This window comes from Moschus berezovskii, chromosome 14 (genome assembly GCF_049115385.1).
Source record: "Moschus berezovskii isolate FMDL1 chromosome 14, NW_MosBer_1.0, whole genome shotgun sequence".
NCBI lineage: Eukaryota > Metazoa > Chordata > Mammalia > Artiodactyla > Moschidae > Moschus > Moschus berezovskii.
Window position 1 is genome coordinate 83,957,552 of NC_142473.1, and position 72,089 is coordinate 84,029,640.

The following is a 72,089-nucleotide window of genomic DNA, read 5'->3' on the forward strand; positions in this document are numbered from 1 at the left end:
ATCCTACTCAAACACTTCCAGAAAATTGCAGGGGAAGGTAAACTTCCAAAGTCATTCTACGAGGCCACCATCACCCTAATACCACAACCTGACAAAGATGCCACAAAAAAAGAGAACTATAGGCCAATATCACTGATGAACATAGATGCAAAAATCCTTAACAAAATTCTAGCAATCAGAATTCATCAACACAATAAAAACATCATATATCATGACCAAGTGGACTTTATCCCAGGGATGTAAGGATTCTTCAATATCCCCAAATCAATAAATATAATACACCACATTAACAAAGTGAAAAATAAAAACCATAAGATTATCTCAATAGATGCAGAGAAAGCCTTTGACAAAATTCAACATCCGTCTATGATAAAAACCCTCCAGAAAGTGGGAATAGAAGGAATATTCCTCAACATAATAAAAGCTATATATGACAAACCCACAGCAAACATTATCCTCAATGGTTAAAATTTGAAAGCATTTCCCCTAAAGTCAGGAACAAGACAAGGGTCCCCACACTCACCACTACTATTCAACATAGTTTTGGAAGTTTTGGCCACAGCAATCAGAGCAGAAAAAGACATAAAAGGAATCCAGATTGGAAAAGAAGTATAACTCTCACCGTTTGCAGATGACATGATCCTTTACACAGAAAACCCTAAAGACTCTACCAGAAAATTACTAGAGCTAATCAATGAATATAGTAAAGTTGCAGGATATAAAACCAACACCCAGAAATCCCTTGCATTCCTATACACTAATAATGAGAAAATAGAAAGAGAAATTAAGGAAACAAATCCATTCACCATTGCAACAAAAAGGATAAAATACTTAGGAATATATCTACCTAAAGAAACAAAAGAAAGACAATGCCAAAGAATGCTCAAACTACCGCACAATTGCACTCATCTCACACGCTAGTAAAGTCATGCTCAACATTCTCCAAGCTAGGCTTCAACAATATGTGAATCGTGAACTCCCAGATGTTCAAGCTGGTTTTAGAAAAGGCAGAGGAACAAGAGATCAAATTGGCAACATCCGCTGGATCATGGAGAAAGCAAGAGAGTTCCAGAAAAACATCTATTTCTGCTTCATTGACTATGCCAAAGCCTTTGACTGTGTGGATCACAATAAACTGTGGAAAATTCTGAAAGAGATGGGAATACCAAACCATCTGACCTGCCTCTTGAGAAACCTGTATGCAGGTCAGGAAGCAACAGTCAGAACTGGACATGGAACGACAGACTGGTTCCAAATAGGAAAAGGAGTACGTCAAGGTTGTATATCGTCACCCTGCTTATTTAACTTCTATGCAGAGTACATCATGAGGAACGCTGGGCTGGAAGAAGCACAAGCTGGAATCAAGATTGCTGGGAGAAATATCAATAACCTCAGATATGCAGATGACACCACCCTTATGGCAGAAAGTGAAGAGGAACTCAAAAGCCTCTTGATGAAAGTGAAAGAGGAGAGTGAAAAGGTTGGCTCAACATTCAGAAAACGAAGATCATGGCATCTGGTCCAATCACTTCATGGCAAATAGATGGGGAAACAGTGGAAACAGTGTCAGACTTTATTTTGGGGGGCTCCAAAATCACTGCAGATGCTGATTGCAGCCATGAAATTAAAAGACGCTTACTCCTTGGAAGGAAAGTTATGACCAGCTTAGATAGCATATTAAAAAGCAGAGACATTACTTTGCCAACCAAGATCTGTCTAGTCAAGGCTATGGTTTTTCCCGTGGTTATGTATGGATGTGAGAGTTGGACTGTGAAGAAAGCTGATTGCCAAAGAATTGATTCTTTTGAACTGTGGTGTTGGAGAAGACTCTTGGAGTCCGTTGGACTGCAAGGAGATCCAACCAGTCCATTCTAAAGGAGATCACTCCTGGCTGTTCATTGGAAGGACTTATGCTAAAGCAGAAACTGAAATACTTTGGCCACCTCATGCGATGAGTTGACTCACTGGAAAACAGTCTGATGCTGGGAAGGATTGGGGATAGGAGGAGACGGGGATGACAGAGAATGAGATGGCTGGATGGCATCACCGACTCGATGGACATGAGTTTGAGTGAACTCCGGGATTTGGTGATGGACAGGGAGGCCTGGAGTGCTGTGGTTCATGGGGTCGCAAAGAGTCGAACACTACTGAGCGACTAAACTGAACTGAACTGAAAGAAACAAAAGACCTGTATATAGAAAACTATAAAACATTGGTGAAAGAAATCAGAGAGGACACTAATAGATGGAGAAATATACCGTGTTCATGGATTGGAAGAATAAATATTGTGAAAATGAATATATTACCCAAAGTATTTTATAGGTTCAATGCAATCCCTATCAAGCTACCAACAGTATTTTTCACAGAGCTAGAATAAGTAATTTCACAATTTGTATGGAAATACAAAAAACCTTGAATAGCCAAAACAGTCTTGAGAAAGAAGAAGGGAACTGGTGGAATCAACCTGCCAGACTTCAGGCTCTACTACAAAGCCACAGTCATCAAGACAGTATGTGACTGGCATAAAGACAGATATATAGATCAATGGAACAAAATAGAAAGCCCAGAGATAAACCCATGCACCTATGAACACCTTATCTTTGACAAAAGAGGCAAGAATATTCAATAGAGAAAAGACAATCTCTTTAACAAGTGGTGCTGGGAAAACTGGTCAACCACTTGTAAAAGAATGAAACTAGAACACTCCCTAACACCATACACAAAAATAAACTCAAAATGGATTAAAGATCTAAATGTAAGACCAGTATGTATAAAACTCCTAGAGGACAACATAGGTAAAACATTTTCCAACATAAATCACAGCAGGATCCTCCATGACCCACCTCTTAGAATATTGGAAATAAAAGCAAAAATAAACAAATGGGACTAATTAAAATTAAAAGCTTCTGCACAGAAAAGGAAACTATAAACAAGGTGAAAAGGCAGTCTTCAGAATGGGAGAAAATAATAGCAAATGAAGCAACTGACAAAGGATTAATCTCAAAAATATGCAAGCAACTCCTGCAGCTCAATTCCAGAAAAATAAATGACCCAATCAAAAAATGGGCCAAAGAACTAAACAGACATTTCTCCAAAGACATACTGATGGCTAACAAACACATGAAAAGATGCTCAACATCACTCATAATCAGGGAAATACAAATCAAAACCACAATGAGGTACCATTTCACACCGGTCAGAATGGCTGCTATCCAAACGTCTACAAGCAATAAATGCTGGAGAGGGTGTGGAGAGAAGGGAACCCTCTTACACTGTTGGTGGGAATGCAAACTAGTACAGCCACTATGGAGAACAGTGTGGAGATTCCTTCAAAAACTGAAAATAGAACTGCCATACGACCCAGCAATCCCACTGCTGGGCATACACACCGAGGAAACCAGAATTGAAAGAGACATGTGTACCCAATGTTCTTCGCAGCACTGTTTATAATAGCCAGGACATGGAAGCAACTCAGATGTCTGTCGGCAGACGAATGGATGAGAAAGTTGTGGTACATACTCACAATGGAGTATTACTCAGCAATGAAAAAGAATGCATTTGCATCAGTTCTAATGAGGTGGATGACTCTGGAGCCTATTATACAGAGTGAAGTAAGCCAGAAAGAAAAACACCAATACAGTACACTAACGCATATATATGGAATTTAGAAATATGATAACCATAATCCTGTATACAAGAAAGCAAAAGAGACACAGATGTATAGAACAGTCTTTGGGACTCTGTGGGAGAGGGCGAGGGTGGGATGATTTGGGAGAATGGCATTGAAACATGTATATTATATGTGAAACTAATCACCAGTCCAGGTTCAATGCATGATACAGGATGCTCAGGGCTGGTGCACTGGGATGACCCAGAGGGAGGATAAGGGGAGGAGGGAGGTGAGAGGGGGGTTCAAGAAGAGGGACACATGTACACCCTGGGCAGATTCAAGCCAATGTATGGCAAAACCAATATAATAATGTAAAGTAATTAGCCTCCAAGAAAAAAGATAATAATAAATTAAAAAATAATAAAAACAAAACAAAAAAAAAGAATAGAAAATGAATAACATCAGAAGCACTGTTACAGAAATCCAATGAACAAAGCAGAGCAGATTCAGAGGCTCAGAGAACAAACGTATGGTTGTCAGTGGAGAACAATGTGGGAGGGATAGGAAGGCTGAGATCTGCGTGTTCAAACCACTTCTCTTAAAGCAGATAACCAACAAGGTCCCCCTGCTCAGTACGGGAAGCTCTATGCAGTGTCATGTGGCAGCCTGAATGGGAAAGGAGTTTGGGGAGAATGGATACGTGTATCCGTGACTGGGTCCCTTTGCTGTCCACCTGAAATTATCACAACATTGTTCATGGCAGTGCCTTCATTTTCAGTCATTTCAGCCATGTCCAGGTCCTTAAGAACCGTGGACTATAGTCCACCAGGTTCCTCTGTCCATGGCATTATCCAGGCAAGAATACTAGAGTGGGTTGCCACATCGTCAAGGAATCTTCCTAACCCAGGAATTGAACCCTTGTCTTCTGAGTATCCTGCATTGCAGGTGGATTCTTTACCACTGAGCCACTGGTGACACTCATTAATTGGCTGTACACCAATAAAAAATATAAAGGTTTTAAATAAAGAAGCAGTATTACAGAAAGTGAAACTAAATTTTAAACAGTGAGATAATAAAATTATCTTACTCTCAGAGTTGGCAGGAGCTGTACTTAGAAAACTCTAAAATTTTCACAAGAATTTTTATGGCAATACTATGTTAAAAAGGGCCTTTGAGAGCTTGCCCTCTTCATCCATATTTTAATGGGGAAGTTTCCAGTCTTTCAAAGTTGAGGATGATGTTAACTGTGATCTGTAAATATATGAACCTTATTATGTCAAGGTACACTCCTTCTATTTCCAATTTGTTGAGATTTTGTGTGAAATGGTGTTAAATATGTATACCATCATGAACAACCCAGGAGAGATAAAGAAAATAATTCCACCTATAAGCACATCATAAAGAATAAAATAGTGAAGAAAAAACATAACCAAACAGACAAAAATCTTATAAACTAAAAACTGCAAAATGTTACTCAGAGAACACACACCCATATATGGAAAGAAATTTATGAATTGAGTTATTTAATAACATTAAGATGTTAATGTAACTGTAAATGACCTACTGATTCAGTGCAATCCTTATCAAAACCCCAAAAATGTTTTTGGCAGAAATAGAAAAATTCATGCCAAGACTCATATGGAATCTCAAGGACTCCAATTTTTTCCAAAACAATCTTGACAAGGAGAGAGAAAGTGGTCAGGCTAATATTTCCTGATTCTACATTACACAAAACAATGGTAGTCACAGCACCAGTTTTGGAATAAAGACAGACAACAAACTAATAGAATTAAGAGAGTCTGGAAATAAACCTTTTATGGTGCTTAGATAATTTTCGACAAGGGTGCCAACGGCATTTAATGGGGAAAGGATATTACACTGAGTGAAAAAAGTCAATCAAAAAAAAATGAATGATTCCGCTTTACATGAGGCACTTAAAATAGTCAAGTTCACAGAAAGTAGAATGGTGATTGCCTGGGGCTCACTGAGTGGAGATGGGAGATTTTATTTAATAGCTGTGGAATTTCAGTTTGGGAAGCTGGAAATGTTCTGCCGATGATAGACCATGGTATTGTTTGCATAACAGGATGCATTAATGCCACTTTAATATGGTTAAAATAAAAAATTTTGTTATGTATATTTGACCACAATTTTTAAAATAAGTTTAAGAACTAAGGTAATAGGAGCTTTCACGGTGGCTCGGTGGTAAAGAATCTTTCTGCACTGCAGGAGATGCAGGAGACACGGGTTCAATTTCTGGGTTGGGAAGATCCCCTGGAGGAGGGCATGGCAACCCACTCCAGTATTCTTGCCTGGAGAATCACGGACAGAAGAGTCTGGTGGGCAACTGTCCACAGGATTGCAAAGAGTCGGACTAGACTGAAGAAACTTGACATGAACAGACACCACTTTTGAAGAGCCTGGAGCAAAAAGCAGAGAGAACAGAGAAACGTAGGGTACTGTGCCTGCCCCCTGCACACAGTACCACCTAAGGAGTTGTTTGTCCTTGCTACCCCCTGCTGCAGCGGGGACCTCAAGAAAGCCTGGCCTGAATTTCTTGTCTGATCTCTAATCAATTTCTATTGATTAAGGAGGTCAAGAACCCTGGGCAGTAAAAAGGATACCAGTCCAGAACCCTCTGGGACCTGAAAGCACTCAGACAACACAAGTTCTGGGGCCCTGGGCCCCCTCAGCCAGAGACCCTGGGACTTGGCTCCACCACCAGTGGGCTAGCCCTAGCCCAAGGTCTTGGTCTCACCCACCAGTGGGCAAGCATCAGCCCCAGGACCCACTGGGCCAAGGCCCCACCTACCAGACCGTGGCCCTGATGCCAGCCCAGTCAACCGCAGCCCACTCACCAGCAGGCCAGCACCACCCGGGACACCCTGGCCTGGCCATTCTACCAACCAGCAAAATGACACCAGCTCCAGGACACCTTGCTTTGTGACTAGCCAGAAAGATATCAGTTATGTGTATAATAGCAAAAAGTGTCATTTATTTATTAGACAATTATTTCATAAAAACCAGCATGGAAAGGATCAACAATTAAATGAATAGATAAAAGAGATTAACAGACAATTCTAGGGGGAAAAATACAAATTATATCAAACAAGTGAAAAGGTGTCCAAACCCAATTATATCAAAAGGATTTGTGGTAAATTATAAGACCAAATTTAAAATAAATTTAATCTGATTATCACATGCCATCAGTTATATATCAGGACTGATTTTGAGAATGTGGACAAAAATATTCCCACAGACTGTGGACAGGAATGTAGTTGTTTGTACAACTTCAAAGATGGCAATAGCTATGACCATCAATATTTTAAATGCATGTATTTACCTGAGTATATATTCAAACACAACACATGTATCAACAATTTCACTTCCAGGAGCTCATACGTGCACACATCCAAAAATATATTTTTATTGCAAAATTACTTTTCATAGAAAAAGTTTAGGAACAACATGGAAAAGAATGGAAACATTAATTTCAGTATGCCTCTATAAAGGAGTATGATGTAGTACGAGAAAAATTAAGGATTAGATCTAAATGGACTGCTAGGAAAATACTTCGCAGATGTTACTAAAAAAGCAAAGTTTACCTACACAGAAAAAAAACTACATGTATTTAAATACACTTGCTTTTACATAGGTTATTACCAGATGGATCTTAAGAAATAGAGTGCCCCTGCAGAAATGGACTAGAAAATATATTGAGAGATAAATGGGAAATGTATTCTACACTTTCTCCCATTTTGTATGATGTGCATTTTTACTATTTATTATTATCTATTTCACTTCAACTGTTTAAAAAATTTAGGCTTACATGAAAAGTTTTGTGTATAATGCAACTGAAGTTTTATAAAGAACAGAGTATATAGCATTAAATACTTTAAATAGCATAATAAAAAGAATAACTTAAAAGACAAGATCTAAAAATAAATACTGTCTGGAAAAAATTTAAAAAGAAAAATGTATAAATTGGTTAAAAATTGGTGTAACTATATAAAATTTCCTCACTAATCTGTTATATGATATTGGCTCCTTCAATATAAGCCTTACATCTTTCTAGGTACAGTGATAACAAAACATTACAAACCTTACATTCTACCATGGAGAGGAACTATTCATGTTATTAACATCACAGCTGCATAGTTATAGTATAACTTTTTATATTATAATTATAAATTCTTTGAAGGAAAAGAAATCCACATCAGATTTGAGAAAGCTACCGAATTGCAAGGAAGTGGTCTCTGATGTCAAAAGACCCTCTTCATGGTGGATGATGCTCTTTTTTACCATAAAATGCCATGTTCCTTCTCCAAAGCTTATTCATGGCATTTGTCATCTCTGAGTTTCTCAGAGTATAGATTAATGGATTCAGCATGGGGGTTATGACTGTATAAAACACACTCAATGATTTGTCAATGGGGAAGGTCTTAGCAGGTCTCACATACATGAAAACGCAGGGAACAAAGAAGCAGACAACCACAGTGATGTGGGAGCCACAGGTCTGGAGGGCTTTCCGCCTCCCTTCCTGACTCAGGTTCTTCAGAGAGTGCAAGATGACTCCATAGGAGACGAGCAAGAGCAGAAACACAACAGTGCAGATCAGTCCTCCATTTGCCGCGACTAAGAGGCCGATGATATAAGTGTCAGTACAGACCAGCTTCAATAGAGGGTACATGTCACAGAAAAAATGATCAATGACATTGGGGCCACAGAATGGGAGCCCAAAAATAGTGCTAAGCTGAATAATTGAGTGCAGAAAACCTCCAGCCCAGGACAGCACCAGCAGCACAACACACACCCATTGCCTCATGATGACCAAATAATGCAAGGGCTTACAGATGGCCACATAGCGGTCATAGGCCATCGCCAGCAGAAGGAAGACCTCGGATCCACCAAAGAAGTGCTCTGTAAAGAGCTGGGTCATACAGGACTGGAAGGATATGGTATTTTTCCCTAAGAACAAGCTTGAAATCAGTTTGGGAGAAATAGACGAGGAATAAATGACATCCATAAATGATAAACTAGCAAGAAAGAAGTACATCGGCGAGTTCAGGGTCTTACTAAACGTTACAGTCACCACAATAAGCGCGTTGCCCAACATGGTCAAAATGTAGAAGAACAAGAACATAACAAAAAGGACTTTCTGCTCCTTTGGATTCTGTGTGAGGCCCAGGAGGACAAAATGAGTCACATTGCTTCTTGGTTCCATCTATTCCCTACAGGTGCTGGCTTCAGATTTGAGGAACAGTTTACCTACAAATCAAATCAAAAAATTAAAAACACCTTTACATGGATCATAAGCTTAACATACTTTATTCACTCAATGTGCTAAACCTGACATTAGGATCATAAAGTCAAATAATGTTTCCCTATTCTCAGTGATTAGATGTATAATGAGGGGTCAGACCATACCAACTAATTTTATAAGTGTTCACTATAAATATATTCATGGAGAAGGGTTCACATTTCCAGAATGTCTATAGTCAACTCTGGATCTGGGAAGGTTTCTCAAAATGCTTCAGCTGAGTTTTATAGGAAAAGTGAGATAATAAGAGTGGATAAATAGGGAATTCCATGAAAAGATGAACCAGGTATAAAATCACAAAAGTGAAATATTTAAGAATCACTTAAGGTAACTTACACATTCAATATGTGTAATTGATGACGCATGATATAGGATGCTTGGGGCTGGTGCACGGGGATGACCTGGAGGGAGGATATGGGGAAGAGGGAGGTGGGAGGGGGATTCAAGAAAGGGAACACATGTACACCCGGGGCAGATTCGTGTCAGTGTATGGCAAAACCAACCAATATATTAATGTAAAGTAATTTGCCTCCAATAAAAAAAAAAAATGGGGAACACATGTACACCCGGGGAGGATTCATGTCAATGTATGGCAAAACCAATATGATATTGTAAAGTAATTAGCTTCCTATTAAAATAAATACATTAAAAAAAATAAACCAAAGTAGGGAGAAGAAATTTAGGAATAAATGTGTGTATGCAACTATCTAATTGACATATCCAAACAGATATAAATTTAGTATTTATTAAAATAAATTTTAATCGTATTTATTAAATTTATTAAATACATTTTCAATATTCCACAATTAACCTATTCCTTCCTAAATGTTCTCCATCTCATTATGTGGTAGAGAATAGTTAAATAAAAGGAAATATTAAGATTGTAAGAATATCTATCATTTTTATGCCAAACTATATGTTAGATGTTATCTCTGTGCCTGGACTTCTCAGATAGCTCAGTGGTAAAGAATCTCCCTCCAAGCAGGAGACAGGGGTTCAACTCCTGGGTTGGGAAGATCCCTTGGAGAAGGAAAGGGCAACCCACCCCAATATTCTTGTCTGGGAAATTCAACGGACAGGGGAGCCTGGTGGGCTACAGTCCATGGGGTGGCAAAGATTTGGATATGACTTAGGGATAAATAAATCTCCATGTTTACACTGATGCTTTGTATCTCCATATGTGTATGAATAAGTGCATGTACTCTGTGCACTTATAAAATCACATTTAACGAATAAAATTTAGTCTTCACAGTAAGAAATAGTTAACTTCATTTTTTAAAGAAACAGGCTTATAATATTTAATTTTCTCAAAATCATACATTTTTCAGTGAGAGAAATTGAATTTTAAACTAGTTCATTTCAAAAATCTTATGATTCTAGGAAAAGGTTTTCAACTTTTCAATTCTTATAAATCCAAGTTTGCAATTTCCTACATAGTAAATAAATTTATACAACTGAAAAATCTGGCATCTACTGTTAACTGTTACAAATTCACCTTTTGGATTCCTGTTCACAGCCAGCAAGTAGCCTTTTCTACTATCCCATAAAGACATAGAAACGTCTTCAATCCAGTGTGAACACCAAGGACAAAAATCTGCATTATTCCTAAAAATATATTTGATTTCACATGACTATGTCAGCCCATTTTCTTCACAGAATCTTCTAAATATTTCAGAAAAATGTTATTACTCACACTGTAGACATGTTTTAAAAGAATTCCCCCAAAATTCCATATTACAAACAGGAAAACTACTTTTTCCAGCTTAAGGTAATTAAAACAGCAGACAAATCTATGTCATCTAAGTTAACAACTATTCGTTGTTAAGGAAAACTATTTGTTCAAAATACTATTCAACTATTTGTTGAAAAGGAAATTGCTCTAGTAACTAAACTGTTTTCCAGTAACTTCAATAAAGAAAATACACTACGCAGCTTTTTTCCCTACCTCTTTCTATCGTGTTAATATAGCAAAAGAAACTGTGCTGAGATTTTGAGAGCTCATTACTGAAATAGTTATTGCAACTCCTAAAAAAGGTATAACAGTTCTAAAGAGGGTAGCGTCATCTCCCTGACAGAGGCAAAGATCATGGGCTCTTATACCTTCTAATCAGATATATCAAGTCATGAATTTGGAGTGTGTCCAAGACTGCTGCTGCTGCTGCTGCTGCTGCTGCTAAGTCGCTTCAGCAGTGTCCGACTCTGTGCGACCCCATAGACAGCAGCCCACCAGGCTCCCCAGTCCATGGGATATTCCAGGCAAGCATACTGGAGTGGGTTTCCGTTGTCTTCTCCTATCTAAGACTGACTCTTGCTTAATTATATTCCCTGTGATTTTCCACCAAATCTTAACAGAACATCTCTATGTAAAGATACTGTTAGACCAATGACATAATTGGGGTCAGGAAGATGTAACAGGGAGAAAAACAGCTTTAGAACCATTATGGAACTTTTGCCAGTAGAGAATAAAATATTAGCCCTGTCATTCGCTGCAAGACAAATGAATTTATCACTTATTTTCCTATTTATCCATAAGAAGATTTTCTTTCTTTTTATCTAATTCTTCATGTTTTCTGCCTGTAGGTGTGGGGCTGGGTATGATAAAATTTTATCTCCAGTTTAGATGCAATAACATTATTTATCCAATCTATTTTTTTAAGTTTTATTGAGGCTTACTTTGTGGCAGGCTTTATACTGTGAGCCAGAGAATAAAGCATCAGTAAAGAGGGGGAAAAAATCAGGATAAAAGTGCTGCTGCATTCACCTTGTATATAATACAGCCAGTCATTTAAAAATTGAACAATGTCCCAGGTGGTGCTAGTGGTAAAGAACCCACCGGCCAGTGCAGGAGACTTAAGAGACCTGGATTCAATCCCTGAGTAGGGAAGACCCCCTGGAGAAGGAAATGGCAACCCACTCCATTTATTCTTGCCTGGAGAATCTGACGGCTAGAGGAGCCTCATGGGCTACATCCATAGGGTCACAAACAGTCAGACACGACTGAAGTGACTTTGCACACACCCAATAAGGTAATGATAATCTGTGATCCAGGCTAATAAAACAAAACACAGGGAACTGTGACAGAAAGTATGAGGGAGAGTGTCCAGTGGACAACAATAAAATGTCTTTAGAAAGGGTAATAATTCTAGCTGAAACCCAACCGACGAAAAGCAATTGCAATGAGAACAGTGTTCCATGTCCTAAGCGCCGATGTTGGAAGTAACCTAGAGAGTTGAAGACACTGAAATGTCATTGTGCCTGAGTGAAAGAGGAAAAGGAGAGGGCAGAGCAGACTGACATTGAAGAGGCAGACAGCACAAGAAGCCTGAAGAGCAGCACAGATCTTGGTTAGGAACTTGGATTTAGCTTAGCTTAATGTTTCTTTAAAATTAGAGGGAGTTTCCCTCGTGGCTCAGACAGTAAAAATCTGCCTGCAATGCAAGAGACCTGGGTCTGATCCCTGGGTCAGAAAGATGCCCTGGAGAAGAGAATAGCTACCCAGTCCAGTGTTATTGCCTGAAGAATTCCATGGACTGATAAGTCTGGAGAGCTCCAGTCCATGGGGTCGCAAAGAGTCAGACAAGACTGAGTGACTAAGCACACAGGCAAAGTAAGATTAGCAATTTTTTCGTTAAGGAAAGCATCCATCTCATAAACACCTGGAAAATTAAGGAGGTAGAGCCTCTTGAGAAGCTACCAAATGCTATGCTACAGTACGATAGTGCCAGGATATACACATAAAGAACTGCTCTACCCATTTGTGCTTCTGAAGCGAAAACTAAAGTGTTCATCGCCCAGTGGTGTCTGACTCTGTAACCCCATGGAACCCACCAGGCTTCTCTGTCTATGGGGTTTCCCAGGCAAGATTACTGGAGTCAGTAGCCATTCCCTTCTCCAGGAGATCTTCCCCACCCATGGATCAAACCCGCGTCCCTTATGTCTCCTGCATTGGCAGGCAGGTTCTTTACCACTAGCGCCACCTGGGAAGCCCAAACAAGTTACTACAATGGACATGAGTCTGAGCAAGCTCCAGGAAATGGTGAAGGACAGGGAAGCTTGGTGTGCTACAGTCCATGAGGCTCAAAGAGTCAGCCACGACTGACAACAAAGCAGGAATTCAGTAAAAATAAATAAATAAATAACTATAGTAGTCAAAATTATTTTCTCTAGATTCCTTGTGGTCCTCTGTTTCTGCTTTTCTTTCTGCCTATAAGGTAGAGACATAAACGTTTGAATTTTTCTAGAAAAGAACAACTGTCTATGAGATAAATAAAGCCCATTTTCTATCCCCAACTGTAGTGAACACTGGGAGTGTGTGATTACCCAAAACTCTCTTCAGGGCAACATGCATAAGTCGTTAGTTTCCAAAGTATAAACCCATTTTCCCTGCCTAAAATTCAAAGAGCTACATTCCCCTGTCCTCCTGCAAACTGGATGAAAATATTTGACTTAGAATCTGACAAACAGCAGCATTTGTGCAAGGCTTTGGGTGGATACTAGTCACCTGAGCAATTCTGAGAATCATATTGATTCTGAAGTCAAGGAAGTGGTGGCACTTTTGTCGTTTAGCCAGTGATAGCACGATTGGCATCAATAGGATGGCATCTCCCTACGCATCCCTGTCCAGTCCAGATGTGCTTCTGCAAGTTGTTAATTTTCACACAGATTAGAATCTATGGTCCAAGTCCTTCTAGAGATCTTTAAGCCATTTATTTGCATATCAGTTCAGTTCAGTTCAGTCACTCAGTCGTGTCCGACTCTCTGCGACCCCATGAATCACAGCACGCCAGGCCTCCATGTCCATCACCAACTCCCAGAGTTTAATATACTAAATACTAAATTGTTTTGTTTTAGATGTTAAGTCATGTCCAGCTCTTTTGCAACCCCAGGGACTGCAGCCCACCAGCCTCCTCTGTCCATGGGATTTTCCAGGCAAGAACACTGGAGTGGGTTTCCATTTCCTTCTCCTTCTCAGGGGGTCTTCCAGACTCAGGGGTAGAGCCCACGTCCCCTGTTTTGGCAGACAGATTCCCTGTGCCACCTGTATTAGTTCCTGTCAAATCCAACCCTTTGCAACCTCATAGACCGTAGCCCACCAGGCTCTTCTGTCCATGGAATTCTCCAGGCCAGAGGACTGGAGTGGGTAGCCTTTCCCCTCTCCAGGGAATCTTCCCAGCCCAAGGATTGAGCCCAGGTCTTCTGCATTGCAGGCAGATTCTTTACCATCTGAGCCACCAGGGAAGCACTGAGCCACATGGGAAGTCCATATATATACATATATGTGTATATATATATATTTATGCATCCATATATATATAGTCATGCACATATATATGCTGGTGTTGGAGAAGACTCTTGAGAGTCTCTTTGACTGTGAGGAGATTAAACCAATCAACCCTAAAGGAAATCAACCTTGAATTTTCATTGGAAGGACTGACACTAAAGCTGAAACTCTAATACTTTGACCACCTAATGCAAAGATCCAACTCTTTGGCAAAAAAGCCAACCCTTTGGAAAATACTCTAATACTGGGAAAGGTTGAGAGCAGGCAGAGAAGGGAGTAACAGAGGATGAGATGGTTGAATGGTATCACAGACTCAATGGACATGAATTTGAGCAAACTCCAGGAGATAATGAAAAACAGAGAAGCCTGGGGTGCTACAGTCCATGGGGTCGCAAAAAGTCAGACACAACCTAGTGACTGACCAACACAGCATAGTTAAGATTATAATAACAGTGAATTTTTATGTTAATAATACAGCAATAATAGATGGCAAACTTTTTTCTTTTTCAGGAAGATATAGAAAAAAACAGGGAATCAGAAAAGATAAGCCAGAATATTAGAAAGTTGTGGAAAGAGAAACTGGAAAATAAATACTCTAAGATTCCTATTTTCCCCAAATGCTTTATTTTGTTTTGAAATTTCATGGGCAGTGAACAACTGCATTTTAACAAGAAACCAAACTGATTCTGACAGTACTCCAACATGTGACCAACAAATGGGCAATAAATATATCTAAAATGAATATTTTTGTAATGATGAGTTCCTATTAGGGCCTCTCTTCAGATTTCCAAATGTCAACATCAGTATACCTCTGACAAACAGTGGTCCCTTGGTCCTAAAAATAGAAATTATCTTTAATTCTTTACCATTCCTGTAAATATATAGTTCACTTATTTTACTGTAGAGCACAGGGAACTCTGCTCAATGTTATGTGGCAGCCTGGATGGGAGGGGAGTTTGGGAGAGAATGGATACGTGTGTGTGCGTGGCTGAGTCCCTTTGCTATCCAACACTGTTAATCAGTCATCAGTTCAGTTCAGTTCAGTCGCTCAGTCGTGTCCGACTCTCCGCGACCCCATGAATCACAGCACGCCAGGCCTCCCTGTCCATCACCAACTCCCAGAGTTCACTCAAACTCATGTCCATCGAGGCGGTGATGCCACCCAGCCATCTCATTCTCGGTCGTCCCCTTCTCCTCCCACCCCCAACCTTTCCCAGCATCAGAGTCTTTTCCAGTGAGTCAACTCATTGCATGAGGTGGCCAAACTATTGCAGTTTCAGCTTTAGCATCAGTCCTTCCAATGAACACCCAGGATTGATCTCCTTTAGAATGGACTGGTTGGATCTCCTTGCAGTCCAAGGGACTCTCAAGAGTCTTCTCCAACACCACAGTTCAAAAGTATCAATTCTTCGGCGATCAGCTTTCCTCACAGTCCAACTCTCACATCCATACATGACCACGGGAAAAACCATAGCCTTGACTAGACGGACCTTTGTTGGCAAAGTAATGTCTCTGCTTTTTAATATGTTATCTAGGTTGGTCATAACTTTCCTTCCAAGGAGTAAGCATCTTTTAATTTCATGGCTGCAATCAGCATCTGCAGTGATTTTGGAGCCCAAAAGAATAAAGTCTGACACTGTTTCCACTGTTTTTCCATCTATTTCCCATGAAGTGATGGGACCAGATGCCATGATCTTTGTTTTCTGAATGTTGATAAAATAGAAAGTTTAAAAATGTATTTATTTATTTGACTGCACCAAGTATTAGCTGTGGCATGTGGGGTCTTTATTTAGTTGCAGTGTGGGAACTCTTAGTTGCTGTATGTGGGATTTAGTTTCCTGACCAGGAATTGAACCCAGCACCCTGCATTGGGGGCACAACTCTTAGCCACTAGACCACAAGGGAAATCCAACTCTTTATTCTGTATCCTCAGAAATGCAAAAGTAAACAATGCTGTGAGATAGTTCTGAATCAAAAGATGACTTCAGAGGGGAAATTATGAAAACAACAGAAAATAATCCTAACACTTACTTGATTTAAAAATTAAAATTATTTTGTTTTCAGTACTTCCCCTCTGAAGTCATCTTTTGACTCAGAACTTCTTCAGAGCAGTTTTTGCCTCTGCATTTCTGAGGATGTAGGATAAAGAACATAAAGTAAGAGTTAGCATCGTATAAAACATAGACATGGCTTCATTGATGGAACCGGTCACAGTCTGAGGCAGATACGCAAATATGCAGGACACGAAGAATAAAACAACCAGAGGGATGTCAGAGACTCAGATGGAGAGGGCTTTGCACCTACCATTCAAGCTGTGAGAGTTCAAAGTGTATAGCATCACAACATAGGAGTGTATCAAAAGGCATTGTGTTTAACAGGCAGAAAAACTCTTAGTTGGCAGCAATAAAATGTATAAGTATTCATGTAAATGACTTTCGATGGAGTTCATGACACACATGAATTCTATGTCACCGGAGCCAAAAAAGAGCAGCCAGACTGTAAAGAGGATCCTCAGTGTTGCATGAACAAACCTTCTCACCCAGGTAACTCCCAGATGTGGCCACACCTACATAAACTTGTAGGTTAGGTAGTAGAGATGCACACACGGGAGTCGCAGGCCAGACCCATCAGTAGAATGTTCATCAACTGATGGTCAGCAAAGTTTTAAGTCATGGATTTCCTAAGAGAGATGTTTTTTCTTACAGCAATAATGTCAGCTGACATTTAAGAGATCAGGCAGTAAGAACAGCAGCTATCTGCTGCTGCTGCTGCTGCTAAGTCACTTCAGTCGTGTCCGACTCTGTGTGACCCCATAGACGGAAGCCCACCAGGCTCCCCCGTCCCTGGGATTCTCCAGGCAAGAATACTGGAGTGGGTTGCCATTTCCTTCTCCAATGTGTGAAAGGGAAAAGTGAAAGTGAAGTCGCTCAGTCGTGTCCGACCCTTAGCGACCCCGCGGACTGCAGCCTACCAGGCTCCTCCATCCATGGGATTTTCTAGGCAAGAGTACTGGAGTGGCTTGCCATTGCCTTCTCCGCAGCAGCTATCTATAAGGGGTTAAAAAACACAGAATATGTAAAGCACTAACAGGGTAAAAACGACAATGAAAATACCCACCCTCTTCATGGACAGGAGTTCTCAAATCTCTAAAGATACAAACCCTTCCTAAATTATTCTAAGTCAAAAACTGAAACAGAATTTTTGTGACTGGCCCTTTATTATTTAATTTGACAACATATATATGCAGGAACAGACATAATTTTGAAAAAGTAGAGTGATAAAGGAGTCCTGGGATTATTGGTTTCCAAATGCTCTACAGATGAATGGTTGTATCATGCATTAAACAGCACATGACTGAAGAAATCAGTGGAACAAAGTATAGTCCAGAATTGCATCCACACAGATGTGGAACTTCAGAACACAGTAAAGTTAGGATTTCAAATCAGTGGTGAAAGATAATTATACGACTACTAAAAATGTTCATTTAGAAAACAATAAAATGCAGTTCTTATTTAACTCCTTATATATCAAAATAAATATCTGATGGATAAAACATTTCATATAAAATATAAAACCACAAAAGTGCTAAAATATTAATGTCTAAAAAATATGAACTAATATTATGTTTAGGGAGAGACGAGAAAACTTTTAATGATGAAACAAAAAACACATAAAATATTCATAAATCTGACCAAGTAAATAACCAAAAAATCTACAGCCAACAAAGAATTCTGTATAGCAAAACAAATTCAAAATCAAATAACAGGCCAGAAAATTAAGTACATAGATAATGATTTTTTTAAAGATTATTTCCTTAGTATATAATTGCTCATAGATTTATGACAAAGAAAATAATCAAAAATATTAATAGACAATTCAAAGATAAATATATACAACTTAAACATGTGAAATGATGCTTAAATCAATTATATTTTATTTAATCAATTATATTTAAAGAACCTCAAATAAAGTACACAAATGAATTATAAATTCTTTAATGAATGAACCATATTGTCATATCCCCAAAACTGAACACTGGTTGTTAAGAAGGTAAACAGGATATTCTCAGACTGTGGGCAGAAGTGTAGGTATAACCTCATGAATCATTTTGAGAATAATTGTGAATATCAACATTTTAAACACATATTCCCTGAGACCCAAAATCTCTACTTCTGGAAACTAACATTTCTAAGAACACATAATCAAGAAGTTACATATTTATTACAGAATTACACATCATAGGAAAAGATTGGAAATGACATGAAAAGTACTGGATACAGTAATTCATGAATCTTATAAGGGAAAATCACATATTATAAGAAAAACTGAAAATGAGATCTATACAGACTGTTATGGAAAGATCCTCACTGTGTTTAATAGTAAAATGTAAATATTTATTGCAGATATTTGCAGACATTATTGCAGACAAAAACACAGATACATATGCCTTTTTTGTAAAAATACTTGAATAATCTTAGAAACAGACTTGTGACTACTCTGGGGAAGAACTTATGAATGCAGAGAAATAGAGGAAAACAATAGAATGGAAAAAACTAGAGATCTCTTCAAGAAAATTAGAGATACCAAAGGAATATTTCATGCAAAGATGGGCTCAATAAAGGACAGAAATGGTATGGACCTGACAGAAGCAGAAGATATTAAGAAGACGTGGCAAGAATACACAGAAGAACTGCACAAAAAAGATCTTCACGACACAGATAAACACAATAGTGTGAACACTCACACTCACCTAGAGCCAGACATCCTAGAATGTGAAATCAAGAGGGCCTTAAGATGATATAGGAGAATATATAGCATTGAAACATGTATATTATCATATGTGAAACAAATCACCAGTCCAGGTTCAATGCATGACACAGGATGCTCAGGGCTGGTGCACTGGGATGAACCAGAGGGATGGGACGGGGAGGGAGGGGGGAGGGGGGTTCAAGATGGGGAACACATGGACACCCGGGGCAGATTCATGTCAGTGTATGGAAAAACCAATACAATAATGTAAAGTAATTAGCCTCCAATTAAAATAAATAAATTAAAAAAAAATAAAAAGACAAACATGCAAAAAAAAAAAGTCTTCTCCAGCACCACAGTTCAAAAGCATCAATTCTTCGGCGATCAGCTTTCTTCACAGTCCAACTCTCACATCCATACATGACCACGGGAAAAACCATTGCCTTGACTAGACGGACGTTGGTTGGCAAAGTAATGTCTCTGCTTTTTAGTATACTATCAAGGTTGGTCATAACTTTCCTTCCAAGGAGTAAGCGTCTTTTAATTTCATGGCTGCAGTCAGCATCCGCAGTGATTTTGGAGCCCAGAAAAATAAAGTCTGACACTGTTTCCACTGTTTTTCCATCTATTTCCCATGAAGTGATAGGACCAGATGCCATGATCTTTGTTTTCTGAATGTTGAGCTTCAAGCCAACCTTTTCACTCTCCTCTTTCACTTTCATCAAGAGGCTTTTGAGTTCCTCTTCACTTTCTGCCATAAGGGTAGTGTCATCTGCATATCTGAGGTTATTGATATTTCTCCCAGCAATCTTGATTCCAGCTTGTGTTTCTTTCAGCCCAGCGTTCCTCATGATATACTCTGCATATAAGTTAAATAAGCAAGGTGACAATATACAACCTTGACGTACTCCTTTTCCTATTTGGAACCAGTCTGTTGTTCCATGTCCAGTTCTGACTGTTGCTTCCTGACCTGCATACAGGTTTCTCAAGAGGCAGGTCAGGTGGTCTGGTATTCCCATCTCTTTCAGAATGTTCCACAGTTTATTGTGGTCCACACAGTCAAAGGCTTTGGCATAGTCAATGAAGCAGAAATAGATGTTTTTCTCTTGCTTTCTCCATGATCCAGAGGATGTTGGCAATTTGATCTCTGGTGCCTCTGCCTTTTCTAAAACCTGTTTGAACATCTGGGAGTTCACGGTTCACATATTGCTGAAGCCTGGCTTGGAGAATTTTGAGCATAACTTTACTAGCGTGTGAGATGAGTGCAATTGTGCGGTAGTTTGAGCATTCTTTGGTATTGCCTTTCTTTGGGATTGGAATGAAAACTGACCTTTTCCAGTGTTGTGGCCACTGCTGAGTTTTCCAAATTTGCTGACACATTGTGTGCAGCACTTTCACAGCAATAAGCAATATAGACAAGAGAAATGCTTCATGATATTACTTGTACGTGTGTGTGCATGCTAAGTCACTTCAGTTGTGTCCAACTCTTTGCAACCTTATGGAATGTAGCCTGCCAGGCTCTTCTGTCCATGGGATTCTCCAAGCAAGGATCCTGGAGTGGGCTGCCAGGACCTCCTTCAGGCATCTTCCCTGCCCAGGGATCAAACCCCTGTCTCTCACGTCTGCCTGCATTAGCAGGCGGGTTCTTTATCACCAACACCCCCTGGAAGCTCCATTACTTATATATGGAATCTACAATAGTCACACCTATAGAAGCAAAGAGTAGAACGCCAGGGAGGGAGAAATGAGCAGAGACTGATAAAGGGGAACCAAATTTCGGTGATGTAAGGATGAATAATTTCTGGAAGTATTTTATACAGCAATGTGATTGTAGTTAACAATATTGCATTGTACATTCAGAATTTGCTAAGAGGATGGATCGTGTTATCACCACAAAATATGGTAAAAACATGATTGATAAATATGTTAATAGTTTGATTGTGGTGATTATTTCACAATGTATACTTATATCTAAATGCTGTTATACACCTTAAAAACAAGATTTTATTTGTCTGTGATACATCAATAAATCTGGAGGAGGAGGTGGAAGGGAGAAAGAAAAACAGCTTTTAGATTCAAGAACTTTCCAAAGGCTGCCATTAATTGTATGTCCTCAGTGATCTAGCTCTCAAGCAATCAATAATGGTTTCCAATGAGGATTTAATAATTGATAAGAAAATACAAACTCTCCTATGACAGGAGTCTACATCAATGTCACACACAGGAATTATGCCACTTCACTATTGAAAAAACATTCAGTTTTCTTAACAATCCAGGTCCTGATAGAAAAGTTGGAATCTCACAGATTTAGGTTCCAGGTGAAGGGAATACTGAGCTTCTCCAATGGCTCAGCTCATAAAGAACCTGCCTGCTGATGCAGGAGACACAAGAGATGTGGGTTTGATCCCTGGGTCAGGAAGACCCCCTGGAGAAGGAAATGGCAACCCACTCATGTAGTCTCATCTGGAAAATTCCATAGACAGAGAAGCCTGGCAGGCTTCATGGGGTCACAAACAGTCGAACACAACTGAACTCCCATGCACCCACACGAAGGGAAAACTATTCCCCACTTAACAGTGAGTGTTTCTCCACACTGTCGTTCCAGAACACTTGCTTCTGGACAAAGCTTTTCCATCAAAGGAGATAATTAATTCCTAGGAGAGAAAGCAGCAGCTATAAGATAAGGCCTTTGACCTTATCGAAGCTTCTTTGAATATCTGTGAATATACAAGAGCAAGGTGCAAGTGATTTATGTTGCTGTTCACCTCTCTAGAACAAGGTTCATCGTGGGCAGAATGAGCCATTTGAATATGCTTCCTCCACACTGTCTGTTTCTTGTTCTGCAGAACCACCGACATTTATTCAAATCAGTTCTCCATGGTGTTCCCAATGAACCCGTTCTCAATCCAAAATCAGAAAACAAGTTTTCTGTGAAGACCATTTGAGGCTTTAGAAGCCAGATGGCAAGATTTAGACTTCTAAGAACCCTTTTATCTCTTAAAACAGGTTTTATGAGATACAATTGATATACTAAGAACTTATACACGTTCAATGTTTACAATTTCTTAACAACTGTTCATTTCAGAGTTAACAAGCTCTTCTCAAGTGTCACACCTTTTATACTGAAAGTTACTTACTATAAGAAGTTAGTTTGAATACGGAATTACTCCTGAACACATTCAAACATCACTAAAATCATGTGAAGAGCTAAGGTAAGTTTTTCAATGGTGCTGATGCTCATTTTAATTTGTTACGTCATATGTATAACTCATTATTTTTCAACACTTTTCAAATATAGTAAAAGATTATTTTATCTGCATTTCAATTTTTCAAAAGATATTCATGAATTCGACACTTGAAAACTTTGAGACTTGAAGAGGTTAAGCAAATTGAGGAACCCAGCTCTGTGACAGCAGGCCCCATGCTTAGCCATGAAACATCTTATTTAATGATCAGGACTAATAATGAGGATAAAAACAAAATTTAATTATACTTCACATACATGAAAGAGAAAATTACAAATATCAGTAGCATAAATCACCAGTAGTTTCATCAAGTATAAATATGGTGAGCCTTCCTGGGGAGACCTGCTATAGATAATATCAGCCTCTGTTGTTTCTTTGAGAGTAAAATCAGTAGTAGTTCTTCTGGAGCTTGAAGCATGGTTAAACAGTTCTCTGTATTACTGCTCCAAATGTTAACTCTCCCTATCCCACAGCTGTGTACACAGTCACAAAAGTAACTAAAAGTTCTTTTTGTGTCCACAGCAGGTGGGTGTGTTCATACATAATGACTCAATTGTTGATCTATGAAGTGGATATTATTATTCTAACTCTATAGCTGAGAAAACAAGAATGTAAGGTGCCAAAGAAATGCACTTCAGATGAAAGAAGTTGCAGTTGGAAGAACCAGGATTCAAACTTGGTCTTTTCTGATTCTCAAACCAAACCATTTAACCAGCAGCATAGGCTTTCTCAACATTTTGCAGAAATATCTGGGGTCCTATTCTTTGGAGTGGTATCAGAGAAGGGAGAGTTAGGTCTGAGGAAGAAGTCAGGATGAAAGGGCTATTCAATGAATTCAGGTTCCTTACTACTGGGAGTTCTGAGATATCAATGTGTGTGAGTGTGTGTACACGCTATGTGTGAGTGGATGAAATTTATCAGTATAAACTTGCCTCTCAAGTAGTATTAAAGCAATCAAAAGTATAACAATTATGGTCATTTCAAAAGAGGTTACCAGTTCTCCATTGTTTATTATAACATGACAGTAAAGAGCATGGATTAAGATCTGGAGCAAAAAATAAAGATGCACAATCTGAACTGACCTTGCTGCTGCTGCTGCTAAGTCACTTCAGTCGTGTCCGACTCTGTGCGACCCCATAGACGGCAGCCCACCAGGCTCCCCTGTCCCTGGGATCCCCCAGGCAAGAACCCTGGAGTGGGTTGCCATTTCCTTCTCCAGTGCATGACAGTGAAAAGTGAAAGTGAAGTCGTTCAGTCGTGTCCGACTCTTCGCGACCCCATGGACTGCAGCCTACCAGGCTCCTCCGTCCATGGGATTTTCCAGGCAAGAGTACTGGAGTAGGGTGCCATTGCCTTCTCCAGAACTGACCTTAGCTCTGCCTAAAATTTAGCTGCTTGGCCTTGAAGAGAATCCTTAATTTCTCTATGCTTCTGTTTCCTAATGTGTAAAATAAGCATAAAAATGATGGTAGTAACCATCTTGTAGGTTTGTATCAAGGATAAAACCAAATGTCTCCATAACACTTAAAGCACACTAGGTGTGCACTTTTAGTTAACATTAGCACTTTTATTAAACTGTTAACATTAGCCTATGAGATTGTTTCCTCGTGTGCAAAATGAATGATACAATACCAACCATGCAAATTGTTATTGCTGGGAAAAGCAAGCATGTGATAGTATACTATGAACATAGCAAAAAACTATTGGAATGAACATGCTATACCTATTGCAAAGTAATTAGGTTGAGTCAACAAGCATTATGAATACTTTTAATTAGATCTTGTACCATTCTTTGGGCTTTCCTGGCAGCTCAGTGGTAAAGAATCTGCCTGCCAATGCAGAAGACATGGGTTCTATCTCCATGGAGATCAGGAAGATCCCCATGGAGAAGGAAATAGAAACCCGCTCCAGTATTCTTTCCTGAAAAATCCCATGAACAGAGGAGTGTGGAGCAGCTATAGTCCATGGGGGTCACAAAAGAGTCAGACATGACTTAGCGACTAAACAATAACAACAACCTGTTAGGAAGAACCCTGGAGGAGGGCATGGCAACCTACCCCAATGCTCTTGCCTGGAGAACCCCATGGAGGGAGGAGCCTGGTGGGCTAGAGTCCATGGGGCCACAGAGAGATAGACACCACTGAAGCAACTTAGCACACGCACCTCATAGTGCTACTCCTTTTTCAACTACTCTAAGTACTTTGCTATTGTGGCTTCTGTCTCCATCTTCCATCCGTTCGGTGAAACCCTGCCAACTTCATCCAAGACACACAAAATCTTTAGTAGAATAACATCCAAGATTCCCTCTTCATCAAATTTCTTTCATCCTTCCATTCATATTTTCAATGACCTTCCATGGTCCCCCATTTCTTAGAGAGTAAAAGGAAAATTCCTAAGTTTTACATCCATCTTCTCCCTCTTTTCACACTTAATTGCCATTATCTGGGAAATACACTACTTCAAGTTAGACTCTGAACCATTTCATATGATTAAGGTCTCCCGCCCATGGGTTTACAAAAGTTCCTCACATCTACATTGTTAAAAGAATTTTCTCCTAGGACGTAACTGGAATAATCTTAAGAACTCAGAATCTTTTCTTCATTAAGAAATAAATAAATAAGAAAGAATTCATACTCAGTAAAGTCTAGGTATTTATTACTTATTAGAATGAAGAAGTTTAATAAGCTTAAGAATGCATAAATTAAAATTATGTTTTCTTTTGATAGCTTTGGACAGTGAATGATGGATTCAGAAGAGGATTTAGCTGCAGAATCAGGGCCCAGGCTTGATCACTCAGAGCCTTTGTGTGGCAAAAATTTTATTACAGTGAAAAGGGCAGAGAAAGTTTCTCACACAGACATCAGAAGGGGGCCAGAGACTGCCTCTTATCAAGTCTTATCAAGGCCTTGTGTACTTTTACCAGACCCTCTCCCACAACACACATCTTCAGATGGCAAGATTAGTCAGAAGGTTCACTTAAGAAGGAGAAACATGTGCTTGAGCAAGATACTTTGTTGTTACATAATTAGTACAGAGCTTAAGAAAAAACCTACCCTTGAGCAAGATGAGATGTTTTCTCCTGTAATCATTAGTTCTGGGCTTAGTTCAGTTCAGTCGCTCAGTCGTGTCTGACTCTTTGCGACCCCATGAATCCCAGCACGCCAGGCCTCCCTGTCCATCACCAACTCCCGGAGTTCACTCAAACTCATGTCCATCGAGTCGGTGATGCCATCCAGCCGTCTCATTCTCTGTCGTCCCCTTCTCCTCCTGCCCCCAATTCCTCCCAGCATCAGAGTCTTTTCCAGTGAGTCAACTCATTGCATGAGGTGGCCAAAGTATTGGAGTTTCAGCTGTAGCATCAGTCCTTCCAAAGAACACCCAGGATTAAGTTAATTTTAAAAATTATTGTCACAAAAATGCAGTTTAAGAAAAAAAAATGGGCTTAAACAAAGTTAATTTTAAAGATTACTGTCACAAAAGCTCAGTTTAAGAAACATTTATTATGACTAAGACAAACAAAACAATGTAGAAAAAAAATGTGTATATCTTTCTCCTCCTCCAGGGCCCTGGACCCTTTCTTTTTCAGGGCCTTTAAACCTACCTAAGAATTAACTCTCTCACTTTCAGGTAGTGAATAAACCATTTCATGAAACACATGGAGAACAGGAGCAGTGTGACAGAGTTTGTTCTGCTGGGGCTCACACAGAATCCAAAGGTGCAGAAAATTGTATTCGCTGTGTTCTTTGTCATCTACATCACCACTGTGATAGGAAACGTGCTCATCATGGTCACCATCACTGCCAGCCCATCTTTGGGATCCCCCATGTACTTTTTCCTGGCCATTCTCTCCTGTATTGATGCCTGCTACTCCTCTGTGTGTGCCCCTAAGATGACTGTCGATTCACTCCGTGAAAAGAAAACCATCTCATTCAATGGATGCATGACCCAAATCTTCGGGGAACATTTCTTTGGAGGTGCTGAAGTCATCCTTCTCACTGTGATGGCCTATGACCGCTATGTGGCCATCTGCAAGCCCTTGCACTACACAAGCATCATGAATCAGCGAGTGTGTGGACTGCTAGTGGGAGTGGTGTGGGTGGGAGGCTTTCTTCACGCAACCATACAGATCCTCTTCATCTTCCGCTTACCCTTCTGTGGCCCTAACGTCATAGATCACTTTATGTGTGACCTGAACCCTTTGCTCAGTCTTGCCTGCACTGACACCCACTCTCTAGGGCTCTTCATTGCTGCCAACAGTGGCTTCATCTGTCTGTTAAACTTCCTTCTCCTGCTGGTCTCCTATGTGGTCATCTTGCGTTCCCTAAGGGCCTACAGCTTGGAAGCAAGACGAAAGGCCCTCTCCACCTGCATCTCCCACATCACAGTGGTCGTTTTATACTTTGTGCCCTGCATATTTGTGTACATGAGACCGGCAGCTACCTTACCTGTTGATAAGGCAGTTGCGGTATTTTATACTGTGATAACTCCCATGTTAAATCCCTTAATCTATACCTTGAGAAATGCCCAGATGGAAAATGCCATTAAGAAATTGTGTAGTAGGAAAGTTATTTCAGGTGTCTTATAAATGTGCTTTAGAGTCAAACATTAATTCATCTGATACAAAGGTCAAAGTGTATTTTGGTAGATCTCAACAAGGACTATGTAAAGAATAAAGAAGTAAATTTATACGTTCTGCACTGAGGGGAACAGAAATAAGTTCCCAGAAAAAGAGAAAAACATATATCAAAACCATTCTTTCCATCTTTAGAAAATTCTACCAAATTGAGGTTTATTTTCACTAGTTTCAACCCTGTATGTGGATTCATAGATTTTTCACCTAATGAAATGAAAGAAATACTAAGTAGATTGCTATTTACCAGTAATCTCTCTAACAACACAAAGAGATTGCTATAATGCTGCTATTATCCCAATTTTACAAGTGGTGAAATTGAAGGAAAAGGGATGGTATCAAAGCACATACACCAAAGAGTCAGTACTCAGAATCAGACCCATTGCCCTAACCAAAATCCTAACTGCCTTCATAGATAGCCAAGAAATGATAGAAAGGGAAGATAATTACTAACTACCTGTTATTGAGACAGAGACTCCTGGACAAATTGTGTTTAGTACAATTCATTTTGTTACTGTAACTAAAAATCCAATAACTTTTCCTTGCCAACTGTTCACTTTATATATCATAGTTGATGGTGATTTGTTGGCTGTAACATGTAACTATTTTATTGTTATAAAACCCAATACAATACTGGGTTTTGATGAACACATTAGAACAATTATCCTCCAATTAAACATAAATATATTTAATAATAAAATTGTCCATTGAACATTTATAATAGTTGAATGGAGATGGCATGATTTTTTTTTAACTTCCTCATAGGTTTCATAACACTTACCATTGTTCATGTCACCTTCATAGGTTGAAAACCCATCCAAAAGAGTGCTGACTCAAATAAAAGAAACTCTTGATGTCAGATAGGAATTTCTATCTATTAAGTATGTGGCCATATTCCATAAAGAACTTTCCTGGTATACCCTGATAGTTTCTTCAGAGCAGCACAATATCTGGTTAGTAATAAACATTGAATGAATAAATAAAAGGTGAAAGCAAAATAAAATCTCAATAAAATAAAGAGGAAAAAAGGCACTAACTTTGAGAGAATTTTTTCCTACCTTTATTTAACTTTATTTAATTCAGATTCTGAGAATTCTAGGTGAACTCTTCAGGGAAATCACAATTTCTTTTACTCTTTCTTTTCTTTTTTTAATGTATTTATTTATTTACAATATTGTACTGGAAAAAGAAAGGAAAACTGAAATTATCAGCAATATGAGCAAATAGTCTACCTTGATATTTCTCCTGTCTCAACAAGATTTCATTATCTTATATACGTATATGAGCTATTCATATTATATTTCTCTGTTAATCTTTACCTTTAGGTAACATTTCACTATGAAAAACGTTCTTTTTAGTCTGTGACTACATCCACATACAAAACAACTTCATAATAAATGTGTTCCATTATTCCTCTGTCCTTCATTCATCAGTAAACTTTTGAACTCAAATAACCAATCAGACACATGGATATTTGCTGGGTCTTCAGTGACTAATAAAAACAGATTTGGGTCCTGCTTTCTCAGAGTGTAGGATCCATAAAATTACACTCTAGAGCTCTTGTGACTACAGGCTGAATTCAGAATCTAGTTTAGACTACATCCTTTCTTCTCCTACCATAGTAGCTTCATTAAATCCCTTCTCCTTATAAATCACTTCCATAAAATCCCATCTCTAACATGAAGAGATAGAGTCCAAGAAATATTTGCAAATGATAGACAAAATAACTAAATAGAAACTTGGTGAATGAAATTGTGGAATGGCCTTTTGAAAACAATTGCATGACCAGGTAGGTGAGAGTTTATAGTAAGACCTGGGACAAAGCACTCCTGAAGCTCTAGATCAGCAACAAATCTATGTCGAGCTTTCTCCTATAATGAAGACATACTTAATGGTGAAAGGTTGAAAGCTTATAAAATCAGAAGTGATGTTCACTGTCATCACTTCTATTTAATATTTTCCTGAAGAGTAATATCAGAAAAATTAGACTAGAAATAGAAATAAAAGGTATACAAATTGGAAAGGAAGAAGTAAAACTACACTAACAAATGAGATGATCTTATGTAGAAAAAGACTTAAATAACCCACACACACAATAAAACTATTAGAATCAATACAAAACTAGCTATATTTCAATATACTAGGAATTAACAATTTTTAAAAAATTAAAAAATAATTATGTAGGCAGTACTATCAGAAAGAATAAAATACTTATGAATAAATTTTACCAAAGTGGTGGATAAATTGTACACTAAAAACTGAAAACATCTGTAAAAGAAATTAAAGAAGACCTAGGTAAACAGAAGGGCTTCCCACATGGCTCAGCGGTAAAAAATCTGAGTGGGTTCCATCCTTGGGTTGGGAAGATGCCCCAGGAGGAAGCCATGGCAACCCACTCCAGTATTCTTGCCTGGGAAATCCCATGGACGGAGGAGACGGGAGGGCTACAGTCCGTGGGGTCTCAGAAGAGTCAGACACGAATTAGGGACTAAACAACAACAACACAACAGCATACTTACTGAGCCATGAAAATTCAGAGCTAAAAATTTAAATAACAAAGATGTTTAAATCTGTTCGACAATACCACCTCCAAGTGATTGTTCATCTCTGCCTGTGCTCTTCAGTGAAGGATTAATGAGGTACCAGAGAAGCAAAGGCACCCCACTCTAGTCCTCTTCCCCGGAAAATCCCATGGACGGAGGAGCCCGGTAGGCTGTGGTCCACGGGGTCACTAAGAGTCGGACACGACTGAATGACTTCACCTTCACTTTTCACTTCCATGCATTGGAGAAGGAAATGGCAACCCACTCCAATATTCTTGCCTGGAAAATCCCAGGGAAGGGGGAGCCTGGTGGGCTGCCATCTATGGGGTCGCACAGAGTCGGACACGACTGAAGGGACTTAGCAGCAGCAGTAGCATAGCATAACTAATAGCGAAATTATACGAAATTATCAAAATTTAGTTATACAGACTCTTTCAGCAAATTAGATGCTTGCTTATTTTTAGGTTTTGCAATAAAAAAATTATTGAAGTCACTTATTACCAACAAAAAAGGGAAATCTTACTTAAGACTGTATAATAAGCAAAAAGTGTGTAGGATAAAGAGTCGTGTATCAGTATATATCTCAGTTCTGACTTTAACTTAAGGCTCAGTCATATTACACCATGTATTTGATATATGTATATCAAATGTATAGAAAATGGGTTCAAAGAATTAAGGATAAAATTCTTATGCCAGTTATCAATTAATTGCCTCTCAGCTACAAATAAACCCATTATTGCCCACTCCATGTTAATGAAAATGGATCCTGCAAGCATTTCTCCCTGTCCTTGACCTGACATGATGTTAAGCTTGCTCAGGAGAAGTGTTCAAAGAGACATCTCTCTCTGGATTAAATATATTTCTTTTTCCTCTTGTTCTGGCTCTGTAGCTTTCAACATTGCATGTGTTATAATCACAGGAGGCGGGAGAGATGGCTTCTCCTGGCGCTTCCTTCCGCTTTTACTGACGCTTCCTTCCGCTTTTATTGACATTTCCACGGACACATTCCCACTGAGCTTCACTGGCCCATCTACAGGAAGATTCCAATAAATTTCACAGGCACTCCAGTAATCAATTTTCCAACACAGTCTAGATGTACCGTGTGTGTGTGTGTGTGTGTGTGTGTGTGTGTGTGTGAGTCACTCAATCGTGTCCAACTCTTTGTGACCCACGGACTGTAGCCCGCCAGGCTCCTCTGCCCATACAATTCTCCAGGCAAGAATACTGGAGTGGGTTACCATTTCCCTCTCCAGGGGATCTTCCCCACCCGGGGATCAAACCTGAATCTCCTGCATTGAAGGCAGACGCTTTACCTTCTGTGCTATCAGAGGGGTGTTCTCTGCCAGCCTTTCTGCACCTGCACCCAAAATAGGTTTTTGCTGCTTGCCCCTCAAGGCCTTAATTCCTTGTTCATGACTTTCAGCCAACCACCGCTGCAGTGGAAGGCTCCTGTCTCGCCAGTTCCAGAGACATTTCATGCCTGCCAACCTCTTCAGCGATCATGAAATAGTTCTGGACCAAGGCAATCCAGTCCAACTTTTCCACCACTCAATGGACAGCAGCTACACCTTCTCCATAAGACTGGAATCCCAAGTTTGGGGAGATGCTCACATTCTAAATGTTCCTTCTTTGGATACTCATCTCTCAGTGGCAGTCCTTCTTTATAGAACTCATTACCTCCCTCCTTTTTAAAACAGATTTATTTAATTATTTTGGCTGTGCTGGGTCTTTGGTGCTGCACATGGGCTTTCTCTAGTTGCAGTCAGCTGGGGCTGCTCTCTGCTGCAGAACATGAGCTTCTCATTGCAGTGGCTTCTCTTGTTGTGGAGCACAGGCTCTAGGGCACACGGGCTTCAGTAGTTGCAGTGCGTGGGACCAGTAGTTGTGGTTCCCAGGCTCAAGAGCACAGGTTCAGTAGCTGTGGCACATGGGCTTAGTTGTTCCAAGGCATGTGGGATCTTCCTGCTCAAGGGATCAACCAAGGTCCCCTGCATTACATGGCAGATTTTTAACCATTAAACCACCAGGGAAGACCTTATTACCTTTCATAGGTAATACCCTGCTATAATCAATAATTGCATATGAACTTTTTCTATCCAAATTGCACTGTGGACTGTCTCCTGACTGGACCCTGACTGATACAATACATAAAATACCAAAAGAGTCCCAGCCTTAGGGGCAATGAGAAACAATATTTCTTTTCACTGTACAACCAAGATGCAATAATCAGGAAAATTCCATAAAAGAATTTATATTGAGTCCAAAATAAATGAATATTAAACATGCTATTTTCAATAATAAGCAGTAACCAAGATCTCAGTGTTACATAATAAGACAATTTAATAGCAATTTTATATTCTAGATTCTTACCTTTTTGCTTCTGATGACATTTGAGATAAACAGATTATGTAGCTACAGTTAACAGTTCAGTCATTCAGTCATGTCCGACTCTTTGCAACCCCATGGACTGAAGCATGCCCGGCTTCCCTGTCCATCACCAGCTCCCAGAGTTTACTCAAACTCATGTCCATTGAGTCAGTGATGCCATCCAACATTCTCATCCTCTGTTGTCCCCTTCTCCTCCCACCTTCAATGTTTCCCAGCATCATGGTCTTTTCAAATGAGTCAGTTCTTCACATCAGGTGGCCAAAGTATTGGAGTTTCAGCTTCAATATCAGTCCTTCCAATGAACACCCAGGACTGACCTCCTTTTGGATGGACTGGTTGGATTGCCTTGCTCTCCAAGGGACTCTCAAGAGTCTTCTCCAACAACACAGTTCAAAAGCATCAATTCTTCGGGACTCAGCTTTCTTTATAGTTGAACTCTCATATCCATACATGACTACTGGAAAAACCATAGCTTTGACTACACCGACCTTTGTTGGCAAAGTAATGTCTATGCTTCTTAATATGCTGTCTAGGTTGGTCATAACTTTTCTTCCAAGGAGCAAGCGTCTTTTAATATCATGGCTGCAATCAGCATCCGCAGTGATTTTGGAGCCCAAAAAGATAAAGTCTGACACTGTTTCCACTGTTTCCCCATCTATTTCCATGAAGTAATGGGACCAGATGCCATTTTCTGAATGTTGAGCTTTAAGCCAACTTTTCACTCTCCTCTTTCACTTTCATCAAGAGGCTCTTTAGTTCTCCACTTTCTGCCATAAGGGTGGTGTCATCTGCATATCTGAGGTTGTTGATATTTCTCCCAGCAATCTTGATTCCAGCTTGTGCTTCATCCAGTCCAGGATTTTGCATGATGTACTCTGCATAGATGTTAAATAAGCAGGGTGACAATATGCAGCGCTGACGTACTCCTTTTCCTATTTGGAACCAGCCTGTTGTTTCATATCCAGTTCTAACTGTTGCCTCTTGACCTGCATACAGATTTCTCAGGAAACTGGTCAGGTGGTCTGGTATTCCCATCTTTTTAAGAATTTTCCACAATTTGTTGTGATCCACACAGTCAAAAGCTTTAGCATAGTCAATAAAGCAGAAGTAGATGTTTTTCTGGAACTCTCTTGGTTTTTCAATGATCCAACAGATGTTGGTATTTTCATCTCTGGTTCCTGTGCCTTTTCTAAATCCAGCTTGAAAATCTGGAAGTTCAAGGTTCATGTACAGTTGAAGCCTGGCTTGGAGAATTTTGAGCATGACTTTGTTAGCAATATGAAATTAGTGCAACTGTACAGTAGCCTGAGCATTCTTTGACATTGTGTTTTTGTGGGATTGGCATGGAAACTGACCTTTTCCAGTCCTGAACATATCTAGAATGTTTGACCCATAACTAAGACTCACACTTAATGGTGAAAAGCTGAAAGTTTACCTCATAAAGTCAGAATACTCTCACTTTCATCACTTTTATTTAATAGTTTCCGAGGAGAAGGGGACGACGGAGAATAAGATGGCTGGATGGCATCACCGACTCTGTGGACATGAGTTTGAGTGTACTCCGGGAGTTGGTGATGGACAGGGAGGCCTGGCGTGCTGTGATTCATGGGGTCGCGGAGAGTCGGACACGACTGAGCGACTGAACTGAACTGAACTGAATGTCATAAAAGTTAGACTAGAAATAGAAATAAAAGGCATACAATTTGGAAAGGAAGAAGTAAAACTATACTAACAAATGACATGATCTTATGTAAAAATAAATCTAAGGAATCCTCACACACGAAGAAACTATTAGCATTAATACAAAATAAGCTATATTTTGATATACTAGGAATTAATAGTCTAAAAACAAAATTAGGAAAATAAGTATGTTGACAGTACCATCAGAAACAATAAAATACTTATGAATAAATTTACCAAAATGGTGGATGAATTGTACACTAAAAACTAAAAAAAAAAAAAATCACTAAAAGAAATTAAAGAAGACATAGGGTGACTCAGTGGGTAAAGAATCCGCCTACAATGCAGGAGATGCAGGAGACACACGTTCAATACCTGGGTCAGGAAAAATCCCTGGAGGAGGAAATGGCAAATCATTCCAGTATTCTTGCCTGGAGAACCCCTTGGATAAAGGAGTCCTGTGTGCTACAGTCTATGGGGTTGCATAGGGTCAGACACGAATGAAGCGACTGAACACGGGTAAATATAAACGTATCCTGTATTCACAGCCTTGTAGACTTAACATAATTAAGATAACAATATCCCCTAGAGTGCATAATGCAATCTTTATCAAAAGCCATTTTATGCAAAAATGGAAATCCGAATACTAAAATTTGTGTGAAATTGTAGAGAAATTTCATATGGAATTGCAAGAAATCACAAATAACCCAAAAAAAAATTCTGAAAAGTGAAGAATAAAGTTTTAGGACTCATACTTTCAATCTCAAAACTTAATGCAAAGGTATAGTTCTTATGAGAAGTATAAAGATTTATAGAAATGTGTGCCTCCAAGTTAGGCTAATGAAAAAATAAATATTATACATGTATCCTCACATATAAAAATTTATTTTCATTTTAAAATGTTAGAAGAAAATTATGATAAAATTGTTATATATTGTATGTATTTAGAGTACCAGTGTTTGTGACTTTTATCTTCATCAGTTCAGTTCGGTTCAGTCGCTCAGTCGTGTCCGACTCTTTGCAACCCCATGAATCACAGCACGCCAGGCCTCCCTGTCCATCACCAACTCCTGGAGTTCACTCACACTCACGTCCATCGAGTTGGTGATGCCATCCAGCCATCTCATTCTCTGTCGTCCCCTTTTCCTCCTGCCCTCAGTCCTTCCCAGCATCAGAGTCTTTTCCACTGAGTCAACTCGTCGCATGAGGTGGCCAAAGTATTGCAGCTTCAGCTTTAGCATCAGTCCTTCCAATGAACACCCAGGACTAATCTCCTTTAGCATGGACTGGTTGGATCTCCTTGCAGTCCAAGAGACTCTCAGGAGTCTTCTCCAGCACCGCAGTTCAAAAGCATCAATTCTTCGGCGATCAGCTTTCTTCACAGTCCAACTCTCACATCCATACATGACCACGGGAAAAACCATAGCCTTGACTAGACGGACCTTGGTTGGCAAAGTAATGTCTCTGCTTTTTAATATGCTATCTAGGTTGGTCATAACTTTCCTTCTAAGAAGTAAGTGTCTTTTAATTTCATGGCTGCAATCAGCATCTGCAGTGATTTTGGAGCCCAAAAAAACAAAGTCTGTCACTGTTTCCACTGTTTCCCCATCTATTTCCCATGAAGTGATGGGACCAGATGCCATGATCTTAGTTTTTTGAATGTTGAGCTTCAATCCAGCTTTTTCACTCTCCTCTTTCACTTTCATCAAGAGGCTTTTGAGTTCCTCTTCACTTTCTGCCATAAGGGTGGTGTCATCTGCATATTTATCTTCATAAATCCAAACTATTCATAAAAATCATAAACATGAATGACATTATCTGTGGCTGTCGGTGGCAATGATTAGCCATATGACAAAGTACATAAAACATGCAGAAATGAGTCGATGATGGAAACAGGATGGCCTGAGGAATATGGATGCTTAGATGCAAAGGGAGAGGAGATATATCTGATACAATAACAGTTTTTTATATTTTTAATGAGAATTAAAATTTCCCTGTGAAATAAGAAACGGAATTACAAGGAAAAAATGTTTACCATAGGCAATGAAGTGTTTTAAACAAAAGAATGAAATGTAATGTGATTGCTGTTATTATTGTTGTTCAGACACTAAGTTGTGTCCAACTCTTTGCCATCCTATGGACTGCAGCACACCAGTCTCCTCTGTCCTCCTCTACCTCCTGGAACTTGCTCAAAGTCGTGTCCATTTAGTCAACTGAGTAGAGACACCATTTATTAAGGCTGCTTAACTAATCTCTGGGACCATCTGATCATGTTCAGAGGGAATCTACATGAAGGTTTATAACCAATAACACCAGTTTCACTGACCTTGTCCCTGTACCAACTGGGCATTATTATTAATTTCCTTACAATTATAGAATGAGTTGGAAATCACCACAGAGTTCTGCCCCATAAAATTCTCCAAGTTCTATTTTTTTCCCACTGCTCTGAAGTGTCTTGTGTGGCTTGGTGTCTGTTACCTACCTTGTTGACTTATGTATGATTTTGCCTTTCTGCCGTGTTGAAATTTCATTCACCTTTGGATATCATTTCCTGTTTTGTCCCTGGATACTATTTACTTCAAATCTTTCCAAACCTTTGCCTTCTTTAGATATCCCTGCCCTCATCCTGGTGCCAAACTCTGACCCTATAAGCTCTTTGATGATGGAGAAAAGACTAGACCCTTCATTTATACTTTGAAGAGTGTTACACTTCTTCCCAGGTGGCACTACTGGGAAAGAACCCACCCGCAATGCAGGAGATGTAAGAGACATGGGTTTGATCCCTGGCTCAGGAAAACCCCCTGGAGAAGGAAATGGCAACTCACTTCAGCATTCTTGCCTGGAAAATTTGATGGACAGAAGAGCCTGGTGGGCTACCATACATAGGGTAGCAAAGACATAGGGTAACAATGACTGAAGCAACTTAGCACACACACATATTTACTGATCCATGAAAATTCAGAGTTAAAAGTTTTTTGTGCCTGTATAATTTTCATTTTATGTATACATTCAAGCAATGTATAAAAGTTCAGTTAATTCACATCCTCACAACATTTGGTAGAGTTAGTCTTTATCTTTTTGTTTAATTATGAAAGTGTGATAGCACATTTACAAGAGACTTAGAAAATACAGAACAAAGTTACATATAGTTCCACTATATAATACAATTATTTTTAAACAGATAAATTTAGATTTTTATTTGGGGTTTCAACATCAAACTCTCAAAAAATAATAGAATTAATAGGCAGAAAATTAGAAGGACAAAGTAGACCTGAAAAGCACTATTAACCAATTCAGTATAATAAAGATTTATACAATTTTCATACAACAATGAAATACAAATTCTATTCAAGTTCCCATAGACTATAAACCAGAAGACATTGGAACATATCCAGGGGCATAAAACAAGGTGCAAAAATTTCATGGTATAAAAGAATTGAAATCATACAAAGTCTGTTCTCTTATCAGTGTTGAATTATGCTAGAAATCAATATTAAAAGATATTTGACAATAACCCACATAGTTGCAAGTGCAATGTGACATTCGCCAAGAGATCTTTGACTTAATCATTGAAAGCCTCAGAAAAGTTAAAAGCCTGACAAAGCACAAAGGGTGATTGCAGAGAAGAAAGCATTTACATGAGAAATTAATATCAAAGATTCTTTTAAAACCCCATGTTTCTGGAAACCGAGTGTTCACCTTTAAATGATGGGAGGATCTAAGGAGTCGTTGTTGTTGTATAGTCTCTAAGTCGTGTCCGAGTCTTTTGTGACCCCATGGACTATAGCCCACCAGGCTTCTCTGTTCATGGGATTTCCTAGGCAAGAATAGTGAAGTGAGTTGCCATTTACTTCTCCAGGACATCTTCTTGACCCAGGGATTGAACCTGAGTCTCCTGCATTGCAGGTGGATAATTTACTGATGAGCCATCTAGGAAGTCCATCTAAGAATCCATAGCAAGGAAAATTAGAAAATAAATCTAACGGAATAATTCACTAAAAATTTTGATAATACTTCCATTTATTCTGCCATCTAGTATTACTACTAAAAGTCTAGAAAGTGTATTATCTTAGTGATTTTAAAAAAAAAATAATGAGGCTTGAAACTTTTGATCCAATTCTGAGAAATACTATGTTGTTAAAAAAAAAACAGGAAATTAACATGTGATGCAGTATTATTAATTAAAGTACAGATTTTGTTCAAATTCCCAAAATTTTATGCTAGTTCCCATTAGTTGTTCTCATACCTTTTAAAAATTTCACATTCTATTTAGTTGCATTGAGCAGCTTCAGCTGCATGCAACAGATTCTTATAAATTCTCTTTTCATTTTTTTTTATTCTGTTATAGAGCTAAAAGTTTAAATAACAAAGAAGCTTAAATCTGTTCTACAATAACCACCTGCAAGTGATTGTTCATCTCTGTTCGTGCATCTTTACTGAAAGGATTAATGAGATCAGTGATCACTCAGTTAGTTGGTCAGCGTTATCTGACTTTTTTGCAACCTCATGGGCTCTAGCCCACAAACTCCTCTATCCATGGAATTTTCCAGGCAAGAATACTGGCGTGAGTTGTGTTTTCTGCCAATGTTGCTCCACCTACACCCAAAACGGGTTTTTCTGCTTGCCACTCAAGGTCATACTTCCTTGCTCATGAGCCTCAGCCAATCAGCACTGCAGTGAAAGGCTCCATCTCACCAGTCCCAGAAACATTCCATGCCTACCAGCCTCTGTTCAGCCATCATGAATTATTTCTTGCTCAAGGCAATCCAGTTAAATTTTTCCACCATTCAATGGGCAACAACTACACCTTCTCCGTAAGACTAGAATCCCAACATTCTAAATATGTTACTTCCTTGCAAATTAATCTCTCAGCCCCAGGTGCTTCTTTAGAGAGCTCATTGCACCCTGTTATAATTAATAGCTGTTTTCATTTAGTCACTAAGTTGTGTCTGACTCTCTTGCAACTCCATGGATTGTAGTCCACCAGGCCACTCTGTCAATGGGCTTTCCAAGCAAGTGTACTGGAGTGGGCTGTCATTTCCTTCTCCAGGGGATCTTCCCAACCCAAGGGTCGAATCCATGTCTCTTGCACTGGGAAGAGAATTTTTACCACCCAGTCACAAGGGAAGCCCTTTGTAGTTAATACCCTCATACAATTATTTATTGTATGTGAATTCTTTCTATTCAAACTGCACTGTGGTCTGTCTCCTGGCTGGACCTCAACTGATACCATATGTAAAATAACAAACACAGTGCCAGCCTTATAAGCATTTGAGAAACACGATTTCTTTTCACTGTACAACAAAGATTCATTGAACAAGAAAATTCCACAGAAGAATTTATATTGAGTTCAAACCAAATGAATATATTTAACATTTTATTTTCAATAATCAGTAGTAACCAACATCTCCATGTTACAAAATAAGACAATTTGAATACCAATCCAATATGCTAGGTTCTTAGCTTGGAGCTTCTGAAGGCATTTGAGATAATCAGATAATAGATAAATATTGATTAAAAAGCATTATGTTGTGATGAGGAGAGTGTGGGAAGGGAGAAAGTAAACCTGGATTCCAGTCTAAACTTAAGGTCTGTGCTTAGCTTGTTGCTCAGTCCCTAAGTCCAACACTTTGCAACCTCATGGACTGCAACATGCCAGGCTATTCTGTCATTCAGTGGCTATCTGCAGTTATTATTCAGTCCCTTTTAGAATTGATGTATTCATCTATAGATAAAGAGGATTGGATGAGATTATCTGTTTTACTTCTATCCATAAAGCTCAGTGAATCTCTTTAATCACTATCTGCAGTCACTTTCTTTCTCCAGAGTTTCTTCATAGCACGTTTTACCTCAGCATTTCTGAGGGTATAGATTAAAGGATTTAACATAGGGGCCACCATAGTGTAAAAGACAGCAACAGCTTTATCAATGGGCAGAGTGGTGACTGGGCGAAGATACACAAATGTGCAGGGCACAAAAGACAAAGCAACGACTGTGATGTGAGAGACACACGTGGAAAGGGCTCTGTGCCTCCCCTCCAGGCTATAGTTCCTTAGGGAGCGCAAGATGACCACATAGGAGATCAACAGGAGGAGGAAGTTTAACAGGCAGATGGACCCACTGTTGGCAGCAACAAAGAGACCAAGGATGTGAGTGTCCGTGCAGACAAGTTTCAACAAAGGGTACAAGTCACACATGAAGTGATCTATGACATTGGGGCCACAGAAGGGCAGCCAGACTGTAAAGAGGATCTGAACGGTTGCGTGGAGAAATCCTCCGGTCCAGGCCACCCCCAGCAGGAGGAGGCACAGCCTGTGGCTCATGATGGCCGTGTAGTGCAGAGGTTTGCAGATGGCCATGTAGCGGTCATAGGCCATCTCTGTGAGCAGGATGATCTCAGTAGCACCAAAAACGTGTTCTGCATAGACTTGAGCCATACACCCATTAAAGGAGATTGTCTTGATCTCCTCAAGGGAGTCCACAATCAACTTAGGAGCTGAAGAAGAAGAGTAAACTGTGTCTATCAAGGAAAGGTGGGTCAGGAAGAAGTACATGGGGGAGTTCAGAGCCTGGCTGGTGGTAACGGTAACCACAATGAGCAGGTTGCCTGAGAGGGTTACCATGTACAAGAGCAAAAACACCACAAACACTACTGTTTGCATTTGGGGGTTCTGTGTAAGGCCTACTAGAATGAATACGGTCACATTCCTTTCATTCTCCATCTATGTGGTATGGCTAATAAAAACTCTGACAAGGAACACTTTACCTTTAAAAAAGAAAGAAAGAAAAAGGGAATATAAAATAACGAATTACTACAAAATACTACCTTTTAACAGTACTCTGACAATATCACAAATGATTCCTTCTTTTCCCCAAACTAGGAATCCATGCACCAAAATTTCTTAGTTGACTCTCTTAGATTTTTTTTTTACATTTTTTAATAGTTTTCAAAATTCTGGAGCTTGCCTTACTAATTTTAATCGGAAAATAAATATAACTTACATGTTTTTTTCTTGGAGGCCTTAGGTTGAAACAATGAATTTTTTAATTGAATGTGAAAATGTACGGGAAAAGAAACATAGGAAGTTGTGTACTGGCACATTGTGGGACCCCAAAGTATATTATCTGAATATATTAATATTTGAAGAAATCACTTTAATGTGCTCATAAAGTTATTATTATCAATTCTCTAAATGAACATAGAATGAGGGCCTCGCTGGACTCTAACAGCTTTTACAGGATCGGGGCAGGGGGTAAGTCTGCCCTAGCTGCCCCATGGACCACTTTTAATCATCCTAGATACTGTCTTCAGTCTATCATCTAAAAATTATTGATCACTAGTTTCAACATATGCCATTAATACTAACAGGTAATAAGCCAAGTCTCAGTAATCAACCAGATCACTTTAATGCAAAATCCATTTCCATTCACTTGATGAGGAATATTTACATTAGTCGAGTCAACTTTAAGGTAACATATATAGCTAAGTGGGCTTTCCAGATGGCACTAGTGGTAAAGAACCTGCATGCCAATGCAGAAGATATAAAAGACATCATTACCCAGGTTTGATCCCTGGGTTAGGAAGATCTCCTGGAGAAGGGCATGCCAGTCCACTCCAGAATGCTTGTCTGGAGAATCCCATTGACATAAGAGCCTGGTAGGCAACAGTCCATAGGGTCACAGAGAGTCAGACATGCCTGAAGTAACTTAGCAACGTGAATCCAACTACGTATTGTCATTATTAATCTTTGCATTTTACAATAACTAAGATTTCATTATTCTCTTTATATTTATGTATTTTTAAAGCAAAAAGGCAGTGAAGGGTAAAATGAATTGTCTATGTTACAAGTGGGCAAGGTACATAATGAGGTAACTCTTCCAATGAAGTTACTCAGTCTTGTCCGACTCTTTGTGATCCCATGGACTGTAGCCTACCAGGAGCCTCTGTCCATGGAATTTTCCAGGCAAGAGTACCGCAGTGATTCATGTTAATGTATGGCAAAACCAATACAATAATGTAAAGTAATTAGTCTCCAATAAAAATAAAAATAAATAAATAAAAGAGTACTGCAGTGGGTTGCCATTTCCTTCTCCAGGGGATCTTTCAGACCCAGGGATTGAACCCAGGACTCCTGAATCACAGGCAGATGCTTTACCATCTGAGCCACCAGAGAAGCCCCACATTCTCAGAACCAAGGAACTCTTCCAGATGATCCCACAAACTCTACTTTGAGAAGATAGCTTTAGAGTTCCAAGCCCCAGGATAGTGGGCTGTCTTCTGGACAGCCCAGGGCATCAGAGAATCCTTCCAGAGACAAGAACACTTGAGAAGAAAGTCTGCATGCACTTCTAATTGCCAACTCTTCTCTAGAGAAGTTGACACCTGGGAGAACCAAGAACCAACTGATATATTTTTATGCTTTCCCAATGGTCTGTACCAACAGTTGGATTTCATGATCAAAATCAGACAGAATATCCCAAAGTTAACTCATTCATTCTCATTATTTCACTTTTTACCTCAGCTTCTTGCAAACTTTGAAGAAGCTAGCTTTAAAATAGTTCTCTTTTACAATTTATATCAGCTCTTTTTATCCCACACAACACAATAACCAACTCACAAACAAAACAACCTGGCCTATGTCAAACTCAGTGGACATTTTTGATGTCCTCTGTTAATTGACAGACCCAAACACAGGATAATTTTCCGTTTTGTTCTGTTTTTTTTTTTTTTTTTGTCTTAATCCAGAGACCAATTCTGTTCCTATTTCCACTCATATTCTCTAATACTCATAGTTTTGGAAAAATAAGAAATGGACAAAAGTTATGGACAACAAAATAATCTTGACCTTCCCTAAGATGGCACACAGACTGCAACTGATAGGTAAGAACTTCAGCAGACAAACTACTTCTTAAGCAGGGAAATCTTTGTTACTTGCTTAAATTCAATATACTCAAACGCTGGTTAATGCACTTTTACTATAAGTCTGCTTTTTCTCAATATTTATAGAATGCAGAGATTTATTTTTTACACCATCGCATTCCTATAACTGTAAGCTTTGTTGAGTTTCACAATGTACTAGGCATTATACTAAATATTTTACATGTATGTGGTCTTCAAAATGATCCTTGTGAGGTTGGTGTACTATTGTCTGTATTTTAAAGAAAAAGAAACTGGGGTTGCAAGAAGATAAGTGACTTGCCCAAAGTAATAATGATGAAAAACCTAATAGGGAAGACTGCATTCAAATTCAGGATGCCTGTATCTAGCTCTTTACCACTCAGCGCCTCTCCAGGAGGAACCCAGTTCACTTCTGGGAATCAACTGTGTCAGAGTTTAGACACGGCCACCAGTGACCATGTGAAACCCATGGCAGTTCTTTTGCTAACCTATGAAATATAGTGAACGATGTAAATGGGATCCAGGGTCGATTGGACAAGACCCAGAGTTTTGCAAACAAAAAATTTCCCAGTACTTTGAATTTTATCATCTTATCAGTTCAGTTCAGTTCAGTCGCTCAGTCATGCCCGAGTCTTTGAGACTTCATGGCCTGCATGCAGTATGCCAGGCCTCTTTGTCCATCACCAACTCCGCAGCTTGCTCAAATTCATGTCCATTTAGTCGGTGATTCCATCCAACCATCTAATCCACTGTTGTCCCCTTCTCCTCCTGCTTTCAATCTTTCCCAGCATCAGGGTCTTTTCAAATGAGTCAGTTCTTTACATCAGGTGGCCAAAGTATTGGAGTTTCAGCTTCAGCATCAAATCTTCCAATGAATATTCAGGACTGATTTCCTTTAGGATTAACTGGTTTGATCTTGCTGTCCAAGGGACTCTCAAGAATCTTCTCCAACACCACAGTTCAAAAGCATCAATTCTTCGGCACTCAGCTTTCTTTACATTCCATCTCTCTTTTTTCTTTTTGACTTCATGTGTAATATTTTTTTCAGTCAATAAATAAAATTTTACTGGACCACAGCCATGCTTGTTCAGTTACATATTGTCTCAGAGTGTTTCTTTTTTTTTTTAATTTTAATTGGAGACTAATTACTTTACAATATTGTGGTGGTTTTTGCCATACATTCACATGAATCAGCCATGGATGTACATGTGTTCCTGATCCTGAACCCCCTCCCACCTCCCTCCCCATCCCATCCTTCAGGGTCATCCCAGTACACCAGCCCTGAGTCCCCTGTCTCATGCATCGAACCTGGACTAGTGATCTATTTCACATAAGATAATATATATGTTTCAATGCTATTCTCTCAAATCATCCCACCCTCGCCTTCTCCCACAGAGTCCAAAAGTCTGTTCTTTACATCTGTGTCTCTTTTGCTGTCTTGCATATAGGGCCATCGTTACCATCTTTCTAAATTCCATATATATGCATTAGTATACTGTATTGGTGTTTTTCTTTCTTGCTTACTTCACTCTGTATAATAGGCTCCAGTTTCATCCACCTCATTAGAACTGATTCAAATGTATTCTTTTTAATAGCTGAGTAATACTCCATTGTGTATATGTACCACAGCTTTATTACCCAGTCATCTGCCGATGGACATCTAAGTTGCTTCCATGTCCTGGCTGTTGTAAACAGTGCTGTGATATGTTCCACCTCTCACATCTGTACATGTCTACTGGAAAAACCATAACTTGACTAGACAGAACTTTGTTGGCAAAGTAGTGTCTCTGCTTTTTAATATGCTGTCTGGTTGGTCATAGCTTTTCTTCCAAGAAGGAAGTATCTTTTAATTTCATGGCTACAGTCACCATATTCAGTGATTTGGAGCCCAAGAAAATAAAATCTGTCACTGTTTCCATTGCTTCCATTCCATCTATTTGCCATGAAGTAATGGGACCAAATGTCATGATCCTCTTTAAAGATGAGGAAGCTGAGACCCAGAGAGAAAAACAGCTAACTGATCAGTAATCCACAAGAATCCAAGTCTTCTAAAGCCCAAAACAGTATTTTCTTTCCACAGTACCACATCTTACTCTGTTCAGACACCTTAAGGTGACTGTATGCTGCTGCTGCTGCTGCTGAGTCGCTTCAGTCGTGTCCGACTCTGTGCGACCCCATAGACGGCAGCCTACCAGCTCCCCCGTCCCTGGGATTCTCCAGGCAAGAATACAAGGAAAAAAAATCACCATAGGGTGACAAAGAAAATTAGCTTTCATCTCTTATATTTAGCAATACCTGTTTTGACTCTCTAAGAAAAAGATGTAAGTCTATGGTCGTGTGTGTGTGCGTGTGTGTGTGTGTTCAGCCATGTCCAAGTCTTTGTGACCCCATGGACTGCAGTCCGCCAGGCTCCTCTGTCCATTGAATTTTCCAAGCAAGAACACTGGAGTGGGTTGGCATTTCCTACTCCAGAGGATCTTCCCAACCCAGGGATCAAACCTTCAGCTCTTGCATCTCTTGTATTGGCAAGTGGATTCTTTACCACTGAGCCACCAGGGAAGTCCAGTTCAGGGATACAGACATTTAATCATGCCATTGGAACCACATTCACTGAAACAAAAATAAGATCTAACAAGATCCACCAAAGTTGGAATAGAATTAGAATAAAATAGCCTTTGAGCTTGGAGTTTAATAAAGACTCCCAATCAGAGCAGAGGGTACATTTTTAATGCCATATTTTAATTCATTTTCTATTTGGATCTAGGTTTTTGAACTGGACTTTTTCTTCAAAAAAAAAAAGTAGAATCCAAATGCTGTCCTTCTCTCTCCCATTGATTCGCCATGGGAATCCATAAATCATAAACCTATCCCTTATTAATTATAGTTAAACCCATAGTGAGAAAAATAAATGTTTCTGCAAAATATCCTAACACATCTAAAACCCTCAATATCAGAAAGGAAAACTTTAATGATTTTAACTCTCAACCCCTTAGAATAAAATGGAAATGTAAAAACCAGATTAAAACTCAGCAGTGCTAGTTAACTTACCGTGGTGGCCTCTGTCCTTACGAAGAATGATCAATGTACTCAGGAATAAGAAATAATCATTATTTGTAGCTGCTCAAACACCACGTCATGTAATGGAAGTTTCTCAAGTGTTCCCACTGACTGGACAATTCTACAGGAAGCAGAGAATATCAAGATGGCACAGATTTATTCAAACGGATTCAGCACACATTTGCAAAGCTCCACTGCCTTGGAAATTCACATCAAAGGAAAATAAAATGCTATGATAAATTTGAAACCCAAACTTCTTAAGTACTAAGGAGAATCTTCTGATCTTTAGCACTTAGATTCATGATTCCACAACAAGAAATACAAATATTTCATTACTTAATAAACTCCTCTTATTCTGCTCTTGAAATAAGAAAACAGCTTATTCTTGAATCTTAGTATTTAGAGAGGATACTGAGAATGTTATAGGACTGATTTTTCTATTAATATCTAAGGCTTTGTCCCCCTAGGAATTAATTATCTCTGGTATTTTTTTTTCCTAACTTTTGCCTTAGAAACAGATATTGCGGAGAATTTGTCCACAAACAATACATCGTCACCTGATTGGTTCTTTTCTGTGAACTTTAAACTAATGTAGCAACAGTTTTCATTCCTGGTGGGAAATTTGGGTGAGAAAGCAACTCTAATATAAGCCCTTGGGTATCATGAACTGAGACATAAAAGATAGTAAATGCTATGTGAACACTCCATGGGGTTTCATCGAGGTTGCATACCTCTGAAAACATTTCCTCACTAACTAAGGTCACCAGAAGTGAGTAAGATTCTGAGTCAATGTCTCACTTGTATTATAAACATATCAGACAAATGGTATCTATAGGAACCTTGTGATTTGATATATTTTCTGGCAGTGTGATATCTAGAGTTGGAGAACAAATGGAGATTAAAATTTTACCAACACTTCTGGTGCAGAAATATAGAAAGATATCATCTTATGCCTTCTTGCTGACATTTTAGACTTTGGGGAATTCTATTGGTCATTCAATAAAAAAAATCTACCTAGGCAAGCAGATTTTTTCAAATTTTGTTCACATGTATTATCCTCAGGACAGTGCAACACATATTTTTAGCAAATACTCTGAAGCCTAGAGGAGAGGGTTTAAGTCACATGTTACATGACTTGATACATCTATTATATTTAGATGTATGGCTAGGCAGTGGATGGAGAACTGGGGAAAATAGTAATAATAGTATAACCATGTCAAGAAATTGTTCTGGCCACAGGACTATGAAACTAGAAATCAACTATAGGAAAAAAGAAACTGAAAAAGCAAGTGGAAGCTAAACAAGACAACACTAAACAACCAATGAATCACTGAAAGAAGGAATTTTAAAGTGCCTGAAGACAAATTAAGAGAAACGTGAAATGACCTAGAATCTATGCATGCATGCTGTCACTTCAGTCATGTCTGACTCTGTGTGACCCTGTGGACCATACCCTACCATCCTCTGTTCATGGGGATTCTCCAAGCAAGAATACTGGAGCAGGTTGCCATGCCCTCCTCCAGGTATCCACAGGATGTGGTAGAAGCAGTTCTAAGAGGGAAGTTTAGAGCAATAGAAGCCTTCTTCAGGAAAGAGGAGAAATCTCAAGGAACAATCTAACTATTCACCTAAAAGAAATAGAAAAAGATAAAGAAACTAAAAATTAAAAAATAATAATAATAATGAAACTAAGACCTGGTTCTTTGAAAAAATAAGCAAAGCTGACAAAACTTTAGCCAGACTCATCAAGGCCCAAATCAATAAAAACAAAATATTTAAAATGAGAAGTTACAAATAATCCCATAGAAAGCAAAAAAGATCATAAGAGATTACTACAAACAATCATATGCCAATAAAATAAACAACTTGGAAGAAATGGATAAATTCCTAAACATGCACAATCCTACAAGACTGAACCAGTAAAAACCAGGAAATATTATCATATAAATTAAAAGTAATTAAATTAAATCCATAATTTTAAAAAAATTAAAACTATGGTGGCTCAGATGGTAAAGAATCTGCCTGCAGTACAGGAGACCGGGATTCAATTACTGGGTTAGAAAGATCCCCTGGAGGAAAAAATGGCAACCCACTCCAGTATTCTTGCCTGGAGAATTCCACGGACAGAGGAGCCTGGAAGTCTACAGTTCATAGGGTCATAAAGAGTTAGACATGACTGAGCAACTAACACACACTTTCAATTTTGAAAAAAACAAAAAGTCCAGGACCAGATTTCTTCATGGGTAAGTTCTACCAAACATTTAGTGAAGAGTTAACACCTGTCTTTCTGAAACTATTTCAAAAAATTTACAGAGAAAGGGATGGTTCTGAACTCATTCTATGAGGACTGCATCACCCAAAATCAGACAAAGATATCACAAAAGAAGAGAGAATTATAGGCCAATATACTGATGAACCTAGATGCAAAATTCTTCAACAAAATATTAGCAACTAAGTTCAATATAAGTTAAAAGGATCATACACCATGATCAAATATGATTTATCCCAGAGATATAAGGATAGTTCAATAGCAATAAAGCAATCAATGTGATATACCATGTTAACAAATTGAAGAATAAAAATTATTTAATCATCTTAGTATAGGCAAAGAAAGCTTTTGACAAAACTCTTCACCCGTTTGTGACAAAAACTCTTCAGAAAGTAGGCAGAGAGGAAACATATCTCAATGCAGTAAAAGCCATTCATGATAATCCCACAGTTAACATTATACTTAGTGTATAATGTTTTATACTGTGTATACTCAGAAAGTATTTCCTCTAAGATAAGGAAAAGAGACAAGGATCTTCACTCTTGCCACATTTATTATTTGTTGGAAGTTCTAGCCATAGAAATCAGAGAAAAGAAATAAAAGAAATCTAAATTAGAAAGGAAGAGGTATAATAGGCTCCAGTTAACCAGAGGGATGGGATGGGGAGGGAGGTGGCGGGGGTTCAAGATGGGGAACACATGTACACCCAGGGCAGATTCATGTCAATGTATGGCAAAACCAATACAATAATGTAAAGTAATTAGCCTCCAATTAAAATAAATAAATTTTTTAAAAAAAGAAGAAGTAGAATATTGGAAATAAAAGCAAAAATAAACAAATGGGACCTAATTAAAATTAAAAGCTTCTGCACAACAAAGGAAACTATAAGCAAGGTGAAAAGACAGCCTTCAGAATGGGAGAAAATAAGAGCAAACGAAGCAAATGACAAAGAATTAATCTCAAAAATATACAAGCAGCTCCTGCAGCTCAATTCCAGAAAAATAAACGACCCAATCAAAAAATGGGCAACCTAGATGGACATCTGCAGATGAATGGATAAGAAAGCTTTGGTACATATACACAATGGAGCATTTTTCAGCCATCAAAAAGAATGCATTTGAATCAGTTTTAATGAGGTGGATGAAATTGGAGCCTATTATACAGAGTGAAGTAAGCCAGAAAGAAAAACATCAATACAGTATACTAACGCATATATATGGAATTTAGAAAGATGGTAACCTTAACCCTGTATATGAGACCGCAAAAGAGACATAGGCATATAGAACAGTCTTTGGGACTCTGTGGGAGAGGGTGAAGGTGGGATGATTGGGGAGAACGGCATTGTAGCATGTATATTATCATATGTGAAATGAATCACCAGTCCAGATTCGACGCATGATACAGGATGCTTGGGGCTGGTGTACGGGGATGACCTGGAGGGAGGATATGGGGAAGAGGGAGGGGGGAGGGGGGTTCAAGAAAGGGAACACATGTACACCCGGGGCGGATTCGTGTCAATGTATGGCAAAACCAACCAATATATTAATGCAAGGTAATTTGCCTCCAATAAAATAAATTTTTAAAAAATGGGCCAAAGAACTAAACAGACATTTCTCCAAAGAAGACATACAGATGGCTAACAAACACATGAAAAGATGCTCAACATCACTCATTATCAGAGAAATGCAAATCGAAACCACAGTGAGGTACCATTTCACGCCAGTCAGAATGGCTGCTTTCCAAAAGTCTACAAGCAATAAATGCTGGAGAGGGTGTGGAGAAAAGGGAACCCTCTTACACTGTTGGTGGGAATGCAAACTAGTACAGCCACTATGGAGAACAGTGTGGAGATTCCTTAAAAAAAAACTGGAAATAGAACTGCCATACGACCCAGCAATCCCACTCCTGGGCATACACACCGAGGAAACCAGAGTTGAAAGAGATACGTGTACCCCAGTGTTCATCGCAACACTGTTTATAATAGCCAGGACACGGAAGCAACTTAGATGTCCATCTGCAGACGAATGGATAAGAAAGCTTTGGTACATTTACACAATGGAGTATTACTCAGCTATAAAAAAGAACACATTTGAGTCAGTTCCAATGAGGAGGATGAAACTGGAGCTTCCTATACAAAGGGAAGTATGTCAGAAAGAGAAACACCAATACAGTATATTAATGCATGTATGTGTGTGTGTGTGTTGAAATATAGAAATACAGTAACAACGACCCTATATGCAAGACAGCAAAAGAGACACAGATATAAAGAACAGACTTCTGGACTCTGTGGGAGAAGGTGAGCTGGGATGATTTGAGAGAATAGCATTGAAATATGTATATTACCATATGAAAATAGATGACCAGTGCAAGTTCGATGCATGAAGCAGGGCACCCAAAGCCAGTTCTCTGGGACAACCCAGAGGGATGGGGTGGGGAGGGAGATGGTAGGGGGTTCAGCATGGGCGGACATATGTGCATCCATGGCTGATTCATGTTGATGTATGGCAAAAACCACCACAATAATATAAAGTAATTAGCCTCCAATGAAAATAATTAATTCTTTTAAAAAGTCAATAATCAGAATCTGACTGATTTCTCGGACCATAATCTTAACTGCAAAGCAATGATCATAAGAAGGTATACTAATTGCTAGCTACTATTTACTGAGCCAGGAGCTATGCTTGACAGATTGCACATAGTAGTTCATTAACTAAATTCAATAAATTTTTGTTAATACTATGATCGTTTTGATATGTCATAGTTGATAGTAACATGTTCACTATAACATGATAGAGTGCAGCATTTTAAAGCTCCAAAACTAATGGGCCATTGAACTTCTGAAGCAACATAATGAAGATTGCATCATATTCCTAATTTCCTTGTGGACTTCTGAATATTTAGTATTGCTCATGTCGTCATCTTAGGCTAAAAAATATCAGAGAAGGTGGTGACTCAAATAAAAAAAAATCTAAATATCAGACAGGTTCTATAAATTTCTATTTGTTAAATATTTTCATTCATACTCCGTAAATCATTTGCCTGCCATACAATGTATTTTCTATAAGGTAGCACAATTTCTGGCCACAGTGAATATGAATGAACAAATAAAAGCATAAAGTAAAGTAAAATGTCAATAAAATATGGGGAAAGTGCTGAAGTCTAGAGAACTCTTTCCTATCTTACTGAAAATCTAAGAAAACTTCTAGTCAAAAACTTTAGGAGAATCATGTGTTTTTATTTTTTTCTTTAAACTGAGGATGAGGAAGAAATCAGAACTGAGATTATCAGCATTTGAGCAAACAGTTTATCTTGTTTTCCACATCTCAGCAAGATTTAATTATCCTGTATATAAAAGCTATTTACATTTCTCTGGTTGTCAGTTTACTTTTCAGTAACACTTATTATTAAAAACTGTTATTCAGCTTTTACTCTTAACAGTGAAAAACTGGAAATAACATGAATACACATTAACAGGTAAATAGGTAAATCAATTATAGCACGTTCATACTATAGAATATTACCCCACATAAAAGTGAACCAATTACAAACAGTAACATGGATCTCTTTCAAAAATGTTATACTGAATAAAAGAAGCCAGATGAAAAAGATAATACACTGAATTATTACATTTATATACAGTTCTAGAAAGGCAAAGCTAATCTGTAGGTGACAGAAAGTAAATCAGTGATTACTTGGTGCATCAGTGGGTGGTGAATGAACTACAAAGGTTAATAGGCATGTTCTTAAATTGTATAATCGGTGGTACAATGGACGTACTCACTTGTTAAAATTCATCAAACTGTGTACTTGAAATGGGTGCATTTTATTGCATGTGAATTACATATCAATAAAAACTATATAAAAAGAAAATTAAATAAAAATTGCTTTTTAAAAATATCTCATCTATACACAAAATTTCAGGATATTGTCCATTTATTCTTTCTGATTCATTAATCAGTAAATAATTTTGAACCCAAAATATCAGGAAACACTGATAGTTGTTGAAGGTTCACTGGTGAATAAAAACAGATCAGAGCCCTGTGTTCTCAGAGTTTAGTTTAGTTTTGAAAAACTCCCAAAAGAGAACAGAAAATTACAACACCAGCTGATCTCTTGCCTCAAAATAGAACCAGTTCACTAGTACAAAGTATTCTCTAGAGCTCTCATGACTACCAGCTGAAACCAGACACTAGTTTAGGCCACACCATTTCCTCCCCTACCATAGTCGCTTCACTCAATCCCTTCTCATAAACCACTTACATAAAATTTGCATTTTAGGATCTACATTTAGGAAACCCTGAAAGATGTTCTTTTCATTATAGGGGACTGGAATGCAAAAGTAGGAAGTCAAGAAACACCTGGAGTAACAGGCAAATTTGGCCTTGGAGCACGGAATGAAGCAGGGCAAAGGCTAATAGAGTTTTGCCAAGAGAACGTACTGGTCATAGCAGACACCCTCTTCCAACAACGCAAGAGAAGACTCTACACATGGACATCACCAGATGGTCAATGCCGAAATCAGATTGATTATATTCTTTGCAGCCAAAGATGGAGAAGCTGTATACAGTTAGCAAAAACAAGACCAGGAGCTGACTGTGGCTCAGATCATGAACTCCTTATTGACAAATTCAGACTTAAATTGAAGAAAGTAGGGAAAACCACTAGACCATTCAGATATGACCTAAATCAAATCCCTTATGATTATACAGTGGAAGTGAGAAATAGATTTAAGGGACTAGATCTGATAGACAGAGTGCCTGATGAACTCTGGACGGAGGTTCATGACATTGTACAGGAGACAGGGACCAAGACCATCCCCATGGAAAAGAAATGCAGAAAAGCAAAATGGCTGTCTGAAGAGGCCTTACAAATAGCTGTGAAAAGAAGAGAAGCGAAAAGCAAAGGAGAAAAGGAAAGATATAAGCATCTGAATGCAGAGTTCCAAAGAATAGCAAGGAGAGATAAGAAAGCCTTCCTCAGTGATCAATGCAAAGAAATAGAGGAAAACAACAGAATAGGAAAGACAAGAGATCTCTTAAAGAAAGTTAGAGATTCCAAAGGAACATTTCATGCAAAGATGGGCTTGATAAAGGACAGAAATGGTATGGACCTAACAGAAGCAGAAGATATTAAGAAGAGGTGGCGAGAATACACAGAAGAACTGTACAAAAAAGATCTTCATGACCAAGATAGTCACGATAACGTGATCACTGACCTAGAGCCAGACATCTTGGAATGTGAAGTCAAGTGGGCCTTAGAAAGCATCACTACGAACAAATCTAGTGGAGGTGATGGAATTCCAGTTGAGCTATTTCAAATCTTGAAAGATGATGCTGTGAAAGTGCTGCACTCAATATGCCAGCAAATTTGGAAAACTCAGCAGTGGCCACAGGACTGGAAAAGGTCAGTCTTCACTCCAATCCCTAAGAAAGGCAATGCCAAAGAATGCTCAAACTACTGCACAATTGCACTCATCTCACACGCTAGTAAAGTCATGCTCAAAATTCTCCAAGTCAGGCTTCAGCAATATGTGAACCGTGAACTCCCAGATGTTCAAACAGGTTTTAGAAAAGGCAGAGGCACCAGAGATCAAATTGCCAACATCCTCTGGATCATGGAGAAAGCAAGAGAAAAACATCTATTTCTGCTTCATTGACTATGCCAAAGCCTTTGACTGTGTGGACCACAATAAACTGTGGAACATTCTGAAAGAGATGGGAATACCAGACCACCTGACCTGCCTCTTGAGAAACCTGTATGCAGGTCAGGAAGCAACAGTCAGAACTGGACATGGAACAACAGACTGGTTCCAAATAGGAAAAGGAGTACGTCAAGGTTGTATATTGTCACCTTGCTTATTTAACTTATATGCAGAGTATATCATGAGGAACACTGGGCTGAAAGAAACACAAGCTGGAATCAAGATTGCTGGGAGAAATATCAATAACCTCAGATATGCAGATGACACTACCCTTATGGCAGAAAGTGAAGAGGAACTCAAAAGCCTCTTGATGAAAGTGAAAGAGGAGAGTGAAAAGGTTGGCTTGAAGCTCAACATTCAGAAAACAAAGATCATGGCATCTGGTCCTATCACTTCATGGGAAATAGATGGAAAAACAGTGGAAACAGTGTCAGACTTTATTTTTCTGGGCTCCAAAATCACTGCAGATGCTGATTGCAGCCATGAAATTAAAAGATGCTTACTCCTTGGAAGGAAAGTTATGACCAACCTTGATAGTATATTAAAAAGCAGAGACATTACTTTGCCAACCAACGTCCGTCTAGTCAAGGCTATGGTTTTTCCCGTTGTCATGTATGGATGTGAGAGTTGGACTGTGAAGAAAGCTGATCGCCGAAGAATTGATGCTTTTGAACTGTGGTGCTGTAGAAGACTCTTGAGAGTCCCTTGGACTGCAAAGAGATCCAACCAGTCCATTCTAAAGGAGATCAATCCTGGGTGTTCATTGGAAGGACTGATGCTAAAGCTGAAACTCCAATACTTTGGCCACCTCATGCGATGAGTTGACTCACTGGAAAAGACTCTGATGCTGGGAAAGGTTGGGGGCGGGAGGAGAAGGGGATGACAGAGAATGAGATGGCTGGATGGCATCACCGACTCTGTGGACATGAGTTTGAGTGAACTCCAGGAGTTGGTGATGGACAGGGAGGCCTGGCGTGCTGTGATTCATGGGATCGCGGAGAGTCAGACACGACTGAGTGACTGAACTGAACTGAACTGAACTGAACCCATTAATAGCATGGGAGGATAGAGTTCAAGAAATATTTGCAAGTTATAAACAACAAAGAAAAACTTGACAGTAGTTTAGAAACAACTGGATTAATAAAATTTTACATGCCCAGATAGGTGACAATACCTTACAGAGCTACAGTTAAGGTTTCCAGAACACCAATATGCCCTCAATAAGCATCAAATTTACAGTCTGTTTGTACCATAGCTGTGATTCATGGGTCTAGTAATCATGTATCCTGAGGAACTTGCAAAACATTTATCCTATTATCCTGAGGAACTTGCAAAAATTTTATTTCCTGTTCTTGCAATGCTTGGGTGGCCTAGAAGTCTTAATTCTAAAGTAAGAGATTTTTTTTTTTTCCAAGAGACACAACACTGATTCCTTTGAACAGAAAGTTAAAAGTGTTCTCTGTCCATTTTAAGTCTCCCATGATTCTGAATCAACAGGTGAAAAGACCAGTAACTGTGACAGCCGGGTAACTGATCCTGACTACCAGTGGTCATGTACAGATGTGAGAGTTGGACTGTGAAGAAAGCTGAGCGCCGAAGAATTGATGCTTTTGAACTGTGGTTTTGGAGAAGACTCTTGAGAGTCCCTTGGACTGCAAGGAGATCCAATCAGTCCATCCTAAAGGAGACCAGGCCTGGGTGTTCATTGGAAGAACTGATGCTGAGGCTGAAACTTTGGCCACCAAAAAGACCCTGATGCTGGGAAGGACTGGGGGCAGGAGGAGAAGGGGACTACAGAGGATGAGATGGTTGGATAGCATCACCAACTTGATGAACATGGGTTTGGGAGTTGGTGATGGACAGGGGGGCCTGGCATGCTGCCATTCATGGGTCACAAAGAGTCGGACATGACTGAGCCTCTGAACTGAACTGAACTGAGTCAATAGACTGAGTAAAACAGGTTATCCTGCCTCTGTAATGTGGGCAGATCTCATCAAGTGCCTAAATAAAACAAGAAGACTAATAAAGATCGAATTCTCTGTTTGTCTGACTTCCTTTGAGTTGAGACATTGAGATTTTTCTCTGCCTTCAGATTTGAACTGAAATATTAGCTCTTCTTGAGTCTCACCCCGCCAGTATTCATATGAGAATTGTACCATCAGGTCTCCTGGGTCTCTAGCTTGCCAGTTGCCGGTCTTGCGATATGTTAGATTTCATAATCACATGACCCATTTTCTTATACTAAATCATGTGTGTGTGTGTATGCACGCACGTGCACGCACATGAGTGTATTCTACTGCTTCTGTTTCTCTGAAGACCACTAACACAGGACCTTAAGAACATGGCAGATTTTCTTTCTTTAAGGTAGAAAAGCAAATCCAGTTATCAAGATAGCAGTTGATTAAATGTTCCCTGCATGAGAAATCTTCCAAAGCCAATTATTCCAAGCTTTTATCCAGAGCATCTATGCTCAGAGCGGAGCTGTATGTTTTGGTCTGTGGGACTTCTCTTGCTCTCCACTCATTTCACTAGAACCCCAAGTCTAGCCACAGAGGGTGTTGGGGAGAAGTACTGCCTTTGTAATTTGCTCCACCGAGAAATCCTCACAGTCTTGCCTTCTCAACTCCTTTAGTTCTCACAACATAAATGAGTTTTTTCCAAGTGCATTAACCAGCACTGTTTATTTCCTCAAGGGAGAAGTAATTTATTTTAGTAGCCTTTCCCAAAATGGCAATTAAATGTTTCTACCTTTTTTCTACTATCCCTGTGATCAGAGAATGAGAGGGTTAGAATTCATGTATGTGACATGGATAATCTTGAAGCTATAATCATAACCTCAATTCTTTTTTAACAGTGTTCATTGAACATCTAAAAGTACCAGGCCAATTTCACTTACCACTTGGGAACTCAATGTTATTTTGTCTGTGTGTGTAACCGTGTGTGTGTGTGTGTGTGTGAGTTGATAAACTTTTTTCCATAAAGCTTGTCTCTGAAGTGGTATTAAGTAGAATTATTATGATCGTTTCAAAAGGAGATTACTAGTTTATCATAACATAACAATGTTGGGTATAGGTTAAGAATTTGGAGGGAAAGTATTTAAATAAGAATAACCTGAGACCTAACTTGGCCTTGCTCTTTATTAGCTGCTTGGTCTTGGACAGAATTCTTAACTTCTCCATGCTTCTATTTCCTAATGTATAAAATAAGTATGAAAATGATAGTAGTAACCATTTAGTAGATTCGTTGAGGATTAAATACCAACTGTCTGCACACACACTAAACACACTAAGTGTTGTTTTAGCTAATATTATCATTGTTACTATAACTATTACCTGTTTCCTGAAGATGGGAAGCAACAGCAACTCATATACTGCTAATGGAAATGCAACAGCCACTTTGGAAGACAGTTTGCTAATTTCTGCCTTTATCATATCATCTACAATACAATATCCAAACTGTTTTTAAAAATGAAATATGAGGATTAACTTTTGAAATACTCAATACCTGTTTATGAAGGTCAAAATCACATTGTTGAGAGAAATTAAATGTAAAACTCATTGAGATATATCATGGATTAGAACCTCATTATTTTTACCATATCAATGCTAAAAATTTCATGAAATTCCAATCAAAATTTCAACAGAACTTTTGGAGAAGCTGACAAGCTTTTTGCAAAATATGTATAGATATAGAAATTTAAAAGAATCTAGTGAAACAAATCACTTGCAAAAAATGAGTTGAAGTAATTACTTAATATCAAAACTTATATAAAGCTACAGAAATGAAGAGTGTGTTGCACTGGTACAGAATAAACATGCAGACCTGTAAAATACAAGAGAATGTACAGATATAGGACCAAATATATAAATTTTTACAAAGATATCAAAGTAATTCAATAGGAAAAACAAGGACTTTTCAACCAACTATGTTGAAAACAGTTTCAACAAACTATGTTGAATCATTTGGACATCTATAAGAAATAAAATAAACCTCACCATTACTTCACACCATACACAAAATTTAACACATAACGAATGAGAGGTCAATGCGTCAAAGGTAATGAAAATAATAAAAATTCTAATTTGACCTTGGGGTAAACTAACATTTCTTAGGTATGATACAATAAGCCTGAACCATAAGACAAATGAAAAGTTAAAATTTGTCAAAATTTTAAAATTTTGATTCATCAGATGACACCATTCTTAAAAGTGAAAATGCAAGCCACAGATTTGGAGAAAATTTTGCATATATGTCATATATATGTGACTAAGGATCTGTATCTACAATATATAAAGAACAAATACAACTCAGCAATAAAAAAACCCAGAGCTCCTATTTGTAGAATTTATAAAGAGCTTGAAAAGAAACTTCACAAAATAAGATATGTTAATACAAAAGGCCAATAAAAAAGTGAAAAAGTGTTCAACATCATTAATGATCCTGGAGATAATTAAAACTACATTAATTGGTGTCTACATATCTTCATATAAGGTCTAAAAGGAAAGCAAAACTACTAAATAATGGGGATACAGAAACACTGGTCATGTCTTATTTTCTGAGAGATGGGAGGGACAGGGAGGGCTGGCGTGCTGCAGTCCCTGGGCCTCAAAGAGTCAGGCACTACTTGGCGGCTGAATAACAATAGTTGCTTTACAATGTTGTGCTGTTTTTACACCAAAGTGAATCAGCCATACATACACATATATCCCCTCCTTGTTGGATTTCTTCCCTATCTGGGTCATCACAGAGCACTGAGTAGAGCCCCCTCAGCTATATAGTAGGTTTTCATGCTAGTTATGTGGGGCTGGTGGTAAAGAACCTGCCTGTCAGTGTAGGAGATGCAAAACACAGCTTTGATCCTTGGGTTGGGAAGATCCCCTGGAGTAGGAAATGGCAACGCACACCATTATTTGTGCCTGGAAAATTCCATGGACAGAGGAGACTGGCAGGCTGCAGTTTATGATGTTGCAAAGAGTCAGATACAGCTGGGTGCATACACACACATGAATACGCGTGCGCGCGCACACACACACACACCCCAGTAGAGTATATGTCAATCCCAACCTCCCAATTCATCCCGCTCCCCCTGCCCTTGCTTAGCAATTTATTCTTATGTGTCACATATTTCGCCACAGTTTTAACGCTGCCTAGCGTTTCATAATGACCGCTCATGAATCCCAGAGGGAATTGTGATCTGAGTTTCTGACCCAGAAATAGATAAATGTCCGCCATTAATTGTATGCCCTTGCTGATCTACCTTTCAAGCATCCAATAGTGGTTTCCCAGAAAAGTTTTAATATTGATAGGAAAATAGAAGCTCTTTTTGTGATACAAGTCAACGGGAAAACTACATCACACTTCCATATACTGGAGATTTGCCACCTGATATCCACATCACATTCAATTTTCTTAACAGGCCAGATAGAAAAAGGGGATTCCCACATGCTTAGGTTCCAAGTGTAGGAAATAATTTCCCCATTCAAGAATGGGGAATTCTCAAACATGTCTCACCAGAAAACCTGCTTGTAAGACAAAGCCTTTTCCTCAAAAGAGATAATTAATTCCTTGGAGAGAAAACAGCAGCTATGGGACAAGCTCCCTGAACCTTACAGAAACCTCTTTAAATACACGTAGCAAGGAGAAGGCAAAAATCATTTTTGTTGTCATTCACCTCTCTAGGGCAAGCTCATCATGGATAGAGTGCCATTTGACCTCTGCACTCTTGCCTCTTGCCCTGCAGAACCAGAGTTCTTTATTTAAGGTCAATCCTCCATAGCATTTCAAGAGAATCCACTCTAAAGTCAAAACCAGAAAACATATTTTAACAGGATTTATGTGAAGAAATTTTGAAGTTTAAGGATAGATGTAAAGATTTAGTCTTATAAGATCACTTCCTTTTTTAATAATTTTATTGATGTATACTTGACATACAAAAAAATTGAACATGTTCAGTATATACAGTTCTTCATTTGATAGTGAATTACCTGAATAAGATCTCCCTAAGTATGACATCCCAGAAGTTACATATATTTTATACTGAGATTTAACTATTATAAGAAGCAGTCAGTCTGGAAATAAGATTGTTTCTGAAAACCCCAAAACGTCATTAAAACCATCTAAGACAACTTAGGTAAGTTTTTAAATGGTGCTGCTGCTTATTAAATATTGTTACTTACCATGTATTATGCTCATTATTTCTCAGCACTTTTCAGATACAGTAATAAAGTATTTCATCCTTATCCCAATTATCAAAGAGATCGTTTATGGTTATCCTTAATCTAACTTGATGGTTGAAAAATTTGAGACTCATAAAAATCAAGCAAATTGTAGGACCCAGCTCTCTGACACTAGGCACCAAGCTTTTGGCATTAGATATCTCCTTTAATAAGGAAGACTAATCACAAATGAAAACAAAATTAGACTACATTTCACACAAACAAAAGACATTCATGAATATTAAATGACATAAATAATCAGCTGTTAGTTCCAGCAGAAGCATAGAGAACCTTTCCAGGGATCAACTATTACGAATAATATGAGTTTGGGGGGATTCCTTGAGGGTAAAATTAGTAATGATTCTTCCTGAGATCACTGTGTAGTTAAGTCATATTATTACTCAAACTGTCAGTTCTTTCTATCTCCTAGTTGTACATACAACGATAAAATTCATAGAAGTGCTATGTGTATTCCAAACACCATAATGAGTGTGTCATATATGTCACCTCAAATAATTCTTCTAACAGCCTGTGAGGTGGATATCATTCTCAGGTCACAGATAAAGAAACAGAATATAATGTGTTAAAATAATGTACCCAGATTAGGAAAGTGACAATAGAAGGACCAGGAACTAATCTGATTTTTCTAATTCTCAAACAGAAACACTTAACCACTGGGATAATCACTTTAGATACTTTTCAGAAGAGTCTGTGAGCCCATATTTTGTAAGGAGATAAAGGAGGAAATATTTGGGGCTAAGAGAGAGGCCAAGATAAAAGGGCTATTCAATGAAAGCAGTACCACATTTTTCTTAACATTTGAGAGTTCCAATATGTTATTATGTTGTGTGTGTGTGTGAACTGATTAAACTGCTCCATATAAACTTGCCTCTGAAATATTAGAGTAGTATTAATATGATTATAATTATTACAATCATCTCAGAAAAAAGATTACTAGTTCAACATTGTTTATTATAACATAGTGAATCAGAGCATGGGTTAAGAATTTGGAGAGAAAAAAAAATTAACAAGTATAATCTGATCTAACCTTGGTCCTCCCCTTTATTAACGCTTGGTCCTAAACAGAATCCTTAACTTTTTATGCTTTTATTTTCTAATGTATAAAAATAGGTATAGAATGATAGCAGTAACCATCTTTGCACTATGGCTTAAAATATCAAACGTCTGCAAAATCATTTAGCCCACACCAAGTGGTCAGTAGGTTTTAGTTAATATCATCCTTGTTATTACGACTACTAACACTAGTCTCTGAGACTACATTCTCAGCTGCAAAGTGGAAGATATTTTACCAACCACACAGGTTGTTATCATATGAAAAGGGCTATGTACAAAGCAATTGCTACTATACTGGGCACACAGCAATCAATTATTTTGAAGTATGCATTATTAGCTGTTTTAAAGTTACTGGACTTAAGAAGCATGCATTATGACTACTTCTAAGTACCTCTCGTATCCATTCCTTAAATTCCCGTCACCAATGTTCTGTTGCTCCTTATGCAATCATTGTCAGCAGTCTATTAATACAACTTGGGTTCCTGTGTCTGCCTTCCACCCCCTTACTTAACTGCAGGCCATTTCAAAAGATCTTTACTAGAATAACATCCAAGATTCCCCTTCATATTCCTGTTCACCAATTCACCCAAACTCTTAGTTTTCATGATCCCCCTTGCCCAAAGGCTAAAATGAAAATCTTACAGCTTTTCACTTACAGACTTTACATCAAACTTCTACCTCCTTTTCAGGATGTATTGCTGCTATGTGATGCTGCTGTGATGTGCTCTTAGTCATCTGCAATGAGAAAGTGTACACAGCAGGTCTCCTGCCTGTATGTTTACAAAACTTATTCATTTCTATAATCTTAACAAAGACTTCACCTGGGAGGCAATGAGATTATTCATGAAGAACTCACAATCTTTTCAACACAAGCACACACACACAAATCAAAAGAATTCAATACTTGATATAATTTTCTAAAATTATTGTATGTTAGAATGAGAAGTTTGATAAACCCAAGGGTGCGTTAATAAAATATGTTTTCTTTTCAGGTAATGCAATTGCCCATCACATGAAGCACATGGAGAACAGGAGCAACGTGACAGAGTTGGTTCTGCTGGGGCTCACCCAGAACCCAAAGGTGCAGAAAATCGTATTTGCTGTTTTTTTGGTCATCTATATCATCACTGTGTCAGACTTTGTTTTTTTGGGCTCCAAAATCACTGCAGATGCTGATTGCAGCCATGAAATTAAAAGACGCTTGCTCCTTGGAAGGAAAGTTATGACCAACCTTGATAGTATATTAAAAAGCAGAGACATTACTTTGCCAACCAAGGTCCGTCTAGTCAAGGCAATGGTTTTTCCCGTGGTCATGTATGGTTGTGAGAGTTGGACTGTGAAGAAGGCTGATCGCCGAAGAATCGATGCTTTTGAACTGTGGTGTTGGAGAAGACTCTTGAGAGTCCCTTATACTGCAAGGAGATCCAACCAGTCCATTCTAAAGGAGATCAATCCGGATGTTCATTGGAGGGACTGATGCTAAAGCTGAAACTGCAATACTTTGGCCACCTCATGCGACGAGTTGACTCACTGGAAAAGACTCTGATGCTGGGAAAGGTTGGGGGCGGGAGGAGAAGGGGACGACGGAGAATGAGATGGCTGGATGGCATCACCGACTCTGTGGACATGAGTTTGAGTGTACTCCGGGAGTTGGTGATGGACAGGGAGGCCTGGCGTGCTGTGATTCATGGGGTCGCGGAGAGTCGGACACGACTGAGCGACTGAACTGAACTGAACTGAACTGAATATCATCACTGTGGTGGGAAGTTTGCTCACCGTGGTCGCTGTCACTGCCGTTCATTACTGGGGTCCCCCATGTACTTTTTCCTGGCTTATCTCTGTTTTATTGATGCCTCTTATTCCTCTGTCAATACTCCCAAACTGGTCGCAGACTCACTCCAGGAAAGGAAAGCTGTCCTATTCAATGGATGCATGGCCCAAATCTTTGGGGAACATTTCTTTGGAGGAGCTGAGGGCATCCTTCTTACTGTGATGGCCTATGACCGCTATGTGGCCATCTGCAAGCCCTTGCACTACACAAGCATCATGAATCAGCGAGTGTGTGGACTGCTAGTGGGAGTGGTGTGGGTGGGAGGCTTTCTTCACGCAACCATACAGATCCTCTTCATCTTCCGCTTACCCTTCTGTGGCCCTAACGTCATAGATCACTTTATGTGTGACCTGAACCCTTTGCTCAATCTTGCCTGCACTGATACCCACACTCTAGGGCTCTTTGTCGCTGCCAATAGTGGCTTCATCTGCCTCTTAAACTTCCTCCTTTTGATGGTCTCCTATGTGGTCATCTTGCGTTCACTAAGGACCCACAGCTTAGAGGCGAGGCGCAAGGCTCTTTCCACCTGCGTCTCCCACATCACGGTGGTTGTCTTATTCTTTGTGCCTTGTGTATTTGTGTACATGCGACCTGCAGATACTTTATCCATTGATAAAGCAGTTGCTTTATTCTACACTATCATCACTCCCATGTTAAATCCCTTAATCTATACTTTGAGAAATGCCCAGATGAAAAATGCCATTAGGAAATTGTGTAGTAGGAAAGATATTTTAGGTGATAAATAAATGTGCTTGGAACACAAGATTGATTCAATAGAGGCAGTGGTCAAAAGGACATCATGGATGATCTCAGCAAGGAATACTTATGGGATAAAGAAAAAAAATTAACTGCTACAAATCACAGATTCTGCATTGAGTAGATCAGAAATGAGTGCAAGAAAAGAGAGAAAAATGACCCATAACTGCTCTTTCCGTATGCATGAAATTCTACCAGATTTGGGTTTAGCTTTACTAGCTTCAACCAGTTATATGAATTCACAGGTTTTTCTTCTAATAACAAATCAAAGAAATAATGGAATTTATTGCCACCGAGTAATAATCTCTATAATTCATCACAACCTCAGATATGCGGATGATACCACTCAAGTGACAGAAAGCGAAGAGAAGCTAAATAGGCTCTTGATGAGGAAGAGAGTGAAAGAGCCAGCTTAAAACTAAATATTAAAAAACTAAGATGATGACATCCGGCCCCATTACTGCATGGCAAATAGACAGGGAAAAGGTCACTGGAAAAGAGTCTGATGCTAGGAGGGATTGGGGGTGGGAGGAGACGGGGACGACAGAGAATGAGATGGCTGGATGGCATCACCGACTCGATGGACATGAGTTTGAGTGAACTCTGGGAGTTGGTGACGGACAGGGAGGCCTGGCGCTGTGATTCATGGGGTCGCAAAGAGTCGGACACGACTGAGCGACTGAACTGAACTAAACTGAACTGAGTAACAGATTTCGTCTTTGTGGGCTCCAAAATCACTGCAGACAGTGACTGCAGCCATGAAATCATGCTTCTTGGCAGGAAACCGATGACAAACCTTGCCAGTGTGCTGAAAAGCAGAGACATTACTTTGCCAACAAAGGTCCAGATAGTCAAGGCTATGGTCTTCCCAGTGATCACATACCGTTGTGAGACCTGGACCGTAAAGAAGGCAGAACACCAAAAAATTAATGCCTTCAAACTGTGGTGCTGGAGAAGACTCCAGACTCCTCAAAGTCCCTTGGACAGCAGGGATATCAAGCTGGTCAATCTTAAGGGAGATCAACCCTGACTATTCACTGGAAGGACTGATGCTGAAGCTGAAGTTCCAGTATTTTGGTCATCTGGCATAAACAGATGACTCATTGGAAAAGTCCCTGATGCTGGGAAAGATTGAGGGCAGAAGAATAGGGCATCAGAGGATGAGATGGCTGGATGGCATCACTGATGCAATGAACATGAACTTGGGCAAACTCCAGGAGATGATGAGGGACAGGGAGGCCTGGCTTGCTGCAGTCCATGGCATCGCAAAGAGCTGGACACAACTGGGCAACTGAACAATAACAAAGAATCTCTATAATAAACCAAGGAGGTATGCATAAAGATATGTGTGCGTACACACATATTCAATAGCGCCTGACTCATTGTGACCCCATGAACTGTAGGCCCCTCTCTGTCCATGTGATTCCCAGACAAGAATAGTGGAGCGGGGTGCCATTCCTACTCCAGGGGAATCTTCCTGACCTGGGGATTGAAACTGTCTCTTGAATCTCCTGCATTGGCACATGGATTCTTTACCACTGGCACCACCTGGGTAGCAGAAAAAGCAAAGTATCAAAAAGTGTCATAAAGAGGATGCCATCAAAGTAGATGTACTGGAAAGCTAGGAATCAAAATTGACTAATTTCCCAGGTCATGCCCTGAACTTCAATGAACTTCCAGGTAATGATAACAGAATGTTTAGATAATTGTACTACTAACCATTTACTGAGCCAGGACCTGTGCTTAACAGTGTATATATTGGATCATCATCACTAAAAGTCTAATAATTTTTCATTAATAATTGTGCTTGTTTTTATACATCACAATTGATCGTCGCACGGTACCTGCAATATTAACGTATGTAACTATTTAATGCTATAAACACACTGGTCCTGTCTACCTCTGAGGGGTAGATAATGAATATTACACCATTTCCAAATTTCCTTGTAGCCTTCAGCACCATTTAGTATTGCTCACATAACCCATGCTCTGCTGGTAACACACCAGAAAGAGTAATGACTCAAATAAAAGAACATTTTGATGTCTGAAAAGAATTTCTATTTTTGACATATACAGTCACACTCTGTAAAGTACCGTAAAGTACATGCCGACTATATAGCAATAGTTTCCACAAGATAGCACAATATCATATGCAAGATCAACATTGAATGTGCGGGTGAATATATAAAGGAGAATAATTAAATTCACTAAGATGAAGTCCAAAAAGTAGTACTAGAGGCTAGGGAACTCATTTCTACTTTAAGTTGATTCAACTTCAAGGAAAAGTCTCGTTTGACCTCAGAGGGAACTACAATTTGCTTTTATTCCTGTTTAAACTGAGAATGAGAAAGAAATTTAAACTACACTTCTCAGCATATGAGCGAATAGTTTACCTCAATATTCTCCCTGCTCTCAGCAAGATTTTTTATCTTATTAATATGAGCTCTTTAAGCTATATTCTTCAGTTAACCTGTTTACTTTTCAATACCATTTCATTATTAAAAGTTGTTTTTTAAAATGTGTGGCTCTGTCTACATACAAAGCAATTTCAAGACAAATTCACTCCTTTTATTCTTTTTTGTCTTAATTCATTAACTAACAAACATTTTGAGCACACGGTATGTATCAGACGTTGATAGTTGCTGGGGTTGCAATGGTAAAAATAAAAGAGAGAGAGACCTGGATTCTGCCTTCAAAAAGCATAAGATCCATTGAAAAACTCCCAAGAGGGAGTAAAAAATTACAACAAGGTGTTAGAAATTATAAAATAGTGGAAGGACAAAGTACCATGAAATGTGCAGGGAATAGAAATTTGTACAGCCACTATGAAAAACAGTATGGAGGTTCCTTAAAAAAATAACATGATTCAGTGATCCAACTCCTAGGAATATATCCAGAGAAAACCACAATTTGAAGGGATGCATGCACCCCAATGTTCATTACAGCACTATTTACAATAGCCAGGACATAGAAGCAACCTAAACATCCATCAGCAGAGGAATGCATAAAGAGTATGTGGTACACATATACAGTGGTGTATTATAAAAAATGAAATAGTGTCATTCACAGAGATGTGGATGGACCTAGAGACTCTCATGCAGAGGGAAGTAAGTCAGAAAGAGTAAAACATTGAATAATATCACTTACATGTGTAATCTAAAAAATGGTACAGATGAATTTATTTGCAAAACAAAAATAGAGTCACACATATAGAGAACAAACTTATGGTTACCAAGTGGGGAAGGGGGATTGGAAAGAACTGGGAGATTGGGACTGACATATACACTCTACTATGTATAAAACAAATAAATAATAAGAACCCACTGTATAGCGCAGAGAACTCTATTCAGTGGTGACCTAAATGGAAAGGAAATCCAGAAAGGAGGGGATATATGTATATATATGACTGATTCACTTTGCTGTACAGCAAGAAACTAATGCAACATTGTAAAGCAACTATACTCTGATTAAAATTAATTTTAAAAAAGAACTATGAGGATCTGTAGAAATGTGTGTACCAAGTTTAATTTTTAAATATTAATAAAATAAAGCGTTATATAGGTTTCCTCACATATGAAAAAGCTTTTATTTTAAAAATCAGAAGCCAAATTATATGATGTAATTATTATCTAATATGTTGTTGGTACCTTAACATAAAGATACCAGTGTTTTCAATTATTATTTTCATAAATCAAAACTGTTCATAAAAATTATAAATGTGAGTGTAGTTTGGCATACCCGCAACTGTTGGCAGCAGTGATTAGCAACAAAACAAAGCACAAAAACATATGGGAATGACTTTGTGGTGGCAGCAGGGTGGTCTGAGAACATGGGTACATGGGTGCAAAGGCAGAATGAAATAAAACTGATGAAAGAACAGTATCTTAACTGTTTTAAGGATAATTAAAATCATCTTGTGATATAAGTACCAGAACTTCAAGAGAAAACAGTTAAAGCAGCATCGGTAATGACATGCAGTGTGAGTGGAGATCACTGTTAAGGTTGATGAACTAATGGCCATCTCTGGGGCCGTCTGATCATGCTCAATGGGAAACCATGTGAGGTTTCTTTTAATAAATATCACCAGCTTCATTACCTCATTTCTGTCCAGACTGTCTGGGAAAGACACCCTAGAGTTGTGTTTAACGGGTAAACAGTGTGCGGACAAAGAGTCATATCTAAGTTTGTATCTCAGTTCTCCACTAACTTGAAGTTTGGTCAAACATGCCATCCCTTCATCCATGGGCAAAATCTACACTTTCTCCAAAAGACTGAAATCCTGGCCTGGGAAGGAAGCCCACATTCAAAATGAATTCCTTCCTTGGATACTCATTTCTCAGTCAAAGGGCTTTTTTTAGAGAGCTCATTACCCTTTTTATAGTTAGCGTCCTGACATAATTAATGACTGATTGTGAACTGTTTCAGTTCACATCACTCTGTTCTGTTCTCTAACTGCACCCCAACTAACTAAATATGGAAAATACATAATACAATGCTAGTCTTATAAGCATGTCATAAATAGTATTTCTTTTACTATACACACAAGATTTAATGAACAAGAAAATTCACACACACACACACAAAAATCTATACTGAGGCCAGAGTCCAAAGTAAAGGAATATCATTAGGCACTTTTTTTCATAATCAGTAGTAACCAACACATCTCCATGTTACATAATAAGACCAATTCAAAACTCAGATCTGTACTTTTTAGCTTCTGAAGATATTTCCAGATTTCCTGTTAACAGATAAGTATTTATTGGTTAAGAAGCATTAAGTTGTGATAAGGAGAGTGAGAGATGGGAGACAGTAAGTCTGGATTCCAACCCAAGCTTTACTTCTTGTGCTTAAGTGGCTGTCAGCAAGTATTGTTCATCCCCTTGTTAGATCGATATAGTCATCAAGAGGCTTGGACGCGAGTACCTCTCTTACTTCTATCTGTAATGTTTCATGATTCTGCTTAACTATTATCTGAAGTGACTTTCTTTCTCCAGAGTTTCTTCATAGCACGTTTTACCTCGGCATTTCTGAGGGTGTAGATTAAAGGATTTAACATAGGGGCCACCATAGTGTAAAAGACAGCAACAGCTTTATCGATGGGCAGAGTGGTGACTGGGCGGAGATACACAAATATGCAGGGCACAAAGAATAAGACAACCACTGTGATGTGAGAGACACACGTGGAAAGGGCTCTGCGCCTCCCCTCTCGGCTACAGTTCCTTAGGGAGCGCAAGATGACCACATAGGAGATCAACAGGAGGAGGAAGTTTAACAGGCAGATGGACCCACTGTTGGCAGCAACAAAGAGACCAAGGGTGTGAGTGTCCACGCAGACAAGTTTCAACAAAGGGTACAAGTCACACATGAAGTGATCTATGACATTGGGGCCACAGAAGGATCTGTACGGTAAAGAGGATCTGAACGGTTGCGTGGAGAAATCCTCCGGTCCAGGCCACCCCCAGCAGGAGGAGGCACAGCCTGTGGCTCATGATGGCCGTGTAGTGCAGAGGTTTGCAGATGGCCACGTAGCGGTCATAGGCCATCTCTGTGAGCAGGATGATCTCAGTAGCACCAAAAACGTGTTCTGCATAGACTTGAGCCATACACCCATTAAAGGAGATTGTCTTGATCTCCTCAAGGGAGTCCACAATCAACTTAGGAGCTGAAGAAGAAGAGTAAACTGTGTCTATCAAGGAAAGGTGGGTCAGGAAGAAGTACATGGGGGAGTTCAGAGCCTGGCTGGTGGTAACGGTAACCACAATGAGCAGGTTGCCTGAGAGGGTTACCATGTACAAGAGCAAAAACAGCACAGACACTACTGTTTGCATTTGGGGGTTCTGTGTAAGGCCTACTAGAATGAATACGGTCACATTCCTTTCATTCTCCATCTATGTGGTGTGGGTAATAAAAATTCCAGGAAAGAATGCTTTGCCTTAAAAAGAAAAGAAAAAAGAACCATAAAAAAGTGAAATATACTGAAACTCTGCCTTTTAACAGTACTCTGATAATGTCACAGATGAGTCTTGCTTTTCCCAAAACTCTGTGGGAACAGAATCTTAAAAGTTATTTCAGTTGACCTAGTCTTTTTTCATTCTGATCTCAAACTATTTTTATAAGACATAGAGTAACCAGAAGAAAGAAATTCAGTTTCCTTGGCCATAGTGTCTGAAATACTTTAATGAAACATCAATTTATTGGAATAATTCGGACAATAAGTAGCAATTCTGGAGGATAATCTAAAAGTTTATGCACAAAATAACATGAATTAAAAAGTCACAAAATAGTCTATTTTACAAATTATGTAAAAATAGGGGAAAATTTAGTGAATATACTTATTGAATTAGCATTTAAATATTACAGATTTTATATGCATCTTTTAAAAATAAAGTTCAAATTCAAAAATTTCACTTATAAAATTCTATATCCTTTTCTAATCTATGTTAATACACATGTATAGAAGATTGGTAAGAAAAATAATTTAATACAGTGAGGACATTTGCTCCTGAATGTGAGATTATGGTTGATATTTTATTTCCCATGTTTTTGAGTATTTTCCAAATTTCTACAGCTTACATAACTAATTCTATGATTAGAAATTAAATATAATCTTCATGTTTTGTCTTAGAGTTCTAAAGCTGAAACTATGTGCTTTTAAATTGATTGGAATATGCATGAGAAAGCAGACATAGGGAATTGTATTTTGACACATCATGGGACCCCAAGAAATATCTGAATATAATTAAAGTAACTGCTCTAATACCAGTCCATTCTAAAGGAGATCAATCCTGGGTGTTCATTGGAAGGATTGATGCTAAAGCTGAAACTCCAATACTTTGGCCACCTCATGCGACGAGTTGACTCACTGGAAAAGAGTCTGATGCTGGGAAAGGTTGGGGGCGGGAGGAGACGGGGACGACAGAGAATGAGATGGCTGGATGGCATCACCGACTCTGTGGACATGAGTTTGAGTGAACCCCGGGAGTTGGTGATGGACAGGGAGGCCTGGCGTGCTGTGATTCATGGGATCGCAAAAAGTCGGACATGACTGAGTGACTGAACTGAACTGAACTGAAAGCAAAACAAAAGCAGTGAAGAGTAAAATGAGTTCTCCCAGTTACACATGGTCAAGTTGAATAATGAGGTATGTGGAAAGGAAACCTCTTACAGATGATCCCATCAACTCTTCATGGAGAGGCTAGCTTTAGAGTTCCAAGCCCCAGGATAGTGGTCTCCCTTCTGGATAGGTCAGTGCATCAGAGAATCCTTCCAGGGAAGAGAACACCTGAGGAACAAGTTGAATGTACTTCTAATTGCCAGTCCTTCCCTAGAGAAGATGGTTCTCGGGAGAACCAAGAACCTAATAATGCGTTTTTATAATTTCCTGAAGGCCTGTACCAAAGGTCGGAGCTCATGATCAAAATCACATAGAAAACCTCAAATGTGACTCATTCACTTTTATTATTTCACACACTGTTTCAGCTTCTTGCAAACCTTGTAGTAATCAGGACATAAGTTAAAAACAGTTCTATCTTATCACTGTCTTTGAACTGAATTGAATTAACAGACAGACTCAAACACATGATCATTTTCTTCCTCTGTACTAGACTTAGCTGTGCCTATTAACATTCAAATCCTCTACAATACATATTTTTGGAGAAATGAGAAATAAAGTGTTAATCTCACAGAGTAATTCTTTTCTCTCATAAGGGCATTCATACTGCAGTTGATAGACAAGAACTTAAACAGACAAACTTCCTTCCAAGCAGAGAAACCTTTATTACTTGTTTAAATTCCATATTCACACACATTATGAAATATAAACTTTTACTATAAACCTGCTGTTTTCTCTTTCTTAATTGAATGCAGAGATTAATTTTCACCATATGATTCTCATAATAATCATTAAATATTGTTGGCTTTTTGCTGTGTTCACACTATACTAACAGTTTTACATTCACTATTCCATTTACAAGATCTTCACAACAATTCTATGAGGTTGGTAAAGTATTATCTACTTGAAAGATAAGGAAATGTGGTTAGAAGGTAAACAACTTGCCTGAGTCGTGATACAAAAATAAAATAGAACAATCTGTATTAAAAAACCAGGATGTCTGCCTCTAGCTCTTTGGAATTTAGCTTTCCAGTGTAAGTCTAGTTTACTTCGTGGAATCAGCGATGTCAGAGTTTGGACAAAGCCTCCACCTATGACCATACGTAATCCATGGGAGTTATTTGGCTAAACTGTATGATGTACAGTCAGATGTTAATGAGTTCAGGATCTATTTAACAAGTTCAGAATTTTTGTGCCCTAAAATTCTTCCAATACCACGGGATAGTCAGAGTTTGGGGTGGACGTGTACACACTGCTGGATTTAAAATGGATCAACACATGGCACTGTATCGCACATGGAACTCTGCTCAATGTTGCATGGCACCCAGGAGGGGAGGGGAGTCGGGGGAGAAAGCATACATTATATGTATGACTGAGTCACCTGAAGCTATCACAACAGTGTTAATTGGCCACACCCCAATAGAAACAAAAAGTTTAAAAGAAAATTCTTTCAGCACCTTGCATTTTATCAACTCATCTGCTCTTTAAAGATAAGGAAGCTGAGGCCCAGAGAGGAAACATGGCTCATTAGTGGTAAATAAGAATCCAAGTCTTTTAATGCCCAACACAGTGATTTTCTATCCCACCACTCCTTACCTCCCATGAGATGACTTAAGCCCAGTGTATACAAGGGAGAAAGAAAAATCACCTGAAGCGGACCAAGAAAATTAACTTTCGTCTCTTATCTTCAGCAGTATGTGTCTTGACTCTCTAAGAGAAAGGCCTAAGTC

General features: G+C 38.8%; 3 protein-coding genes and 2 pseudogenes across 3 annotated transcripts; 2 read left to right on the plus strand and 3 right to left on the minus strand.

Moving 5' to 3' along the window:
* Window positions 1-7,886: 7,886 nt before the first annotated feature.
* LOC129555077 (olfactory receptor 4A47-like) lies at window positions 7,887-8,834 on the minus strand. Its single transcript, XM_055424252.2, has one exon. The coding sequence runs from the start codon at window positions 8,832-8,834 to the stop codon at window positions 7,887-7,889; it is 948 nt and encodes a 315-aa protein (XP_055280227.1).
* A 17,011-nt stretch (window positions 8,835-25,845) lies between these two features.
* Window positions 25,846-26,790, plus strand: LOC148775712 (olfactory receptor 4C46-like). The gene has a single exon (XM_055424251.2). It carries the CDS (start codon window positions 25,852-25,854, stop codon window positions 26,788-26,790), a length of 939 nt encoding a protein of 312 aa, XP_055280226.2. The 5' UTR covers window positions 25,846-25,851.
* Window positions 26,791-39,238: 12,448 nt separating this feature from the next.
* LOC129555075 (olfactory receptor 4C12-like) lies at window positions 39,239-40,168 on the minus strand. The gene has a single exon (XM_055424250.2). It carries the CDS (start codon window positions 40,166-40,168, stop codon window positions 39,239-39,241), a length of 930 nt encoding a protein of 309 aa, XP_055280225.2.
* Window positions 40,169-61,673: 21,505 nt separating this feature from the next.
* Window positions 61,674-63,238, plus strand: LOC129555073 (olfactory receptor 4C46-like; annotated as a pseudogene).
* Window positions 63,239-68,208: 4,970 nt separating this feature from the next.
* LOC129555072 (olfactory receptor 4C12-like) lies at window positions 68,209-69,136 on the minus strand (annotated as a pseudogene).
* Between the last annotated feature and the right edge of the window lie 2,953 nt (window positions 69,137-72,089).

What these genes read in the sequence shown, in the direction of transcription:
- LOC129555077 (XM_055424252.2), bottom strand. Translation starts at nt 8,834, where the DNA reads ATGGAACCAAGAAGCAATGTGACTCATTTTGTCCTCCTGGGCCTCACA.
- LOC148775712 (XM_055424251.2), top strand. Translation starts at nt 25,852, where the DNA reads ATGAAACACATGGAGAACAGGAGCAGTGTGACAGAGTTTGTTCTGCTG.
- LOC129555075 (XM_055424250.2), bottom strand. Translation starts at nt 40,168, where the DNA reads ATGGAGAATGAAAGGAATGTGACCGTATTCATTCTAGTAGGCCTTACA.